General features: G+C 35.7%; 4 protein-coding genes across 4 annotated transcripts; 2 read left to right on the top strand and 2 right to left on the bottom strand.

The window, feature by feature from the left end:
- Window positions 1-1572: 1572 nt before the first annotated feature.
- LOC138316583 (uncharacterized) lies at window positions 1573-25228 on the top strand. The gene is made up of 13 exons (XM_069258263.1): window positions 1573-1772; window positions 4759-4894; window positions 5897-6005; window positions 8061-8141; window positions 8435-8515; window positions 8656-8736; window positions 10598-10678; window positions 13727-13860; window positions 14344-15059; window positions 18109-18287; window positions 19105-19257; window positions 22214-22318; window positions 24754-25228. Exons 1-13 carry the CDS (start codon window positions 1581-1583, stop codon window positions 24872-24874), a joined length of 2169 nt encoding a protein of 722 aa, XP_069114364.1. The 5' UTR covers window positions 1573-1580; the 3' UTR covers window positions 24875-25228.
- Window positions 25229-26894: 1666 nt separating this feature from the next.
- LOC138315085 (uncharacterized) lies at window positions 26895-31700 on the bottom strand. The gene is made up of 5 exons (XM_069255820.1): window positions 31478-31700; window positions 30094-30121; window positions 29714-29869; window positions 28706-28812; window positions 26895-27586 (listed from the first exon to the last, which is right to left on the bottom strand). The coding sequence occupies exons 1-5, from the start codon at window positions 31624-31626 to the stop codon at window positions 26974-26976; spliced, it is 1053 nt and encodes a 350-aa protein (XP_069111921.1). The 5' UTR covers window positions 31627-31700; the 3' UTR covers window positions 26895-26973.
- A 267-nt stretch (window positions 31701-31967) lies between these two features.
- Window positions 31968-50972, top strand: LOC138315083 (ribosome quality control complex subunit TCF25-like). The gene is made up of 16 exons (XM_069255817.1): window positions 31968-32159; window positions 33032-33178; window positions 34380-34504; window positions 34620-34685; window positions 35362-35453; window positions 36410-36540; window positions 37343-37442; window positions 37651-37744; window positions 40090-40182; window positions 40912-41017; window positions 42940-43050; window positions 43770-44047; window positions 45951-46041; window positions 46620-46699; window positions 47055-47127; window positions 48281-50972. The coding sequence occupies exons 1-16, from the start codon at window positions 31968-31970 to the stop codon at window positions 48449-48451; spliced, it is 1950 nt and encodes a 649-aa protein (XP_069111918.1). The 3' UTR covers window positions 48452-50972.
- A 68-nt stretch (window positions 50973-51040) lies between these two features.
- LOC138315084 (uncharacterized) lies at window positions 51041-52336 on the bottom strand. The gene has a single exon (XM_069255819.1). It carries the CDS (start codon window positions 52293-52295, stop codon window positions 51168-51170), a length of 1128 nt encoding a protein of 375 aa, XP_069111920.1. The 5' UTR covers window positions 52296-52336; the 3' UTR covers window positions 51041-51167.
- Between the last annotated feature and the right edge of the window lie 2129 nt (window positions 52337-54465).

Here is a 54465-nt window from a genome sequence, read left to right as displayed (position 1 = left end):
ACGTTATACTCGTTCTCTTATCAATTTTTGGCTGCATTTTGGCTCATTTAGGCCTAACTAATTAACAGGAGCTTGCATTGACGTTCTGCTGTTCTGTTAATTACAGCGTAGATATATAAAAAAATACTCCCAAGATACTAGAAAACTAAAAATTAAGCGGTGCACTAAAATAATGATATTTTGAAAATGAAGCATTAGAAAATTAAAAAAAATATGAGCTGAAAGTGTAGACATTTCTATATATGTAAGTATGCTAAATTTGGTGAAAATCTATCAATAAATGAGATCAGGATAATTCAAAGAAAAAAAAAGTGAAAATACATAAAATAATAGCAAAAACACATTTTTCACACTTGCCAACAGTGACAAATACATATGTCCCACGACTGTATATGTTGAACAACTTTTCCTGGCCAAGTGTATCATTTTCAGGTTGATCCGGAATCCAAGATGGCTGTCACAGTTGCCATCTGAAAAACACATTTTGAACTTCCTTTCAAGCTCTGATCTACCCACAGGACCTTGTTCCTATTGATGATATATTAAATATAAGATAGGTAACGTCTATTTACATCCATATGCATGTACATTACATGTGACCTATCTTAAATATTGATCATCATTATAGGAACTGTGCTCTACATGTGCGATTTGACTGAAACTTGCCTGACATGATACTGATATGGTCCTATCAAAGTGTAGTTATTTTTCGGGTTGATTTGAAATCAAGGATGACCACCATCTTTAAAACATATTTTGAACTTCATCTCAAGTTCTACCAGTGCAATTTAATAGGCTTAAACTTGCCAGAAATGATCCTGACATGGCATGGTCTCGACCAAGTGTTTATATTTTGACTTCATCTCAAGTTCTACCAGTGCAATTTAATTGGCTTAAACTTGCCAGAAATGATCCTGACATGGCATGGTCTCGACCAAGTGTTTATATTTTCAAGGTCAACCAAAATTTGAGATTGCCTCCTCAGACTCCGTCATGAAAACACATTTTGAACTTATTCTCAGTGTGATGTGGCTAAAACTTGCCTGAAATGATCCTGACATGGTTCTATCCAAGTGATGTTATTTTTGGTTTGATTTGAAATTTAAGATGGCTACCGCATGCAGAGCTGCCATCTTGAAAGCACATTTTGAACTTATCAGGTTCTACCAGTGCAATTTGGACAAAACTTGCCCGAAATGTTCCTGACATGGTCTTGACAAATTGTTGTTACATTTTGGATTGTTCCCAAATCAAACATGCCACCATATCTAATTAACTTCCAATGTTATCAGATGTCTGTACATGTTCAGACCTTTGGGCCTTTTGTTTTATTATTATATTACTTTTTAATTTATTCCGTCTTTGCATATTACAGAGTTAGTTCCCTTGCAGGTAGGTGTCAATTGCTACGTCATTGTTTTGTTAGTGCAATTCATATTGTTTTCTCAGAAAAGTATGACGTTACAATTGCAAACACCTGACGTCACAATCAATACCTATCCGCAAATGCAGATAACTCTGTAATATGCAAATTTGGAATAGATTCTCTTGTATATGTGTTTTCAATTATCAGAAAAGCTATGGAGGAAACTCCCAAGACCCTCATAGAGGGTTTCATGCAGACTGCTCAGACTCACCAAACTGAAGTACCAAAAAGATGGAAACATGCTCTTGTCCGTACTCCCACCAAGATGCCATCCCCTGTGTATAGAACTCGGTCAGCCACAAAGACAAAACCCTCACAGCTGTCGGATAAAACACCCCGGGCTATGGTAAGCATACCCATCGAATCAAAACCCTCACAGCTGTCGGATAAAACACCCCGGGCTATGGTAAGCATACCCATCGAATCAAAAATTGAAGTGGGTTTCATATTTGCTTGCCCCACACAAAAATATGCAATCATCTTACCCCAAGGGTCAGGATGACCTATTGTCATCATGTTTCGTATGTCGTTGTCTGCTGTCTGTCATGCACAGACACAGTGCACTGCCGCCATCTTGAAAACACATTTAGAATTTCTTCTCCAGTTCTACCAGTGTGATTTAGCTTAAACTTGTCTGAAATGATCCTGACATGGTCGGATATAATGTTGTTATTTTTCGGATTGATTCAAAATCCAAATGGTTACCACAGTACGTGGCCATATTGAAATCACATTTTAAAATTCTTCTCAAGTTATACCTTTGCGATTTGGCTGAAACTTGCCTGAAATGATCTAGACAAAGTATTGCTACATCTCATGTTCATCCAAAATTGAAGATGGCTACCATGACACCATATCTAATTAATTTCCTATACGACTGTTACCAAGATAGTCAGAGGACCGTTAAGGCCCTTGGGCCTCTTTATTTTCTATAAAAGTTTTTTAGGGTATTGGGCCAGTAGCATTGTTTTTTTGAAGTTCTACAAGTTAAAGTTTGTTCATTAAATTTTGAATTAGCTTGATCTATACTATACATGTATGTACTTGGTCAAATATCAGACACTGAACATATTTCTATGGTTGTCTATCGTCTACAATTTTAATCATTGCATTACATGTATATTATTTAAAGACCCCCAACCTTTCCCAAGCAAAAAATAAAGTTTCTTATAAACAAGGATAATGTAAGTAAATTTATATCGATGGCAAAAGACGAGGTTACAATGTACAGAATATAAAATATAAAAGGGTATAAGATGACGTCCATCACCACAAGATTGTTGATACTTTTGTTTAATTAAATAACGTGTTTTAGTTATCACCTAAACAATAATGTACAGCAATTATTGTAATTAATGGGAATAATTCATGTACCACATGATACCCGATGACTTGCGCAAGACTATTGTTTCTTCTGATGATGAATGGTGTCAAAAGATGATATCCCATGCTAACATCATTTCAGCAGAAAGATTACAAACATTTAACATTATGTTCCATCAACACTGGACCGGATATACTAGTCCTGCAAAAACATTATTGGGTATCAGGTGGTATGTGAATTTGTCAAATTCATAACGCACAAAATATGGAAAAATGCATATGGCAGTCAGTAATCAGTAGCATATTGATGTGAATATCTATTTTGAGAAGTATCGTCATATTTGTTATATCAAATATTTTTCATAGATGAAAATGTCAAATTTATAAAATCACTGACTGGCTTCAAAAGCCTGACGGGCCAATGTATTACAGTTTTTATATTTGGCTTCTTTTCACTCCATATCAGAATATATCATCAGGTGACTGTTAGGCCCATGGTCCTCTTGGTTTGGATATTTCGCCAAAATGCAGACACATTTTTTTATCAACTTATATTATGTTCAAGTACACCTAAGAAGTGATATATAGGCATGAAAAATATCATTAGTTTAAACAGGTGCTAAAACCTTGAAGATGCTCCTCCGCTGACAAATGGTATTTTTTCTCTATCAAAAACCAGGAGCAGATAAATTAGTATTTTTCTACAGTTACACAGGCATCTTACTTTACATGTACACCATTATCAACATTGAAAAGTTAGAGCTTCTAACTGTACGTCAAGATAGAAAAATAAAAAAAAATTAATTGCATCCTCAAAAAAATCTTTGTCATTATATATATGTCCTATATGGAATAAAGTACTGATTGCGCATGCACCAAAAACAAAATAAATGATTTTATATTGTTTTTAATGTTAATTAGACATATATAAACAGGATTAAACACCAATTATTGTTCAAATGAGGAATATCATTTATACTCTTTTGGCAATGAGCATCTTTAAGATGTATTGACAAATACTGTACATGTAAGCCAACTTTCTTTCGCGTGCAATTTATTTTCATTAATTTCGCGATCAAGGTAAATTCGCGAAAGTTGATCTCCATTAATTTACATCATTTCGTTACAAATACAAGTCAAATACAATTCTTGCACATTTAAAGATATGTCCACTCAATTTAAATCTGTGAAACTTAAAGGGACAATTCGGTCTAAGAGAACATTAGATGTGTACATAAATCGGAAAAAAAAACGTCTGTTTTACTGTGATATATCTGAAAAGCCCATGGTTGTGTACATGTGTGTAGATGTTCAAACTCGCTCGCTGTCCACCATTACACATTGTGGTCGAACTTCTGGTATGCCGAACCCTGTCCCTTGCTCGTAGAGTAATGCAACTTTTGTCTAGAACTGCTCAAATCGCTCTGACAGTAGTGTGTTTACCTTATTAGGTGAATTGTCTTGCCTAAAAAATGATTTTATCACCTTCTCAGTGGTTATGTTGTTTATTTGTTTAACGTGCGTGACTTTGGCATACCGGTAATCTAATCTCCAATACTGGCAATATATTTAATGAAAATGACAATTTCTCCATTCTGAAATTGTTAAGCTGCAATTTAGCATACATGTCAAATTTTTCCTTAGATTTGATAGAAAATTGTCATCTAATAAGAAAGTTTCTGTTACAGTAACAGAACTGCCAACTATTATGTTTTGTGCGTACGTAATAAATTACATTTTTCATGACGAAATTAGGCTGTTAAGTTTTCCTGAAGTAGTTACGCTTTTAGAAAAAAATCTTGAAATTTTACAACAAAAATTTAGATTTCCTGATTATTTGCCCTTTCCTACTTATATTTTACTGTAGCCATCACGCTTCAAATCGGGTCTGTGAAGCCGAATTGAAGCGTGATGGCTACAGTAAAATATAAGGTATAGGAACAGTAGGTTTACTACTGTGAAACAGTTGCTAATTATATACATATGCATGATTTTATATTACCTGTCAGATTGAAACATATATGACCAATGCGAAGACAGAACTTTTATCAACTGCGAAAACAAGGCGTCGGCGATCCCTACCTGCAGCGACAGGGAGTGAAAACTTTACTCCAAGAACCAACATTGCTATGCTTATAGAACAAGGTTTGTGTATCATTTATAATTAGGGAATAACGTTTTAGTTTTGTTAAAAACGGTAAAAAAAAAATCATACCCGGTAATCTAATCTCCAATACTGGCAATATATAAATAAAAATGACAATCTTCTCCATTCTACAATTGTTTAAGCTGCAAATTAGCATACATGTCAAATTTTTCCTTAAATTTGATAGAAAATTGTCATCTAATAAGAAAGTTTCTGTTACAGTAACAGAATTGCCAACTATTATGTTTTGTGCGTAATAATTACGTTTTTCATGCCGAAATTAGGCTGTTACGTTTTCCTGAATTAATTACACTTTTAGAAAAAAATCTTGAAATTTTACCACAAAAATTAAGATTTCCTGATTATTTGCCCCTTCCGACTTATATTTTACTGTAGCCATCACACTTCAAATCGGGTCTGTGAAGCCGAATTGAAGCGTGATGGCTACAGTAAAATATAAGGTATAGGAGTACAAAAAAAAAAGAATTAAAATATGGCTGACTTTTTCAGAGTTTTTTTTATTTCGTTCCCAACCTACATTTTGGTTCTCAAAAACACTGTCTTCATTACAATTTTAAAACTGCCCTTGGTACTAATTATAGCAAATATGGTATTCATCATTTATACATTTGTATCTAGGTCGTAAAATTACTAAATGGATGGAAGCAGCCATGATATATCCTGATTGGGATCCAAATATTGTAAAATCTGTTGTACCACCACCCCTGTTATACCACCAAAATTAGCACTGGACAAAATGTGATGGAATAACAGGGGGATACTTTTTACAAATATGAGAACTTCAGAAATAAATGGAAATATTGTTCACCTTCACATCAATACTTGAAATTATTGATTTGTATAGAGAAAACACTTTAGCACTAAGTAATTATTGGAATGAAAAGGGCTCTTTTAAATAATTGCATTGTTTCATTATTTTGATACCCTGGGAATTGATGCTGAAGAAAGATACTATTAGATGACTTATTTAAATATTTCAGGTGAGGAAGAGACACCTTACACTCGACCACAAACTCGTCGTTCAAGTAGGAAGTCTTTACCTGCCATTCCGACTAGTGAATCCATCCACCTTCTCCCTATGTCTCCTAGGTTTGTTGGAAACGTTGTGTGTACAATTTCAGTGATCTATATTTAGATCTTTATAGACATGTTTTTAACTGGTACCAAGGAAGTTTTATGTACAGTTTCAGTGATCTATATTTAAATCTTTATGTATACAGTGGACCCGCGATAATCCGGAACGCCATAACATCTGTTACCAGACTCAAGGTCATATAGACTTGTAAAGTGAAGGTATCCATACATCTGTTACAACTACTCAAGGTCAGTTATAAGGTTACTTGTAAAGTGACCCCATACATCTGTTACCAGACTCAAGGTCAGTATAGACTTGTAAAGTGACCCCATACATCTGTTACCAGACTCAAGGTCAGTATAGACTTGTAGTGGAAGGTATCCATGACCCCAGACTCATACATCTTAAAGGTTTCCATTGACCCCATACATCTTTTACCCTCGAGGTTAGTATAGACTCCAGCGCCCCTAAAGGAGTGGACAGGTCAGTATAGACATGTAAAGTGACTCCATACATCTGTTACCAGAACTCAAGGTCAGTATAGACTTGTAAAGTAATACATCTGACCAGAATCCATATAGACATTGTAAAGTGACATCTGTTCGTCATACCAGACTCAAGGTCAGTATAGACTTGTTAAAGTGACCCCCATACATCTGTTACCAGACTCAAGGTCAGTATAGACTTGTAAAGTGACCCCATACATCTGTTACCAGACTCAAGGTCAGTATAGACTTGTAAAGTGACCCCATACATCTGTTACCAGACTCAAGGTCAGTATAGACTTGTAAAGTGACCCCATACATCTGTTACCAGACTCAAGGTCAGTATAGACTTGTAAAGTGACCCCATACATCTGTTACCAGACTCAAGGTCAGTATAGACTTGTAAAGTGACCCCATACATCTGTTACCAGACTCAAGGTCAGTATAGACTTGTAAAGTGACCCCATACATCTGTTACCAGACTCAAGGTCAGTATAGACTTGTAAAGTGACCCCATACATCTGTTACCAGACTCAAGGTCAGTATAGACTTGTAAAGTGACCCCATACATCTGTTACCAGACTCAAGGTCAGTATAGACTTGTAAAGTGTGACCCCATACATCTGTTACCACAAGCATCTGTAATACCAGACTCAAGGTCAGTATAGACTTGTAAAGTGACCCATACATCTGTTACCAGACTCAAGGTCAGTATAGACTTGTAAAGTGACCCCATACATCTGTTACCAGACTCAAGGTCAGTATAGACTTGTAAAGTGACCCCATACATCTGTTACCAGACTCAAGGTCAATATAGACTTGTAAAGTGACCCCATACATCTTTACCAGACTCAAGGTCAGTATAGACTGTAAAGTGACCCCATACATCTGTTACCAGACTCAAGTTCAGTATAGACTTGTAAAGTGACCCCATACATCTGTTACCAGACTCAAGGTCAGTATAGACTTGTAAAGTGACCCCATACATCTGTTACCAGACTCAAGGTCAGTATAGACTTGTAAAGTGACCCCATACATCTGTTACCAGACTCAAGGTCAGTATAGACTTGTAAAGTGACCCCATTACAGACTCATAGTATAACAGTAGTGACTCCATACATCTATTACCAGACTCAAGGTCAGTATAGACTTGTAAAGTGACTCCATACATCTGTTACCAGACTCAAGGTCAGTATAGACTTGTAAAGTGACTCCATACATCTGTTACCAGACTCAAGTTCAGTATAGACTTGTAAAGTGACCCCATACATCTGTTACCAAACTCAATTTCAGTATAGACTTGTTAAAGTGACCCCAATACATCTGTTACCATACTCAAGGTCAGTATAGACTTGTAAAGTGACCCCTATACATCTGTTACCAGACTCAAGGTCAGTATAGACTTGTAAAGTGACCCCATACATCTGCAACCAGACTCAAGGTCAGTATAGACTTGTAAAGTTACTCCATACATCTGTTACCAGACTCAAGGTCAGTATAGACTTGTAAAGTGACTCCATACATCTGTTACCAAACTCAAGGTCAGTATAGACATGTAAAGTGACGCCATACATCTGTTACCAGACTCAAGGTTAGTATAGACTCCAGCACCCCTAAAGTAGTAGAAGCTATCCATGACGCCATACATCTGTTACCAGACTCAAGGTTAGTATAGACTCCAGCCAGCACCCCTAAAGTAGTGGAAGGTATCCATGACGCCATACATCTGTTACCAGACTCAAGGTTAGTATAGACTCCAGCACCCCTAAAGTAGTGGAAGGTATCCATGACGCCATACATCTGTTACCAGACTCAAGGTTAGTATAGACTCCAGCACCCCTAAAGTAGTGGAAGGTATCCATGACGCCATACATCTGTTACCAGACTCAAGTTAGTATAGACTCCAGCGCCCCTAAAGTAAGTGGAAGGTATCCATGACGCCATACATCTGTTACCAGACTCAAGGTTAGTATAGACTCCAGCACCCCTAAAGTAGTGGAAGGTATCCATGACGCCATACATCTGTTACCAGACTCAAGGTTAGTATAGACTCCAGCACCCCTAAAGTAGTGGAAGGTATCCATGACGCCATACATCTGTTACCAGACTCAAGGTTAGTATAGACTCCAGCGCCCCTAAAGTAGTGGCAGGTGCCATGACGCCATACATCTGTTACCAGACTCAAGGTTAGTATAGACTCCAGCGCCCCTAAAGTAGTGGAAGGTATCCATGACGCCATACATCTGTTACCAGACTCAAGGTTAGTATAGACTCCAGCACCCCTAAAGTAGTGGAAGGTATCCATGAAGCCATACATCTGTTACCAGACTCAAGGTCATTATAGACTTGTAAAGTGACTCCATACATCTGTTACCAGACTCAAGGTCAGTATAGACTTGTAAAGTGACTCCATACATCTGTTACCAGACTCAAGGTCAGTATAGACTTGTAAAGTGACCCCATACATCTGTTACCAGACTCAAGTTCAGTATAGACTTGTAAAGTGACCCCATACATCTGTTACCATACTCAAGGTCAGTATAGACTTGTAAAGTGACCCCATACATCTGTTACCAGACTCAAGGTCAGTATAGACTTGTAAAGTGACCCTATACATCTGTTACCAGACTCAAGGTCAGTATAGACTTGTAAAGTGACCCCATACATCTGTTACCAGACTCAAGGTCAGTATAGACTTGTAAAGTGACCCCATACATCTGTTACCAGACTCAAGGTCAGTATAGACTTGTAAAGTGACTCCATACATCTGTTACCAGGCTCAAGGTCAGGATAGACTTGTAAAGTGACCCCATACATCTGTTACCAGACTCAAGGTAAGTATAGACTTGTAAAGTGACCCCATACATCTGTTACCATACTCAAGGTCAGTATAGACTTGTAAAGTGACCCCATACATCTGTTACCAGACTCAAGGTCAGTAATAATATAGACTTGTAAAGTGACTCCATACATCTGTTACCAGACTCAAGGTCAGTATAGACATGTAGAGTGACTCCATACATCTATTACCAGACTCAAGGTCAGTATAGACTTGTAAAGTGACCCCATACATCTGTTACCAAACTCAAGTTCAGTATAGACTTGTAAAGTGACCCAATACATCTGTTACCATACTCAAGGTCAGTATAGACTTGTAAAGTGACTCCATACATCTGTTACCAGACTCAAGGTCAGTATAGACTTGTAAAGTGACTCCATACATCTGTTACCAAACTCAAGGTCAGTATAGACATGTAAAGTGACCCCATACATCTGCTACCAGACTCAAGGTCAGTATAGACTTGTAAAGTGACCCCATACATCTGCTACCAGACTCAAGGTCAGTATAGACTTGTAAAGTGACCCCATACATCTGTTACCAGACTCAAGGTCAGTATAGACTTGTAAAGTGACTCCATACATCTGTTACCAGACTCAAGGTCAGTATAGACTTGTAAAGTGACTCCATACATCTGTTACCAGACTCAAGGTCAGTATAGACTTGTAAAGTGACCCCATACATCTGTTACCAGACTCAAGGTCAGTATAGACTTGTAAAGTGACTCCATACATCTGTTACCAAACTCAAGGTCAGTATAGTTTTGTAAAGTGACCCCATACATCTGTTACCAGACTCAAGGTCAGTATAGACTTGTAAAGTGACCCAATACATCTGTTACCAGACTCAATCAGTCAGTATAGACTTGTAAAGGGACTCCATACATCTGTTACCAGACTCAAGGTAAAGTGACCCCATACATCTGTTACCAGACTCAAGGTCAGTATAGACTTGTAAAGTGACTCCATACATCTGTTACCAGACTCAAGGTCAGTATAGACTTGTAAAGTGACCCCATACATCTGTTACCAGACTCAAGGTCAGTATAGACTTGTAAAGTGACTCCATACATCTGTTACCAGACTCAAGGTCAGTATAGACTTGTAAAGTGACCCCATACCTCTGTTACCAGACTCAAGTTTAGTATAGACTTGTAAAGTGACTCCATACATCTGTTACCAGACTCAAGGTCAGTATAGACTTGTAAAGGGACTCCATACATCTGTTACCAGACTCAAGTTCAGTATAGACTTGTAAAGTGACTCCATACATCTGTTACCAGACTCAAGGTTAGTATAGACTCCAGCACCCCTAAAGTAGTGGAAGGTATCCATGACGCCATACATCTGTTACCAGACTCAAGGTTAGTATAGACTCCAGCATCCCTAAAGTAGTGGAAGGTACCCATGAGGCCATACATCTGTTACCAGACTCAAGTTCAGTATAGACTTGTAAAGTGACCCCATACATCTGTTACCAGACTCAAGGTCAGTATAGACTTGTAAAGTGACTCCATACATCTGTTACCAGACTCAAGGTCAGTATAGACTTGTAAAGTGACCCCATACATCTGTTACCAGACTCAAGTTCAGTATAGACTTGTAAAGTGACCCCATACATCTGTTACCATACTCAAGGTCAGTATAGACTTGTAAAGTGACCCCATACATCTGTTACCAGACTCAAGGTCAGTATAGACTTGTAAAGTGACTCTATACATCTGTTACCAGACTCAAGGTCAGTATAGACTTGTAAAGTGACCCCATACATCTGTTACCAGACTCAAGGTCATTATAGACTTGTAAAGTGACTCCATACATCTGTTACCAGACTCAAGGTCATTATAGACTTGTAAAGTGACTCCATACATCTGTTACCAGACTCAAGGTCAGTATAGACTTGTAAAGTGACTCCATACATCTGTTACCAGACTCAAGGTCAGTATAGACTTGTAAAGTGACCCCATACATCTGTTACCATACTCAAGGTCAGTATAGACTTGTAAAGTGACCCCATACATCTGTTACCAGACTCAAGGTCAGTATAGACTTGTAAAGTGACTCCATACATCTGTTACCAGACTCAAGGTCAGTATAGACATGTAGAGTGACTCCATACATCTATTACCAGACTCAAGGTCAGTATAGACTTGTAAAGTGACCCCATACATCTGTTACCAAACTCAAGTTCAGTATAGACTTGTAAAGTGACCCAATACATCTGTTACCATACTCAAGGTCAGTATAGACTTGTAAAGTGACTCCATACATCTGTTACCAGACTCAAGGTCAGTATAGACTTGTAAAGTGACTCCATACATCTGTTACCAAACTCAAGGTCAGTATAGACATGTAAAGTGACCCCATACATCTGCTACCAGACTCAAGGTCAGTATAGACTTGTAAAGTGACCCCATACATCTGCTACCAGACTCAAGGTCAGTATAGACTTGTAAAGTGACCCCATACATCTGTTACCAGACTCAAGGTCAGTATAGACTTGTAAAGTGACTCCATACATCTGTTACCAGACTCAAGGTCAGTATAGACTTGTAAAGTGACTCCATACATCTGTTACCAGACTCAAGGTCAGTATAGACTTGTAAAGTGACCCCATACATCTGTTACCAGACTCAAGTTTAGTATAGACTTGTAAAGTGACTCCATACATCTGTTACCAGACTCAAGGTCAGTATAGACTTGTAAAGGGACTCCATACATCTGTTACCAGACTCAAGTTCAGTATAGACTTGTAAAGTGACTCCATACTCATACTTAAGCTATTGGCGTTGCACAGGTAAGGCCGGTTTTCAGAAGTGTATTTTGACCATTCTGATCTCAAAATTGGTCTGGTATTCGGAAATCGAAGGGATCAGTATTAGGAAGTTTTAATCACTATTAATAAAGAGCTATTCATTCCGTACATCACATTTGGTTTCAAGAGGTAATCGGTTTTACACTCTACTCTTCATAGATTAAAAATCTAAGTCTTAAAGCCATTTACAAAGTTTGAATTTCATGGCGCTTGGGTCTCAGATTTTCCTATGGGAAGGGAGTCAAATTTAAAATCTATTCAGTTTACATTTTTGAGCATTATTTACTCGATTTTCATAGGAAATATAACATATATAATGGAATCAAATAACTCATAGATTAAAAGTTCGAATTGATATCATCACCAACTGACTTCATTTGCCTGAGAGGCCAATATAAATGTTTACATGTCTTTGTTTCACTGTATCTGAACTCAGGTGACTGTTAAGGCCCATGGGCCTCTTGCATTTGTTTGAGAATTGATTGATGTTGACACAGTTGCGTTTTTGATACTATGGTAGCTATGCCGCTGATACCTGATGGTAACACGTGGAAAAAATTGCTAATGTTTGTTAAGTTCAATCTAGATACAGATATTTGTTAAATTTGACATTAAAATAAACATTCGGTTGATATTTAGTCAGCGGATTGAATCGTTAAATAACGTACCTGTAAACAATATCATGTGCTTAACGCTGGCTTGGACAGGCCAGTTATGAAGTATCACAGCAAGCATTAAAAGCCAGCCGCTGTGTCACAGCATGTGGGTGTGATTACATATTCTTCTGCATCCAAAACAATCCATATGTAATCAATGTTGGAAAATTCAACAATAGATATGTTAGCTTTTCATCAGCTAAATCTATCATTAAATCTGGTATCATATTATCTTATTTTAGAAGCAGACACTATGCAATCAGAGATTGGACAATCTTTTGATTGTGACCTACCGCTAATTTAAAGAACTGAATGTAAACATACATTTTCAACAGCGGTTTCACTAATGCAACCAGAATTTCTTAAAAATTAAAAAAAAATTAATAAATTTACTTTTGGTACAAAATATTAAAAAGACCTAACTAGATATTCTGTGGGTTAAATAAATTATCTATGCTAACAGACGTCAAAGATCTTGTAGATTCTAGGCCAGGATTGAGAATGGTGCTGTTTTGAGGCCTTGATCACATGCACATATGCATGGATAAAATGACATACTTACAAAAGTATTTAACACATGGTGTTAAGTGTACAAATGGCAGCTAGAAAGTGAATAAAGCTGTGCTAACCAGCTAAAAACTGATTACCTAATACAAAATAACACGCCGAATGTACATACCTGACTATACCATATTAGGAAATACTGTACCAATGAGACAAATAACCCCTCTGTTCTGCTAGTGCTGGAATATTTTATTCTTCACTCAGCAAAATAAAGGAGTCTTGTAGCATATTGATCTAAAATAAAATCAGTATATGGCAGGCACCTGGTCATGTGTTTCGCTGTATACTTTTGTAAGACAAATGACTAAGGAGCATGAAACCTTAGTCTTCATTGAAAGTTTAGCTCCTTAGAATCATTACTGTTTGTATTATTTCAGTTCTGGTGATGAAGCAGAAGTTACTTACGATAAACGGAACCAACGCCCAGTGAGGAAAAGTACAAGATCAAAGATTTCTCCATCTACACAGATGTTTGACTTCAGAACAGCTCTGCCTGATACCACCACTACAGGTGAACTGTTGTTTTGTGATACAAAGTAACTGTCTGGTAACCAGATGTAGGGAGAGGTAGTGTGAAATAATCCATATTTTGTGGGAAAAAAGTCCTAAGAATCATACAAAATCATATTCATTGTGTAGCATATGAAAGAATAGTCTCATTATTAGGTCACCTGTGACGAAGCCCAAAAATAGACAAAAAAATGACATACTTTCAAATTCATGTAATTGATGCATATTATACCACTCTTTATTAAAAGATTTCCTTTGAATGGTCACTTAAGACAGATTCGACTTTATAATCATGCAATCCAACCTTCCAAAATATGCGATATGTGCCATATCAAGCTTACAAATGTGTGATAATGTCGCACATCGCACAGATGTTGAATGATGTCTATATGGTGTGTGCATGCTGTTTTTGGTACGTTTTTGCAAGCACACAACTATCAGATACATGCATGTTTATTTATGTGTAAATGTTTGATAACTTTAGAGAAAGACCAGACAGAATCCCAGGTGGGCAGCCAGGAAGTTGAATTCAGTTCACCCAAGTCGTCAACCTTGAAACAAATACAGTCAGAAGACAGGACTGAGACAAACAATGAAATTGACGAAGACGTAGAGTTTAGAGATAATATGATGAAAGAGCAGAACATGCAGAATAATGTTAATACCAGCGCTGAAGTTGGTGGAACTGATTTTTATCAATCTGGACCCGAAAATTTATCCACCATGGAGGCAGTAGATTCCAGTAGAATTAGCTACAGAAATGAAATGTTGGAAAAGTCAACCAGTTTAGTGGTGACAGAGGTGATAGATCAAGGTGATAGAGGACTTACAACCAAGCAAATGGAGCATGTAGAAGGGCATATCTCCAACGAGGAAAAGGAGGAGGTCAATAATTCTACAGGTGTTGAAGATGAAGAAGGGGTAGATGGGGAAGGAGAAATTAATACATTTGGTCCTGAAAGAGGTGTTGTGAGTGAAGAAAGTGAAGATGGACAAGGAGAGATAAACATCTCTGATAATGGTAAAAGTGCTGCTAGCATTGACAGAGAGAGGGAACCAATTGACCAAGTGATTGAGGAAGAGGGTGAGGAGGGAAAGGATGGAGTAGATTTTATTCTTAGTGAAGAGAGTCCCTCGGTAGAGCAAGAAAACCTAATAAGTAGAGATATCAACATAGAGTCTGAGGAGGATACAAATGAGGTAAGCTTACTTAACTTCTTTTGGAATCAGGTGTTAGGTCATTGGTCAGGAGTTTTATCTTTTATATTGCATTGGTAGCATCCTTATGGAGTGTGGATTCAAAATCGGACAATTGGTAGGGCAGGAGGCAGTCTGCGACTTTATGCACTAGTCCGATGCGCATGACCAGTAATTATATAATTTTATGGCCAGACTAGTGCCAATTGTAATGAACTAGTCCAATTGGACTAATGGCTCCTCAATCGATTAAAATCAGTAAATACTATATTTACAAGAGTAGTGGCATGGGCAATTGCATTTTTTGACACATTTTGAGTGCATTCTGTATGCAACTGTTTCTGTCCAGATGCATCATTTTGTGAGAATTTGCATTCAAGAACACATCCATCTTCTAATTTGGGTAAAAATTAAAACTGATCATGACTGATGTGCTGAAGCAAAACTGCTGTATATTTCATTTGAACTAGTGATTAAATAGTCGGACTAGTAAAATTTTGGGGTATGCTAGTCCAAATGACTACCAGCGAATAATATAAATGTCACAGACTGAGGAGGCAGTGCCAAAAGGGTCAATTTAGCTATTTTGATTTACTGGTAAACAATTTCTCTGAAACTAAACATTGGAAAACACTGTCTCCTATTATAATATATATAGAGCATTCTTATAGGGTGGGGATTTAGAATTGTACAAGTAGTAGAGCTGATGCATCAGGGACCTGAGGGGCAGGGCCAAAAGGGGTAAATCTGGTGATATCCAAGACATATAAATAACTTATTTTGTTACCTGACTCTCTATATAAATGTAAATAAAGTAATTTTGACTATTTACCAGTCATGAAACAAATACTCTGAAACTTTGCATTGAATAACGCTCAAAATTGCATGGTACCTGATAGCATCGTTATTTGGTGGGGATTCAAAATTTAACAAATCGTGGGGTCAAGGTTGCTATTTCTAATGGTAACAGTATTTGTGATAATTACTAAAACCTAGGTGAGCAATATAGGTCCTCTGGGTTTCTTAATGTGTTTTAGCCTACAATCATTAGATGGTATATATATAGCATTAGGCTATTCAAATCGCCTGTCATCTGTGGTCCTTCCATCAATTCTTGTTATCACTCTTTCTCAAAACCTACTGAAGGGATCTGTCTCACACTTCATATATATGTTCCCCTATAACACTAGTTCAAGTTGTGCATATATAACATTTTGGGAATGATCGGTCAAGAAGATGGCCGACAGGCCAACATTTTGGATTTTGATATATATAGTTTAAGGTTGTTACCACTTTTTCTCAGAACCTACTTAAAGATGCTCCACCGCTGACAAATGGTATTTTTTCACTATCAAAAACAGAAGCAGACGATTTAGTATTTTTCTTCAGTTACAAAAGTTACTTACTTTACACTATTACCACCTTTGAAAAGTTTGAGCTTCTAATTTTACTTCAAGTTAAAAATATCAAAAATAATTAATTGCATCCCGAAAAAATTAAATGACACTATATCCTATATGGAATGAAGTACTGATTACGCATGCACCAAATGCTAAACAAATTATTTTACATTGTTTTTTGTGTTAACTAGACATATATATACACGATTAAACACCAATTATTGTTCAAATGATGAATACCCTTTATACTCTGTCGGCGGTGGAGCATCTTTAAGGAATCTTTCTCCAATTTTATATGTAGGTTCTGCTAGGACCCTAGTTGTGCATATTGCATTTTGGGATCGATCGGTTAAAAAGATCGCTGACAGGCCGAAAATTTGATATTTTTTTAGAAACTACTGAAGGGATTTGTCATAAATTTCATTTGAAGGTTTCATTTAGGACCCTATTTATGCATATCGCATTTTAGAATGGATTGATCAACAAGATGACTGACGGGCCACCATCTTGGATTTTGATTGTTGAAGTCTGTTATCACTATTTCTCAGTGAAGGGATCTGTCACAAATTCATATGTACATTGTACAATGTAGGTTCCCCTAGGGCCCTTGTTGTGTATATTGCGGTTTGGGATTGATCAGTCAATAAGATCGCCATCAAGCTGTGAGTTTGGATACTTCTCAGAAAGTACTGAAAGGATCTGTCTCAAATTGAATATATGATCCCCTAGATATATATAGGGCCCTAGTTGTGCATATTGCATTCTGTGCATTGTATTTTAGGACTGTTTATAATTAGTCAACAAAATGGCTGACTGCAGGTAGCCATACGCAGAGAAAATATCCTTTTTTCAATTGTCAGACATTAATAATTGTTTGCTGGATGCCAAGATCCCTCTACGATCTATTGTTTTTTATTATGTTATCTCTTTATATTTGTAGGTAATATAAGTGGTAGTATAAAGTTCATCCTCGATATTCCAGGGGTTTCGTTCACTTATGATCTCTACACCCCTGGACTATCTCATAATGAAATTGAAGGCAGCTCAGCGGAAAACATTTGACCAATCACAGGCTAGTAAATATTTCCTTTGAAGATTACAGAGAGAGCGACGCCTAACATCAAAGCCACACAGTCAACCACAGTGTACCGTTATACGGCTCTTTTGATGTACATCGTATGACTAAATTACCTGTTCTATTCTGTTGCCTCCAGTTTTACTATGAGATAGTCCAGGGGTGTAGAGATCGTAAGTGATCGGAATCCCTGGAGTATCGAGGATGTATAAAGTTTTGCTATAGATATAATTTTTATCTCTCGAAATAGCAATTTTTTTTTTTTAATTTGATCAATGAAAAATGAAAGTGTATAAAAATACATAATTAAAAGAGTTGAAGAAGTGTTAAATTGTGTGATATATATTTAATCATTTCCTATTGTTTTGATTATTTTTGTACATACATCAAACTAATTGTCCCATACTGATACGTATACATGTATTACTGGCCATGATAATTATAATCCTTTCGAAAAGGGTGACCAACTGTTATGTGTGACGTATTTTTCAATCTAAATTGGAAGGTCTCTTAAGACCATTTTGACAGTAATCAAACTAGCAGTCTGTTTTTATCTTCATGTGTTTGATCTATAAAGGAGACCGAAGATGTGACTGAAAACTACCGACTTGCAAAGACCCCTCACCTATATACACCAAGCAATAGACAGGGTTCGGACATTCAGCCCCCAACTGACATTCTGAAGAACATAAACTCCACTCATCCACTCCAGCCGATAAATGAGGTGCTCAAAGATGCTAGAAAATCTACAGCACTGTAAGTCCATCACATTCGCTTGGTAATTTTTGATGAACATTTTCTTTTCATATTTTACTGATGTTATATCATGTCTATCCAGGTTTAAGCAAAAATTTGGGCCGATCAAACTTTTGAAATTCATCATGCCATTGTCTCTTGGGTTGGCTCTGTAAGGCTGTTGTGTGGGTTATGTCAAAGGTAAATGACGAGGTTTCCCAAAGGGAGCATATATATATTAAGTTTTCACTTAGGTCAGCATTGAGATTGCAGTTGAGTTCTCTCTCATACATAGTGAATGAGAAAATGGTATGATGATTTTCAATTCCCCAATCGAGAACATTTGCTTGTTATTTTTGTTGAAATGAGGGTGCTATCTTCTTAGTGATGGCACCTTGTATTTTGTGTAGGATGATTTGGAAAGGAAAATAATCAATCTTTCCAACATGTACAGTAGTAACCGTTTTTGTGAAGATATACAAGGAATGTGATTTTTTAGCTGCTAAAGCTAGGCTGGGTAGAAGTTTTGTGTCAGGGAGCTTCCCACCCTTTACGTGTATAGTACAATGTAGAGTATGACTTTTACCAATTGTTGACCTAGACCCCTAAAACATCTAAAAATAGTTTATGGGCACCATGATTATATAAACTGTAACTAATTCTCATATCCCTGTGACAAGGCTATGCATGCACACACCCTTGTTTTACTGGTATTAGTGGTACATATTAAGAAAACTAAATTCCCCTAATGAAACTGTTGTTTTCACTCACCACATAAAGCTGGTTACAATAGTGTTGTAGACATATCAATTTTTGGATGAAAATTCAATTTTTGTAGGGTAAAACCAAGGGAGAGACTTGTAAAAAATCCACAGAGGAAAAGAAAAGAAAGACCAACAGTACCTTTACCTGTGAGTGTGATGAAGAAAGTGTTCAGCCATTTCTGTAAGATGAAAGTGTCCCCAGATGTCCTCCCGGAGCTCATTAATGTGTAAGCGACTTTATATAATTATTAGTTATAATATGTGGCTTATATGTTGTATTTCACAGGTGTTAGCCATAATAGTTGGCTAATACCTTTACAAGGCATATGGTCTTTTGTCATAAATAATAATGTTGGGTTTTTCCCCTTTCCGACCTACCCTTCCAAATCACCCCCTATCCAATATATTTAATTGGCATTTTCCATATCAAAAATATTTTATCATTTCTGGCATTAAAATTGTTTATTTACTTTCAAAATGAATTGAATTTTGAATTGTTTATCATTTTATATTGATAATAGTACCTACCTTCCTACCCAATACAGTCTGGTAAAGGGGAGACAAACAATTTACGCCGTAATCAAAGTTGTAGTGCAGGTCAACATTATGAATAAGATGTATATGTTGTCCTAGATCAAATATAATGTTATAGATATAATGTCAATAAATATGTTATTATGTGTATATATCCAAGCATCCATTTTTTGTTTGCTTTGTTTTAGAGTGTATAATAAAGTTTTATCAATAATTTTATTATGGAATTGATGATATTCAGAAGAAGAAAAAATACAATGGTGTGTTCATAGTGTATTAAACGGACATAAACCTAAATAAACCATGTGAATTTGAGTAAAATATATATTTAAGACGTGTCAGATACCTTACTAAGTAATATATATCAGTTATTGTGCAAATGTGTCGAATAGAATAATTATAATGGAAATTCCATTTTTTTGTATTTTGAATGGGCCCGGTCGAATTTCGTAACAATAGTATAGTAGTGTTAAACTTTAGTGACCTCCCACAATGCACTGCACAAATGTAATCAAAATGAAGGGTCAAAAACGTGGGTGAAGCGAACACAAAACGAATTCTGATAGAAAACAGTATACGTCAAGAGTCAGTTACGTGCGCGATTTGGAAAGTGGGTAAATTTAAATGGATCGCTGAAATGCAAGGGACGGGAGCAACTCCCCACTTTATACTTGCGTGATGTACATATGTGCAATAAGTCAGGAACCTCACTTCGTGGTGCCCTGTCGAATGAAAAGTCTCGTTTGACTTTCGACTTATAATTCTTACGCTAAATACAAATTGTTTTATAACAAATGTGGCTTAAACTTCATTTGTTAACCATCATAAATTAGAAAATAATCTTAAAATGTGGAAAACAAATATTCCTTGTCATGTCAGCAAGTTTCTTGTTAATTATAACCTCGCTCTTGGCCAGCTTTCATTTTGTGTTCCAAAAATAAAATATGACGGTCTCTTTTTATCATTTTTGAGGTAGGTATTCCCCACGTTTTCCTGTCGTTTTAGATAACCAATCATTGTAATAAAATATTCAATAAACATCTGAAAACCATATCTAAGCATACAGAACAACTTATTTAAGGTTCATGTCCCTTTAAGCAAATGCATATTCTGTTCGCAATATGTCACACAACATGTCAATTACCATATAGAATTTATCAGTTTTAGCAAAGGAAACACTTTTTTTTTATTTAGCCAACCATCATCTAATGGGTGGCTTTTCAAATTGTTTTCGTCTGTGGCCTGTGGTCTGTCCTTCCGTCCGTCTGTTAACAATTCTTGTTATCGTTATTTCTTAGAAAGCATTATTTCTTAGAAAGCACTGAAGGGATAATTCTCAAAAATTTCGTTTGTAGGTTCCCCTAGGGCCCTAGCTAGCTGTGCATATTATATTTAAGGACAGATCGGTCAACAAAATGGCCGCCAGGCAGCCAACTTGGATTTCGATAGTTGATGTTGGTTACTGCTATTTCTGAGAAAGTACTGAAGCAATCTGTCTCAAATTATACATGTAGGTTCCCCTATAGGGCCCTATAGTTAAACATATTTCGTTTTGGGACTGATTGGTGAAGAAGATGACCGACAGGTAGCTATAGCCATCTTGGATTTTGATAATTGAAGTTTGTTACTGCTATATATCTCTGAAAGTACTGAAAAGATCTTCCTCAAGTTTAATATGTAGTAGCTGGTAAAAGTTTGAAAAGTAGAGAAAAGATCATTCTTTCTTTCAATTGTCAAACATGGATCATTCTTTGGTGGGTGCCAAGGTCTCTCTGGGATCTCTTGTTATACAATTATATGATAGGAAGAAGTAGACTATTGCTCTCAAACTTGGTAGGATGATTTCCCATGTTATCTAGAGATGCTATGTAACATTTTGGATTAACCAGATTCAAAATGGCTGCTCAGTGGCTCACATTGGATTTAGCAATTGAGAAAAAAAATGGAAGTTTCACAACTGATAAACATTTTGTTATAACACTGAAGCAAAGTTGCTCACAACTGTTTAAGGACTTGACTGACAGGGTTTAGGTCAAGGGTTCAAAGGTCATATTGATATATTGGATTTTTAGATTTAAAGGTCAAAGTCAATTTTTTTTTTTACATATTTTCAGAATACTGAACAAACACCTTCATTTGTAATCCAGAACATCACGAACCGTAATTTATTTACCGTCAGTTCGTGTCTGTGATTATGATAAAGGTACTTCTGGTTTATCATAACATTTCATTTGTTTATTGAAATGGTTACCGTAGTAGTTTTGCGTTTAATGTTGATTGTTAATCGGTACCGTTTGTGACTGGAAATATAATGTAGGTACTGTGTAAACAGTAAATATTGAGAGAGAAAAAATGTATTTAGTTTTTGTTTGTTTTAAGTACAGTTTTATAAGTTTAGTCTATTAAATGTTTATTAGTACAATGTATTGAGTACATATAGGAAATTGAGATGTAGAATGAAGGAGAGGAACAATGATAGATAAAAGAAGGAGAAAAGAGAATGTATGTTGTGTATATAAATGCCTCATGATCAGTCAGTACCAGACTTTAGAGTGATCAAGTGACTTAGAGACCTGGGTCTGTACGATACCATGTATATGACAATTTTGTAATAATTACACCAAATAAGACAATTGTTTGTTGTTTCAGCACAGAGAAGTTCTTCAGACAAATACCAGCTGACTTGGAAGCTTACTGTGGCCATGCTGGCCGGAAGACTATAGACGAGTGTGATGTAGAGCTTCTGATGAGAAGGTTTGTAATCAATAACTTTATAATTATTTTTTCTTTGTTTCTGGCTTTCTGATTGGCCTATTCATTTTCTGCATTCCACAATGAAAAAGAATCCGGGAATATTGGCGCGGACGTTATTGTGACGTCACAATAGAAACATTTACATTGTGTATTGCTTTGACAAAAATAATCCCTTGCAAAAATCAATGGAATCGCACGTGGTAAACGTATTTCATTTCATAAAGTAGCCTGAAAAAATAATTATAAGCATTGAAGGTACTATATTTTTACTTTCATTGGGTTATGAAATAAATTTTGTTTGCAAGTTTTTGTGAAAATGCGCTATGCGGATTCACACAGTTTGCAAACAACATTTCTTTTTAGACTTAGAGACTAAGAAAATCACTTCATTTCAAGCATAAGCCATTGCAATTGTTACCTAAGGCCAAAAAAAATTAATTGTTAGTTTCTCAGGCCACTTTTTTAAAAAGTCAGTGCGGGCGGCGGGAATATTTTTTATTTTTTATTTCTCTGAAAACAAATGCGGCAGATACCATTTTATTTTTTTCTCACTTGAAGGACATGAAAATCAATGAAAACACGTGTAGAAAATGTAAATTCTTACTCAGTCTTTAAGAACCGCTTTTAAATATCTCAATCGTCACTATATCCAAAGAAAACCAGTTGAAAATACATAATCCTGGGAGGAAACATTGCGTTTTGAGCAAATGCTGACATCGGCAGCCATTTTTTACCGGAAATGAAAGATTGGAGCCAATTTCCGGGTGCGTTTTCGAATGGAAATTTCGGGCGAGTTCGAATGGAAATTTGGGGTGCGTTCGATGCGGCGGTCTCGATTTTAATTTTTAAGTTATGGCGCATAAAAACGTTGGTGCGGGGGTAAATGTCGATGCGGCGGGGCCTGAGAAACTAAGAATTAATTTTGTTTGGCCTAAGATAATAAAGGATTAAAGTTTCTCCCATACTTCACAGGGATATCCCGTGGTTGCTAGGGAAAAGATATCTCTATCTTACACAGGGGGGTGTAAGACAGATCACACGCGCTAGATAATAACGTGACGTCATCAATACATGCGCGTAACTGCAGCGTGCATTGTAGATGACGTCATAAATTTTGACGCATAACGACGTTCCTGCGATAATGGCGCGATGAAAAAGCTGAAAACCAAGTAAATTTCATCATTTTTTCTTCTAAGTATGGGAGAAAAAGAATCAAACATGGTTCTATGAAGTAGACAGGGATATCTCAACCCCTCGTGAAAGATTTTGGCCGTCAACCCGAGGGTTGACGGCCAAAATCTTTTATTCGGGTTGAGATATCCCTGTCCACTTCACAGACCCATGTAAGATTCTATTAATCTTTCTGGTGGTTCTATCAAAGGATAACTGCAAAGCAATATTTTATTTATATGATCTTAAAAACTCAACAGTGCAAATCAGTTTGATTTTTAGCGTTTACATAGTATGATTATGTATGCTTACACAATTTATCACGTGGCAGGATATTTAATAAAAATAATTGTGACATGGCTTTCGGTTCAAACCACCCGCATCAAAGAGGTGTGATGAACAGGGAGTTTCTTCCACATTGCAATCACTTGAATTCTATGATCAATTCAGGTCTAAAATTAATGCTAAGAATACACAGATGTTAGAATGGTTCCGTATTGAAACATGTTATTTCTAGATTCTGGAGGTTATTAAATGAATGGCACATTGGTTGAGAAACATGTACAAACACACATGATACATATCATAAAAGCTACACAACACAAGGATTTAGTTTCATTAATATTTTGAACACCTTAACTTATAGGTAGGGTAAGGTTATAAGTTGTCTTGAGTGATCACCATATAGACAGAATACAATGTATTGCCGTGTTACTAGTAATATGTCATTTTGGTTTACCTATCCAACTCAAAGACTTTTATTGTCCTGCCATATCTATCCATTTGCATGCAACAAAAATGTTACAAAAACAAGTAGGATATATACATCTAGTAGACCTTGTAAACAACACGGTACTGCTGTCACATCCTGACATAACAACATTGTGACGTTATTGGAATGTTCAAAACTGTACATTGTATATTTATCATACCCATGTATGGAAGCATTGTCCAAAGAGATACGGTAGTAAACATTTTTACGTGTGTACATATATATTTATGTGTCCAACCTATTTTGATGCATGTTTGTCGATCATACTATTGGTACTGAAAAAGAAAACAATAACAGTTTCTGATGCAGACCATCATATATTCATCTGCACAGCTCCAAATTGGATGCCACATACTCAATGAGTCAATTTATTGAGAAATAAAGTTGAATAGCCTTTGGTTGAAATCAAAGGGGTTTATGCTTTCAATTCACCACTGACTGTAAATGTTTTCAAATATTACGTAGGACTCCTCAATCTTTATTTGTATTTCAGACAACGCTTGATCAATGAGAGAAAGTCTCTGGCAGTGCTGATAGAGGAGAATCTACCCTTGGAGTACCAGCTACAACTACTACCAATAGCTCGGGCTGGCAATATTGTTTTTCCTAAATAATCAGCTGGTTTTTCTCTCAAACTTATTGATTCCACTTTTAAATCCTGACCTTATTCCTCTAGTAATTTTCTTCCAAATACATATAAATGGGTAATTTATGGAACAAAATGATAGCAATGGTAATCTTACAAATGGGTATTTTATAGAACAAAATGATAACTTATAAATGGGTAATATATGGAACAATATGATAGCGATGGTAATTTTTTTAAATGGATATTTTATAGGACAAAATGATAAGAGATGATAATTTTATTTCAATGTACCATACCATTAATACAATCATCACAGATGTATATTACAGTTAATATTTGTTATAGAATGAACTCTTTGTGCAATAAAACTTAGATAATCAATTAATAAAATCTTTTTATTTATGTTTCAAAAACAAATGACTGTTGACATCCTAGATTTTTAGCCTACCTTCATCGTCTGTCGTTCAGTCCATTAACTATTCTTGTTGTTGCTAATTCTCAGCAAGTATTGAGGATATCTTTCTCAAATTACATATACAGCTTCTCCTAGGACACTAGTTATGCATATTGCATTTTGGAACCTATTAGTCAACAAGATGGCCACCAGGTCCCCATTTTCTATTTTGGTAGTTGAAGTTTGTTAATGCTATTTATCAGAATGTAGTGAAGAGGTCTCATATGACAGCCACCATCTTGGATTTTGAAGTTTGTGACTGCTATTTCTCAGAAAATACATTTTCGATACTCCAGGGGTTAATCACTTACTTTATATCCATTGAATGCACCGGATAATATTGAAAACAGTACATTGTGGTTAATTAAATGGCTTTAAGCTCGGAAATTTGGAGTCGCTCTCACTGTAATCTTCAAACAAAGTCTCTAATGGCCTGTGATTGTTCAGAATGACCTATTGTCATCACGCTTTGTCCATCGTCATGCGCTGTCTGCCATACTTAATTGTTTTACATTTTGAATTCTTCGCATTTGACTAGGTTTTTAGTGCAATTTAGCTGAAACTTGCCTGAAATTATGCTTAAATGGTTCTCACTGTTGTTATTTTTCTGGTTGATCTGAAATCCAAAATGGCCACCACAGCCACCATTTTGAAATCACATTTTTAAAAACACCATTTTGAAATCACATTTTAAACTTCTGCTGAGAGTGATTCTGACATGGTATCGTCAAAATTGAAGATGGCCACAATAACACCATATTTAATTGATTTCCAATACGATTGTTGCCAATGTTGTCATATGACGGTTTAGCTAGGCCCAAGGGGCGCCTGTTCTCTCCTGAACTGCCGTCTAGTATTTCTATGAGATAGTTATAGTCCAGGGGTCGACAATAATGTCGTTGATAGTTGGCCCTGGAGTATCAAGGATGCAGAAAGGTCTGAACAGCTCATTCTCGAATTCCCAAAAGTATGTAGGTTGCCCTATGGCCCTAGCTGAAACTGGAAGAGACTAAAGTGTTTGTCCCTGTCTGTCTGGCCGGATTTGGTGGATTAATGGATTTTTATTTAATTTGGTAAAAGTGGTAGCATATGAGAAAATGCAGCTTGGGATTGAATTTGGGGTCAAGAGGTCAACTACAAAGGTCACTACGACTAAAAATAGATTGTTTCACAAATTATTACTTTCCTGACGGTAACTTGAGAAAAAATCGACAGAATTTCTTCAAACTTCATACAACGATAGCATAGGAGGTAACAGAGCTTGGGATAAAATATCAGGTCAAAAGGTCAGCTACAAAGGTCACTACGACTAAAAATATATTGTTTCACAAATTATTACTTTCCAGACAATAACTTGAGAACACATCAACACAATTAGTTCAAACTTCATATAATGACAACATTGGGGATAACACAACTTGTATGAAAGGTCAGGGGTCACCTACCCGATCATGTGGGTTTTCTCCAGGCACTCAAGTTACCTCCCACTCTATGACCCACCGCGTGCCTTCATCTGGGCCATCCCAAGTGATTTATATAAGTTGTATAGCTTGTTTTGCAATCAAAATCAACAAATTTTATATTTTAAAAGTTTTAATCAATTAAATCATATGAAACATGATTGAATAAACATTTACTTGCAAACTATCAGTGAATTATTTATTTAATATTTAATGAAATGCATCTAAATCCTCAAGTCCATCTTGATCATTATACTTATTTTTTCTCTCTCTCCTTAGCGCATATTTTTTACTTCTCCGAATATCTAACATTTTTGCATATTGTTCCCTGGCTAGTTTTCTGTCTAGGGTACTTTTAACTTTTTCAGGTTCCTCCTCATAAGAAAGCATTTTTTCCCTCAGACCAGACTTAAGTGTCTTTAATCTTTGTATCATAGCTTCATGGTTTACCCCATAGAGATCTTGTCTAAATCTCTTTGTTAACTCTGTTTCAGCAAGGTAAGAATTTTCATTACATTCCATACTTAGTTGCTGGTCGGAGTCCTGTGCTATACCTTTGACAGATACAGATAGATCTGCAGTTTCTCCATCACAGTCCGGAATTTCAACATCACCATCCGTAATATACCAATCACTATCCGTCATATCACCATCACCATCTGTAATATACCCCTCACTGTCGATAATCTCCCGATCCTCGAGCAAACTGAAGTCAGCTGCCTGAAGTAGACGTTCTACCTCCTCCACATTAGCTACAGACATATCCTTCACAAATCTGACTGGGGGAACACTTGATATAATCTGTAGTTCTTTAATGAGGTCTCTGAAAATGGTAACGCAAACAAGTCATTGTACTTTTCTGAAATTCTGGAATGCAGTGCCATAACGTAATACATAGATCCCTACATAACAACCCCAGGTGTGTACGTGGCCACCTGGTCCCTAACTATCCTATATATGTGTATATTAACAAAAACTAAATAGGCTAATACGAAACTGTCTTGTTTTACAACACAACGTAAACTAAATAACTAATACAGATTTAAGTGTTAAATATATTTCCACGCTACACTTCCCCAAAATTTTCAAGTTTTGTCTCCAACAAAAATTATGGAACATTTATAACTGGTTTATAGTTAATTATATATATAATCCATGGTATAAAACCAAAAACAGGTTCTGTAAACATGGAAGTTTACATGAAGAGGAAACGCACACAAACTGCTCAAAGGATTTATCTGTATTTCACACGCAATGTCATGTGTACTTTGAAACCACTGTCACACGCAATATCATGTGTACTTTGAAATCACTGTCACACGCAATATCATGTGTACTTTGAAATCACTGTCACACGCAATATCATGTGTACTTTGAAATCACTGTCACACGCAATATCATGTGTACTTTGAAACTACTGTCACATGCAATATCGTGTGTACGTTGAAACCACTGTTACACGCAATATCTGGTGTACATTAATCACCTACATATTATGTGACGGTTATGCTGCTAAACCATGTACATGTATACATTAATAATCACATACATCACGAAAATAGTATTGCGAAACGTCAAACTTATAAATCACAAAATCAAACAATCTTACAATTACACGTTTGTTAAGCCTCGCCCTTTATATAACAATAAAATATATTATAATAATATCCTCCCAGACTTTTACATGTATATATATATATATATATAGAGCGTCTCGTCTTAGCCTGTGTAGTAAAAACATAGTGAAACATATCACATGCTTATACAATTACACCTCATTCATGCCATTGGCCGAAATATGGAATTGTATTATGGGTAACTATAGCTAGTGATCACATGATTATGTGTTTACATCCAAATACTGTACATGTTTCTTTGGATACCTTGAGCAATGGTTCACTGTGATAGTTCTAGCTCCTTTGTTATTTCATGTTGAACTTACTGTAATTCAATTGTCTTTTTCTCAAGGATCTGTTCTGTTTGAATGTGGTCTTTGTCTGAGGCGAGCCAGTGGATTTTGATGAGGCTAAAATCAGCCAGGATATTGACCTGTGGTGTAATAAGAAGTGAAGATCAGTACAGGGGTTAATTTATCTCAGATTTTTTGCTGGTGAGGGGTCAAGTTTACTACATGGTATGTTCAATTTCCACATAAATGTATATAGCAAATGAGTCAAACTTCGTTAAGAGTTATTTAACCATCAAATAAATACACTAAAGTGACTTCATATATTAAAGGTCAAAAGAATAAAATCACTAATGGTACTTATTTTACCGGTACATTTTTTTTATATCTATATTTTCCAGTCACATTATTGCCCCAAAAACGTTAGCACTCCTTTGTGACATTCTGTATCAGAACTCAAACATTGAAGGACAAATATCGTACATTTGTCTTGTTTTAACTAATGTGAAAATGCAGAAAATTGCTTCTAAAGCCCATTTTCTATCATATAATTTCAATATTTTGAAATGATTTGAAGCCATACTAAACTTCTTAAGAACATAGTTTACTAAATTACGAGCCAAAAAACAACTTGTACATTTGTATAAAGAGAAATGTAAAGAAGGAGGATATTGTTAGGACATCAAATTGAAGAGCTATCAACAAGAAGGCTTGTCTGAGGGAAATATCCCATACGAGGGTAAATAAACCTTCATATCACACTGCTACCGGGAACAAAAATTGTTTATTATATTGAAAAGTAATTGTTGATTCACTATTTTATGGTAATCACTTAAAATTTGTGATGAGTAAAAATTGTGGTTTTATGCATAGCTCATCATTGTTGTACAGTGAGAAGGGGTGATAACTCTCTGTAAAAGATGGATGGTCTCTGTGGGGGTACGCTGTAGAGAAATACAATGTTTTATTTCTCGGTGATGTGTTATCTAATCACAGACACTTATAAACATGAGGTATAATAATACTAAGATTATGAAGACTTGCCTGTGATATCTCTACTTTAACATCAAGCACTCCTCCACACAAGATCTCACTTATTGGGTAGAAAAGAAGATTACTAATATGTTCAGCTTTCCTCTTGGTTCCTGGTGTGCTGTACCTTGCCTTGCCAGTGTGATGTTTTGAAGGTTTTTGGGAACTCTGTTTACAAAAGAAATAACCCATAATAGCTGGTGTCCATGTATAAACTTCCAATCAATGTATCAATTTTCACCAAATCATTTAAAATTTAAAAAAAAAAATGAATAATCAATTAAGCTTTTATTTCATTGAAATGGCGACTGAGGAGTTAGAAAATTAATTAATTGTACAATAATTATTTAACCAATCCAAGCTTACTTTAAAAATGCTTAAACAATACTTACTAAAGGAGTAAGATACCATTTATCACTCCTGAAAAATGGAAAAATTGTTAAGTAAAAGAATCTTCAATTGTTACATTAGAAATTAAACTTTATAGAGTTTCTGATGAAACTAAATATACATTTTTTTAGTAATTATAAATGTGGAGATTCACACTAATTACATAATTAAGATTTTCCTCATGTGTATTATTTTGTTACGTTCTTTAATAAATTACCGTAATTCACCGAAAATAAGATATCACTCTGGTGAATACAACATTGCACTGTATTTGCCCAGGGCTTTTAAAAAAAATTGAAAAAAATGAAAAGGTGCGCTAATTCTGTAATCAATCTGTTTTATATCATATCTTGATTTTCACGCCATTTCCGTAAACCTTCTTTCCCATGAGATGGTTTACCATGAGAATCAAGATATGATTTTTAATCAGATTGACTCTGTTATATGCAAAGACGGAATACAGTTGAGTGAAAGCTAACCTTTACTCCTAGTGCACTAGTAGTGCACTACGTTTAAACTAAGAGTGCACTACATTTAAACTATGTACAGGTAAACAAGTAGTGCACTACACCCAGGTAGGTGATTGACACCAAAACCGCCATACAGGTAATGGGCAGTACCCAAGATTACCTGTAATTCTCACCTTTGCATGTCTTATAGTTACAGGTAGTCTAGCATCTAGACATTCTGGATACTCCAGGGGTTCCGATCACTTACGATCTCTACACCCCTGGACTATCTCATTGTAAAATTGGAGGCAACAGAACAGGACAATTTAATAATTTGATGTACACTAAATGAGCCGTATAGCAGTACACTGTGGTTGACTGTGTGGTTTTGATGTTGGTCATTGTTCTCTCTGTAGTCTTCAAAGGAAATCTTTGCTGGCCAGTGATTGGTTCAGATTTTTTCCGCTGAACTGCCTCCAATTAACTATGAGATAGTCCAGGGGTGTAGAGATCGAAGTGATCGGAACCCCTAGAGTATCGAGGATGGAATCTAGATTATTACATGTGCAATGTATGTAAACAGACATGACCTATCTTAAAATTATTTCATCAGGTTGGGGAAAACCACTATCGTGCATATTATACGCAATCTAGAGTATTATACCCCAATTGGAGAATGGATTTGTTACTAAAAATAGCCTAAATCTCAACTTTTGCATTTGTGTGCTGTTTTATGGTTAAATAATTGCAATTTTGTGAAAATATAAATAAAGGAAAACTTCATTTTAAAGCATTTTTAATTTTTATCTATTTTTAGTAACAAGTCCATATTCCAATTGGGGTGTAATATTCCAGTTTGTGTATAAAGCACAAGTTAGTGGTTTCCTCGACCTGATCATTGGGAACATGCAAAGGTCCTGTGATCTAAGCACCTCACCTCTCCTCTTTCTTCTTCATCTTCTTCATCATTTTATCAATTCTGGCCATTTGAGTAACCACAGATACTGTTTTTGTCCGTGTTCCATTATATACAAAAGTTATACCGCATGCCAATTTGCTAAGACTTGGTAGGACTAGTTTTAACATATTTTAGGTAGGATACGGTAGGAATAACAGTTGAATAGGTTCCCTTGTACTAGGAAGCTTAGTTATAGGCCTATGGACGCATCCATCTTGTAGGTTCGCAGTGAATAATTATAAACACATTTCAAAAAGAAAAAGAAAAGAATGTTGTTCTCCTGCTATCAGTTGATAAATCAAAACATGTCATTGTCTTGATATATTCGTTTTCATAACAGATTGGGGCCCCAACAAGTATATTTTTCCATGCAAAGCATTATGGTGACCACGATTCACATGTGTTGAGTCACTGTTGTGCAAGTGCTTTATTTTGGCGAACTTTCGTTTCAACCATATAGGCCTACAATATGTCAAGTAGAGCACTGAGAAAGCTCCAAGGGAAGACACACCAAGAAATAGATCCTTTAACCGTTTCGAGCGATGGATCGGGAGAAGACAGTAACAATACTAGTAGCAAAAACGTCGATATCACAACTAGAAAAAAGAAGAAAAACAGGTTGAAGGAATCTGTCGACGTCCCTGTAAATCCATTTGAGCTCGTAAGTTTGCTTAACTACTGCTTTATATTTTTTACTTGTAATTTTCAGTAAATATGCAGTTCTGATAAGAAATTGGAATAATTATCATGATGTTCGATAGTTCCTTAACAAATCAAACTACTGATAGTACTGAACGCAAAAGCAACTTGATGACTGTTATGTATCATATCCGTCATCGTCGGTGACCCATGGTTAATTGCACTACACTACACTTATCACCCGTGGGAACGCTCAATCTCAGAGCACTGCCTTAGTCCAGTGCCATCTGATTTGCCCGACAGATTTCTCTGCCGATTTTTTAGCCAATGAGATTGGAAATAACATACTCTTCACAGAAGCTGTACATAAACTAACCAGTTGTTCCGAATAGACGAAAACGGCCCAACATTGATATCATATATCTTCTCCCTCCAAACCTGAAGAGTTCTCATTTTAAAGAGTTATATTGATTGGTTTCTATTAATAGAGTGACGTCAATGAAGCGTTGCTCTGAGATCGATCTGTCCTACAGGTGATAAGTGTAATCAAAATGTAGTGCAATCAACCGTGGGTCACTGATGATGTCTATCAGTCACAAAATTATATTATACATTATGATCTATTACACTCTGAAGTAATGTTATCAAAATGACGGTCAAAAAGTAGGTATGTTTTCTCTTCAAATTGAAATAATGAAGTAAAGAACAAACACACGATCGAAAGAAAGCAATAACGAGCGAATGAAAGAGCAAACAAATAAATAAGAAGGGAAGATGTACATTACCAATGTGAATTAATTAAAAGAGATGTACATTACTTGTGTGAATTAATTAGAAGAGAAGATATGTACATATTGTATTTCCTGTGTGATAATTGTCCTTCTCAATCTGTAGTTGGTGGATGAAGATAATGAACCAGAGGATGTAAATGATGAAGAAGAAACTCTTCCAATTGAACAACCAGAAAGTCAAACAGTTACACGCAAAAAGAAAAAGAAAAAGAAGAAAAAGCAAAAAGAAAAAGAAAACAAAGATCTTCAGGTAAGAAAATTGTGTCACTGTATGCATTTATTCAACAAACTGGTGTGATCGGGTCAACTGCAAAGATTTTTTTCCATTGTGGAAATAACACAGCCCAACCAGATATAGGAAGTAAACAAATGTTAAAACACAAACAAAAAACATAGCAAATAATGCAGCTAATTATTCATCTTTAGCTCACGTAGTCCGAAGGACAAATGTGAGCTTATGCAATACGGCTTAATTCGTCTGTTGTCTGTCCGTCAACAGTTGAATTCTTCTTCATATCCACTGTTAGAAATTTAACAAAAATGAAATAAATAATTATCCTTATGGGGTTCTGACTGAAAACTCTAAAAATTTGGCTATTTCCATATAAACTACTATTGCCTGGAACTTAACAAATTATCTTTGGACTTTCGTTTTCCTCGTGAACTCTGAAATTAAGCATGGAATGCTTATTTTCTGAAACAAAGCATGGGATTGAACTCAAATTGCAATGGTAGTATCCTTATGGGATGGGGATTCAAAATTGAACAAATGATGGGACTGACTCCTGGGGGCCTGAGGGGCGGGACAATGCAACAATGATAAATTTGACTATTTATAAAAAAATGTCTTCTCTGAAAGGTTACATGGGATAGCACTCATATTGCAATAGTAGCATTCTTATGAGGTGGATATTAAAAATTGTACAAATTGTGGGGCTGACTCCACTAGGGGTCCTTAAGGATGGTGCCAAAACAGTAAATCTGGCTGTTTCCTTATAAATGACTTCTTCTCTGAAACTAAGCATGCGACAGCACCTTTTTGCATTAGTAACATTCTTATGGGTGGAGATTCAATATAGTACAATTGTCAATCTAACTGTAAAACACTTATAAACATATATAGCATTGAATGACACTCAAAGACCTTCTTCTATAAAAACATATAGCATTGAATGACACTTACAGTCGTATTGTATTGCTAATTGATAGCATCATTATATGGTGATGGTTCAAAGTTAAACAAATGTGGGGTCAAATCTGCTATTTCTTATTGTAAGGGTTTTTGTGATAATTACTAGGTATAAAACAAGTAAGTGATACAGACCCTCTGGGACACTTGTTTTTATTTTCACTGTTATTAACAGTAGACTTTAGAAATCATACGATGGAGTCATGAGTGAATTAAGGATTTCTCTATATAATGCTTACAGAATAAAATTGTAATTTTATAGGCTGAGGAAGATTTAGAAGACCTGGATCTTGGAAATGGAGAAGGAAATGCACATCTTAATGGAGATGATGCATCTTCAGCTCCTATCACACAAAAGATGAGAGCGCTCCTCTTTGTGGAACACAAGTATGTATTCTGTTTCTTTTGTTATTGTGGAATTTATTGTCATACATCATTGTAATAGATCAAGCCAATGCGTGACCATGTGTATTGATTCAAAATATTACATTTTGTGTTGTAGAAATCTGAACCCCGACAATGAGATGAGACGAATATTTGGTTCAAGAGTTGTACAAGCTGAAAACAGGTATCATCATCTTATCACTGATCAATGTGAAATGTTTAATTTATACACTTATTACTTTAAGCTATGATACAAAAAAATTTAAATATTAAAGCTGAAAAAACACATCAATATTGAATTCTAAACAGTTTGTATTCTTTTATTCTCAATTTTTAGCTTACATAGGCCGGTGAGATTCTGTTATGACGCAGCATCCAGGTCCTTTGTCCGTCAGTCGTCCATCTGTCAACATTTCCTTTAAATTCATATTGTATATAAATTCTGTGTCGTTAACTTACTAGTGTTTATTAAGCATTACATGTTTAACCGTATTTGTTTAGGACATCTGACTAGAAGTCATTGTGCTTCCTCCATTGTCGTCCTTGTCAGCTATCTACCACCAACCATCAGGAAATGACACATTTTAACTTAGCTGAAACTTGCCTGAAATGATCCTGACATGGTCTCATCAAAGTGTTATTATTTTACTGTTTGATCTGAAATCCAAGATGGCCAACATATTTATTTCATTTCCTATTGGACTGTTGCGGATCTTAGGCCTCTATTAATGCTCTCTACCACTTATTTCATCAAAACTTCTGGGTAAATGTCTAAAAATAACCAAATGAAACACAAATTAAAGGTAAATTCTTGTGCCCAGTTATGACACACATAACTTTTATATACCACATGTTTTCAGTCGTCGTCAAAGACAACAGAGAGGAAGGACACGACAAAGGGTTTCCTGGCTGACCACTCCTAAAGACAACTGGCCTCCAATGGGAAAAACTGGTGAGTATGAGGAAACTGTTGATGTACAGCTGGTTGCACTCTATCAGTGGTTGGTCATGTATATGCTAAATACAGTTGAACCTTCTCTAATGATGACCTATATAAGATAACCACTTGTCTATAAAGACCGTGGTAATAGCCAATTCTTTCTCCTTCTTCCGAAAGGTTCCATGGGGAAAGAATTAGTTAACTGAAAGTTTCCCTGGGGAAAGAATAGGCTATCTGAATCTTTCCCACTGCCTCAAGTTATTTTCTATCCCTCAGGGAAAGTATTTGCTAGCTGTTTCCCCACCTCCCCTCTCAATTATTTTTGGGGGAAACTATTGGCTAGTTGATTCTTAAAATGGAATGATATTTTTCCGTCCAGATTACGAAGTACGGAAATAAACGGACAAGTTGGTAAAATACATTGGTACACTCAGAAACAACCCTTACTTTTCTGTTAAAACTCCACTTAAGCACATACAGTTCCAAGAATATCTCCTAAGTAAACATGAACATATTGTTTCAGCATCTCCCATGTACAGACAATTTCTAAAAGTAGGTCATGATCAGCTAGCTCACAGTTAGGCCTAGATGTTCCACTTGCTTCCCACGATGTAAACCAAAATTTGTCACGAATATCACCGAACCTTTGAAACCTTTTTTTCCTCCAGACTTATGCTTATCTTCTTTCCAGTACATGTAGCACCACCTTATGTGATATCTGAAAATAATGCCTGATAACCAGAAAAAACCACTCATGATAATTTGTTTATAACATTTTCCCCACTGGTACCGAATATCTTCAACAACAAGTAACCAATCAACACACATAAACAATTTAGGCCAACCAATCAAAGTGAACAGATCATTTATAAACAGATGGAAACCGAACAACATGGCAGGCAAAATGACTTGCTACCATGAACACGCACCTTTAGTACTTTCAATACTTTGATTTGTTCTGTTTGTAGGTCTGACAATGTCCCTATTGGAGACAAAAGCTAGCTGTCAGTACTTCACATATGAGCACAGTCAGAGTTACCAGGATGTAGAGTTCCAGTTTTATGATGCTGTAGAATCTCTAAATCCTCAGAACATAGCAGTAAGTACTATCATGGTTTACTTACTTCTCCTTCCGGAAAAATCTAAACTTACTTCTCCTTCCGGAAAAATCTAAAACAAAAACAAATGAGAGGAGACATAATAAATCACTTCAAAATACTTGATATTATTTCATTTGTTTATTAAAACATTTTAAAATAAGAACAATGAAAGCTTCAAATTTAGAATTATGTCATATATCTGTCAAGTTTTGTAGTGAATATAAACAAAACTGCTGGAAGTGTGTACTTCAGTAAATGGAAAAACTTCACTCGCTTTGATATTTTTTGTTGATTAAATAATTGTATTAACATGAAAGGTCAATGTTATTGTTTGAGGTATATGTATAAAAAGGCATGACAGCATTCCCATTTTTCTCCCTTTTCATTGGCTAGACGAAGTTAAGGACCTAAGTCCATGCCGGTGCCCTCTGTATTTGTCTTATACACAGAGTTATTGTTCTTTGTTCCCTATATAATGTATATGCTTTTAAAAATCAACATATTTCAAATCAAAACTTTCAATATTTCTCCTTTGTCAATTTTTGTCTATTTACAGTATGTGCTTTATGATTTCATAATTGATACTATTTAGCTGAAATGGTTTTAGTTACTTTGTGGTTAAACGTAGGGTGACTGGACTAAGTCCATTAAGAAGTATACATTGTTACAGCAATAAAATGCAAAAAAAAAACCAACTATGGTCGTAATTAAGTGATGATATTGCTTGTAAAATCCAGCTATTTGTACAACACAATGATAACTGTGTTTGTCCAGACCGACTTTATAATGTATTGGTTTCAGAATCTAATACAGCTGCACCCCTATCATGTGGCTGCCTTACTACAGCTTAGTGAAGTGTTCCACATGGGCGAAGATGCACAAGCCTCTGCAGAACTGATAGGTAATGAGCCAAAAAATGTCATACAGTAGTAATCAAAATGTTAGGGGTCTAATATGTACAATTTACAATACATATAGTGCTTTTAAGACTTAAAAGCAAAAGGTTTAAGTGATAAATAAGATATAAAGTAAACAAAAGTATCATTAAATACCGGGTCCAATATACCAATTCTCACTGTAATTTTACATTTTCTGTGTATTTATTTCAGAGAGAGCTTTGCTATCCTGTGAACTATCATTTCATCCTGTTTTTAGCCTCACTACAGGGACATGTCGTCTTGAATTCAAAAGATCTGAGAACAGGTATAAATTCTATTTTAGCCAATCATCATCTGATATCAAATAACTTATTTAAAATGTAACACTTTTCTGCAAAACATCTACTTCCGGAAAGAAATAAGGGTCAATGTTCAAAAGTACAATTGAAAAAAAAAAAATCATAATTTTTTTCTCAAGTTTTAGAGGGCCCAAAGACCTTATAATATTAGGTCAGTAGCATGCTGACATAAATGCCTACTAAATTAACTAATATATATATATATTATTGACCTTGACCTGTATTTAAGATCACATGGGCCAAAAATCCTAAATTCTTCAGATTAATACTTCTTTTAAAGTTCTAGAAGACCTAGAGGCCTAATATTAGGCTTATAGCATGCTGACATAAATGACAATCAAGTTTCTTAATATGAATGACTTTGACCTATATTTAAGGTCACAGGGACCAAAAATCCTTGAATACCTGAAATTTAACCTGTAATAGGAGATTTCAGAAAAGATGGCATGACGTCACAGAAAGTTTACATCGGGGTCCTCAAAGGTACAAACACAGTATGGCGACTAATAAAACGATAACAGATACGTACATCCCTGCTACACAATCGATACTTTGACAAAAGTATACACATTCATACTTGCAAATTCCGATTTTAAAATGGTTTCTTATTGTTTCGGAGGTTATAGACATTTATATTTTTATATTTACAATTGTTTATTGCTGAACTTGATATAATACATTTGTGTAGATTTAGTGTTGATCATGAAGCCAGCTTGTGAAGCGGTGCCGGGCCGTCACACGTACCCGTTTTTTTTCGTTAACACGTAGATATCCATGTTGTGGAAAAGTTATGAATAGATAATTGATTTCAATGTGTCATGTTTCTGTTATAGATGAAAAAGCTGTTCACAACACTATTTAATATAACAAAATGTGAACCACCTGGTCAGACTACGGCCACCCGTGCATGGCTTCGCTAGTAGATCACCTCAGGCCACAGCCCATAGTTGGGGAAAGTAATAATAGTAATACGTATATTACCAACACATCTCTCGAGTACTTGTAAAAGATATATATTTCATTCTTTACCGTGTATATCTTGCAGGTCTACATGTGTACATACACGTATGGCTGCCAATATCTCGAAAAATAAAATGGTGGAATCGTTCAGTTTTCATGCTGAATAGTTTATTTTTTTGGTCGCTTTTATTCCATGGACTGTTATGTGAAGTCTCAAATTTAAGTGATGTTACTTTTAAATAATTTGAATACATGTTATGCTACATCTAGATTTATGAATAGTGAATACAGATCGTAGTACTGTAAATGCCGACCAGGACACATTGCGCGCGGCTTCAAGAATCCTAAGTTTTGTTTAAAAATATGATAAAAAGTAACTATAAACTGACTCATTTGTATGTCATTAACTAAATTCCAAAATATCTGATGAAAAAGTTATCCAGAATACGTAATTCTGTGACTCTGAAAAGGGACGAAATTCAGTATCTCGGTATGTACGTAATGGCTGCCATGCGCTTGGGGTGATCTACGAAGCAAATTTTAATTTGGTCATAATCACACATCGTATGTTTTACCAGGTAAAAGTAAGAAAAAGGTAATCGCTTATCGCTTATTAAAAAGTCAGTATGATATTTTGAGGAACTTTTAATTTAATTTGTAATTTCAAGTTGATATTTGCAATATGTCTGTCAATGTTTATACGTAATGGCGACGTGTTTTCTCTTGGTGGTGGAAAATGGAGTATAAATAGGGTAAAATATATGAATACCATATGTTTACATATATATATTATTGTTATTTTATTTACACTTTTTGAAATTAAAATAACGCAAAAGTTCTCGGATTGCCGTACTATTTATTACTAAAAAATGTAAACAAACATCGCAAGCGGCTGTGTTCCCATCATGTTTGTGTACAGATATACCGAGTTGTACCTTTGAGCGCCTGGATGTACCTTTGTGTGACGTCATTGCCATCTTTTCTGAAATCTCCTGTAGGAAAGGGCTACCAATTTTGTTAATATGAATGACTTTGACCTATGTTCAAGTTCACAGAGACGAGAAATCCTTAAATATTTAAACTACTTCATGTCAAGTTCTGAAAGGCCTAGAGACCTGAAATTGAACCGTAACATGTTGAGATAAAGGGCTACCAATTTGTTTAATATGAATGACTGAAATTCCTTGTCAGTGAAATGCCAGTCAAATTGTCTAATGACTATTTCTAATACCTTGGATGTTCTTTTTAAAACTAACAAAATGGAAAGCAAAAGTTTGTTTTAACAAAACTGGCACAGGTATCCTGTTAGTGTTTAGATAATTTGAAGTACACTATTAACATTTTTTTTCAGACCATTTTTTCTGGCCTTGTTTAGACATTTGACCATAGTTGGTCAGAAAGGCTGTTACAAGACTTCCCTGGAATTCTGTAAACTGCTTCTCAGGTGAGCTCAGTTCTTCATATTCTACCTTTACCAAGATGTCTGTAGTGTTAAATTTCCTCCATATGTGATAAGGTACCAACTGTAGAGTCACATGTTTAAATCCCTCTCATTACCAATCTGGTATGTACAATGTAGGGGCATGTTCCTATTATATATGTAGTGTAGCAGAGTTTGATGCATGGCCTAAATGCTAAAAATCAATTTACTTGATCTTCAATTAACACTTACACTTGCTTAATGGACTGAAATTTTTAACAGGTTTTTCAATAACCAAAAGGCCTATCTGCCATATATATGTTCAAAATGAACGTATTGACCTATTAAACATTATTATCGTATTCTACACACAATAAATCCCTTCTTGGCAATATAAGCCCCCTCCCTTTTATCAACTCTTTTAGAACTAGGATCAAATCCAACAACAAAGCCCCTCTCTATTTTCTGATTTTGTCTGCTTGCAACTTTGTTGTGGTAAGACATCAATGTATGGAGATCACTCAGACTTTCAATAAAATAATTCAATGAAATATAAAAAAAATTAGGCCTACATTCAGTGATAAGACCCCCTCCCAATAAAATCCCAACATTTATTTCTAAGATAGAGGTTTGTTAAGAGTAGAATATAATTACTGGATTCACATGATATTACACCAGGTGTAAATGAAGGAAAATAGAAATTATTTTATTTAAATTACATTGTTTGCCCTAATATGAAACATTTGGTTGTAGTCTTGAGCCCGAGTTGGATCCCTTGTGTGTTCTACTGATGATTGATTTCTATGCCCTGAGGGCCCAGGAGTACTCTTTCTTAGTACGTCTGTACCAGGAATGGGAGGTAGGTTCACACCAATTATCTATTGTAATTACTATCTTTGACATACTATGTGGCATTAGGTATTGGGGGTTTGAACCTAGAGCCCCCAAACTCAAACCTGATGATCTGCTGATTGAGCTACCATTTCTCTCTTTTTAGTGTTCATTATTAAGACTACCTGGTGATTGGCTGTCATCATTGTATGTTATGGAGATAAGCCGAAAAATAAAAGTAAAGTTGGTTAAGTTATAGCTAGAATACTTTTGTTTCTAGTTCAATTTGAAGTAGGTATGTTTCCTTGAACTCTGTCTCTGTTCTTTACTTTTTAGTTCACCATCATCAGATGTTGCGCTTTTCAAATCGCCTTTCATCCGTTAGCCTTCCATCATTCTACCATCTATTAACACTTCTTGTTACCACAATTTCTCAGAAAGTATTAAAGGAGTCTTTCTCAAAGGAGGAGTATCACTTTGGGCCATTTCACAGCCACACAGTGATAAGCAAAATATTTTGCTCATAGATACTTGAGGATTAGCTGCATATATAATTGTAATGGGATTCAGAATAATCAATTTTTGGCTCACCTGCCCAAAGGGCAAATAAGCTTATACTGTAGTGTGGCGTTGAGCGTCCGTTAGGCATCAGCTTTCCCATGTAAACAGCTTCTTGTCCAAAAGCAGGAAACCAAGAGTCCTGAAATTAAGTGGCATATAGTAAGCTGGTATGAAGGGTTACAAAATTTGTTGTAGGTTAAAATATTAAATTGATTTCATTTCAATAACCAAGAGGCCTAGAGACATTATATTGAGCTGGGTGAAGGGCTATCAAGTTTTTCAAATTAATGATCATTCAAGGACCAGGGGTCAAATCAGCTAAAATATAAAACAATTTCTTTTCAATAGCCTAGAGACCTGATATTGGGCCTGTGGCATGCTAATATGAAGGGCTACTAAGTTTGTTCAAATGAATGACCTTGACCGTCATTCAAGGTCACAGGAGTCAAATAGACTAAAATCTTTCAGTGACTTCTTGTAAATGGTGAGAGGCCTAGACCTGATTTTGGGCTTGTGACATGCTGGGATGAAGGGCTACTAATCACTTCTCATAATGTGAAGTTCTTTTGAGTTACTCAAGTTCACTTAATTACACTTGCTTCACTTGGAATCAAACATATTGTTTAAAACATTTCAGTTTGCTTAATGATAAGGACTTGGTTACAGTAGGCTGGTATCCTGGAGGGTCATTAAACCGTGTCTTTCATGACTTGTCAGTACCCAATACCATGTTGCCTTGTTATGCATATTGCATTTTGGAGCTGATCTGAAACAAGATGGCAAACAGACCAGCCTTCTTGATTTTTTCTCAAACTTGTCACTATTTTTAATACTGAAGGTTCTTCTTGTCAAATAAATTTTAGATGTAGGTTCAGCTATTTTCATAGTTATGCATATCACAATATTGGCCTGATTGGAAAACAAGTTGTTCATCTTGGATTTGGATCATTCAAGTTTTTGCCACGATGCTTACTTTATACAGTTTCCCTGTGTGTATGAATGCTTCAAAAGAAGAGAGAAAGAATGGAAAAGCAGAGGAAAAATCCTTCTTTGCTTTGACTAACATAGATCATTCAATGATGGGAGCCACTTAGATCCCTCTGGCTTCTCTTGTTGAAATGAAAGCTTGAATTCAACTTATGTGTCATACTGTTACATCTTAGGCTCAAACAAGTATTAGTCATACAATTGCTTCTACCCAAATCCAATAACAATGTTATTTTCATCCTTTCATTCACCTGAAAACCCACAACTTGCTGCTATTGCGATAAAAGATAGAGCAGTGAGTCATAGGTTTTCAACAATGCCATTAATTGAGAAGAGATAAACTACATAAAGCAAATACTATAATAAAATTAAAATCTACATTATCACCTTTTATACCCACAGGCTCACAGAAACCTTTCTCAACTTCCAAATTTTGCATTTTCTATTCCATTGGCAATGTATTTTCTGGCATTAAGCCAAGGAGAGGAGGAACGAAGAAAAGCAGATACTATGGTAAGTTGGTAACACCACTAATTAAAGCTGTGATAAATAATTGTATGATGAATATTTTCATTAAGCTAGTATATATTAGAACTAATATTCATTTACCATGAAAAGCCAAAAACTCTTGATATTATATTATGAAAAAGCATTGGAAATGTTTTGAAATTTCTGATTCTTAAAATAGGCATCATTTCATAAAACAAAACTGAGTTAATCAACAGTATTGGCTTATTGGCAATTTAGTTATGGCAATTGTTAATGAACTTTTGAGAAACCTCTGGGAATATATCACCTTTCTTTCCCAGGTTATCAATTTCTGATATTAACTAACATTTTTTTTAAGAATAAGGATATATTCTACTTAACCATAGTAATCATAAAAACTTTCAGCTTTATCACTCCATACACAAAATAAAAAGAAAAACATAATGAAAGCTTGAAAAATTAATTGTATTGTATTTCAGTATTATTGTAGATACAGAGTGTTATGCTATGCAAATTGACAACAATCCTGCCAATTTGTTTGGTTCAAGTATTCCAACAATTTACTAAAAACAACCTGGTGACAAAGTCTTCCAACAAAATTTTCCTGTCATTCGGTATCATTTTCTGTGAACATTCAAGTTGCTACATTACAAACATTATTCAAATACAGAAAACCACACAAATAGTAAAAATAAACGTGTTGTATTAGGAAGAATTAATATAAGATTGTTGATGTGTTACAGCTTCAGGATTCCTTGCTGATGTTTCCAGGGATGCTCCATCCACTTCTTGATAAATGTAATGTGAACCCAGACCCAAAAGTATCTAGTCATGCATTCTTTGGTCCAGACTCCCAGTACAGTCAGCCCCCAGCTCTGAAACAGCTTATAGGTCTGTATATAGGTCGCTGTAACTCTTGTTGGAAGCAGCCAGAGGTGTTGGAATGGCTTGAGCGCAATGTCAATATTGTTCTACAGCGAGTTGACGAAAAGGATGGTATGGTGGAGCAATGTCGAACCAAGTGAGTTCCTATATTTCCTAACACAAAGTTAACCACAAAATGTTTTTCCATAAGGCAATAATATTATGTCAGTCAATATTTCATACACTTATTGACATACTTCCTGTCACGTTCACAAAGACGGAGTAACTGTTTTACAAATGTATTGTGTCAAGGCCTGTTTTGACTTACACATTAGCACCATAGTACCAGGAAATGACATTCTAGATCTGTTTTTGGCTTTCTTCTTGATTGGCCAATGCTTATGACAAATCAAATGTTGCCAAAATGTCTAGATATCTCCTATTCAATGCTAGGCACCTCATTGTTTATTGGTAGCAACATTTTTGACTGTTAGTATCCCCCGCCCAACGAAGTTGGCGGGGGATATACAAATGGGTTCCGTCCGTCCGTCCGTCCGTCCGTCCGTACGAATGGTTTCCGGAGCATAACTCTAAAACCAGTAGAGATATTTCCACGCAACTTCATACACACATTGGTCTTATGGTCTAGTAGTGCCTTTTGCTATTTTTAGGTTTTCATTTTTTGCACTTTTTCGGTAACCATTGCTGAAAATATCATATTTTTGTACCAGGTTCGTTTCCGGAGCTTAAATCTAAAACCAGAAGAGATATTTCCGCGAAACTTCATAGACACTTTGGTCTTATGGTCTAGTAGTGCCTTTTGCTATTATAAGGTTTTCACTTTTTGTACTTTTTTCTGTAACCATGGAAACATTGCTGAAAATGGCAGATTTTTGTGTAAGAATCGTTTCCGGAGCACAACTCTAAAACCAGCAGAGATATTTCCATGAAACTTCATAGACACATTGTTCTTATGGTCTAGTAGTGCCTTTTGCTATTTTTAGGTTTTCATTTTTTGCACTTTTTCCGTAACCATGGAAACATTGCTGAAAATATCATATTTTTGTACCAGGTTCGTTTCCGCAGCATAACTGGAAAACCGGTTGAGATATATGCACGGAACTCCATAGGCACATTAGTCTTATGGTCTAGTAGTGCCTTTTGCTATTTTAATGTTTTCACTTTTTGTACTTTTTTCTGTAACAATGGAAACATTGCTGAAAATGGCAGATCGTTTCCGGAGCACAACTCTAAAACCAGTAGAGATATTTCCATGAAACTTCATAGACACATTGTTATTATGGTCTAGTAGTGCCTTTTGCTATTTTTAGGTTTTCACTTTTTGTGCTTTTTTTCTGTAACCAAAGAAACATTGCTGAAAATATCATATTTTTGTAGCAGGTTCATTTCCGGAGCATAACTCTAAAACCAGCAGAGATATTTCCTCGAAACTTCATAGACACATTCTTTTTATGGTCTAGTAGTACCTTTTGCTATTTTTAGGTTTTCATTTTTTGCACTTTTTCCGTTACCATGGAAACATTGCTGAAAATATCATGGTAAATGGTAAATGTTACTTTGCAAAACTCCACCCATCTTTGTGTATATAGTCTTACATAAATGTCAAGGCTGTATACCTGATTCAACAATTGCAGCCCCGCTCTACTTGAATTATACTCCATCTTTCTTAAGCTCAACTTCCTTTTTCCTGTTTTTTTTTTCATACACATAAGTCTCCACAATCAGACTTACTTCAGCTTTGATATCTCCATTGGCGGGGGATCTGAATGACTATGTCCTTGTTGACTGTTAGTATTTATTACAACATTGACTCTCCACCACAGATATTTTTAAATTGTCATTTTCATTTCAATTTTAAAGATGACATTGATGAAGGTGATACCAATGGTGGGTTTTTTTTTTGTATCATGATGTATTTATTATTTTGCAAATCAACTTTTGTCACCATGTTAACGACTCTTAGGCAGCTAAAATTTTTCTTGCAAAGTAGTACTAATTAAGAACAAATACATGACATTATGTAAATGATGTTTTGACAGACGCCAGTCGCGATACCAGGGAACACCTCGTAACATCCTACGTCATATTCTAATATCAGAGATAAAGGATGCCACAGCTGCACTCCCACCCGTAAGTCCAACATATGTGTGTGTATACTGTGTCATTATTCAGTAGGTTAACTTGTGTGTTTGTTATATGCTAAACAAATTTCAAAAATTGCAAAAGAAACCATTCACCATCTATGAATATTTCCTTATCAACATAAACAAAACTTTATTATTTGTATGTCAAAACATATATATTTCTTTTTCTCAGAAGGTATTGAAGGTATCTATCTTAAATTTCATGCATACCGGTAGGTTCTTCTAGGGCCGTAGTCACTTTTAAAGCAATCAGTCAACAGCACCGAAAGACAGCCATTTTGGATTTGATATTTGAATTTTACAAAGCAGAGAAAAGATCCCTCTTTCTATTGTCAAATCCATTCTTTACTGGATTCCAAGATCCCTCTAGGATCACTTGTTGATTTATTGAATCTAGTTAATTTATACAAGAGAGTTTTCAGGTTTCTTTGAATAGTTTAAGTATAACTAGCTAGTACATTATACAAGAGGGCCTTTAGGATTCTTTGAAATGATTTAAATATAACAGGTTGAATCTTTTGAAGGACAGTTATTTCAAATCAAAATATTTTTGGGTTTGTATAGGACATTGCCAATAGCACGGTTTTGAGTTATGACCCCTTGCCTCCCTTGGACTCTGTGTGCGGCTATGAAAGGCCCGCCAGGTAAGAAGAATGACAGCTAATGATAAGAATTTATAACTACAAATGTGTATATTTTATTAGCAATAATTTGTATAAATTGATGCACATCTAATTACATGACATGTCATATGGACAGATCATAAATATCATGAGATATTATATGTTCATATTAAGTTTGTTTGTCTCATTTGACTCAAAGGGTCGGGATGACCAATAAACAGATTTTTCTCCATCTGTCATCATGTGAAATCCACCCATGACATATAAAAAAATCTTTTTTTTTTTTAGTTTTAAATGTTTATTAGATGAGCCTTTTGTAAGTTAAGTAAAGCAGAATGCAGCTATTGCATGTTATTTGTTCAATTTTGTTTTACAGGAGAAGGGCGGTAGAAGATGCAGGTGCCTTATCAACATTTTTCAGATCTCTGCTGCCAAACTTTAACATTGAAGTATGTATTTGTCTATAACTATCTGAATTATTGTTAGTTTACAAGCATCATGCTACTTACAGGGCTATGAGATAACGAGCAAAGCTAATTCTCGAAGACATATATGGTACATGCAAAGCTGTGAGATAGAGAGTAAAACTAATTCTCTAAGACATATGGTACATGCAAAGCTGTGAGATAGAGAGTAAAACTAATTCTCTAAGACATACATACAAGGCTGTGAGATAGAGAGTAAAGCTAATTCTCTAAGACATACATACAAGGGTGTGAGATAGAGAGTAAAGCTAATTCTCTAAGACATACATACAAGGCTGTGAGATAGAGAGCAAAGCTAATTCTCTAAGACATATATACAAGGCTGTGAGATAGAGAGCAAAGCTAATTCTCTAAGACATACATACAAGGCTGTGAGATAGAGAGCAAAGCTAATTCTCTAAGACATATATGGTACATGCAAAGCTGTGAGATAGAGAGCAAAACTAATTCTCTAAACCATACATACAAGGGTGTGAGATAGAGAGCAAAGCTAATTCTCTAAGACATTCATACAAGGGTGTGAGATAGAGAGTAAAGCTAATTCTCTAAGACATACATACAAGGCTGTGAGATAGAGAGTAAAGCTAATTCTCTAAGACATACATACAAGGCTGTGAGATAGAGAGTAAAGCTAATTCTCTAAGACATACATACAAGGCTGTGAGATAGAGAGTAAAGCTAATTCTCTAAGACATACATACAAGGGTGTGAGATAGAGAGTAAAGCTAATTCTCTAAGACATACATACAAGGCTGTGAGATAGAGAGCAAAGCTAATTCTCTAAGACATATATGGTACATGCAAAGCTGTGAGATAGAGAGCAAAACTAATTCTCTAAGACATATGGTACATACAAAGCTGTGAGATAGAGAGCAAAACTAATTCTCTAAACCATACATACAAGGCTGTGAGATAGAGAGCAAATAGAGGATCTTACATAAGTTGCAGCTTCAAATAAGGAGTTTGTTGTATTGCCTTACCAGTAATTGTTAGACATTACTGTATACTGTGACTATGTTGTTTTGTGCCATTAGTCAGATGACCATATAAGGCCTGTGGGCCTCTTGTTTATTGATAAGTAAATGGAAGTACATGTACACGTTTTTGCCCCTCATAGGAGCCAGCTGGTGCAGCAGGGCCTGCTGGACAAAATGATCTTCGCCAGGGAATCGGTGTACTAATGGACGCCATGCGAGACCTCCTCAACAATATCAGGCCTATGGAAGTTCCTGTGGATAACCCAGAAAATGAGGATATAGAGGATGTAGAGCCAGGGGAATGGGATTAGTGTTCAGGGATTGTGTGGGATTAGTGTTCAGGGATAGTGGGTTTTAGAATCTCAGTAGGAGTGGTTAAGAGTTTGGGGTTTCATGAGTCATTATGTCAAAGTGAGAGAGTATTTAAAATCAGGAGTTAAAGGAGAAGTTAGGTCATTTTCAAAATAAGAGTAGGAGTTAAAGTTATATGTGCTATAACTGGTTAAGAATTTTGACATGAAAATCTTTGTTCTGTTATCAATCAAAATTCATAAGTTTTGATGAATTAAGCTGTGGAAATCATTCAAAGGCATAGGCAACTATGTATGATGGCGCTTTATAAACATTTGCAGCAATACAGATTTTATGAACTGTACTAGCTCTTATTTGTATGCTTTGTGTGTGTTTAGATGAAAACATATCTGAAGAAATCACTTTATAATTACTAATACCACTGTTTAAATTTGAAATGAAATTTTAACCATAAATTACATACTTCTTGACTTGACCATGTGTCTTCATTTCACTGCCCTGTAGATGTTAATACAATCGGCTCTGTACCAACGACCATCAAAAGCAACCCTCTGTTCTGTTACACTGTATTTAGATTTGTTTCATACAAAACATTTTAGATATATTTTATTTTATGATATTTTATTTTATGAATATTTATAATACACTAAATAAAACTTATTCAGTGAATGACAAATCATATTTTACATCATTCAAGAAACCACTCTCTATTAAGAGACCACTTTTCAATTTTCCTTGAGTGCTTGCTTAAGACAGATTTGACCGTATCATGTTTTGGCAGTATTGCCAAAATTCATTTTGAGCTTTTATTTGACTTTGTAAAATTAAAATTATGCATTGTACATGTAGGTATTATAATTCTCAAAAATGTTGATAACCTTTGATGCTAAATAACATATTAAAATCTATTCTTGATTCTGAGTATGAAAATTACAGCACATATAACTTTAGAGATCATATTCTGGTAGCAAACCAGAGAAGAACAGCCTGGCCACGGTCTATATTTTTATTAAGTGGGGAGCCCCTGTTTTGAGCCATGCATAAACAATTAAAAATAAAATATATTCTGAAATTGGTACATCCAATATGGAGGGTTTGATATAAGTTTCATTTTTTTCAAAAATAAACATAACAAAAATGGGTTAGAGATTACAATTCTGGGCTCCTCCGGAAGTGCGTCTTGACCGGAAATGCTAGCTTTACTTGAAGGAAAATCCATGGCGCGGGTTTAGGCAAAAATATTGAAAAATCCACCTAATCGACCTATGAAATAAATTGGCTTATTTTGCCATTGTGATAGAAGTGCTCAATTTAAGGTAGGTCTTAAGAAAAAAATTTAGTACAATTTTCTGCAATTTTGGGCTAAAAATCATGATATTTTGCAATTTTTCAGGTATTTTTTTGTTGTTACCATGGTATTCACATGCATGAATAAGCGCAGAATATGGCCAAATCTGTATCAAAATATCAAATTGTAATTGCAAAAGTTGTGCTGATTAATTATATATATACTTTTGTACAGGTATTTTTTACAGTTAAATGACTATATCTATATTTCTAAGGCATGCGCCTTAATTTCATAGATTGTCCAAATCTACTGTTTTCTGCTACTTTAGAGATCATATTCTGTTTAAAAATCAAAGAGATACTGTTAGAGGTTAGGGAGTGGTTATTTCAACTTAGGAGATGGAATGTTAGGCTTCCAGTCGTATAAATGACAAAGAATTTCATAAAAGTGCACAAATCAATGAACCTTGATGAATTTATGGACCATATTTTGTATTGCTAAGAACAAGAATGTTGAATGCTTGGCTATTTAGCAACTTACAACTCGTCTAGCATGTTACATCAGAAAGCAAACCTCACCTTCTGTCTAAATTACTCATACTTTTCCACTTCTACTCAGAATTAAAACTATTTATCAATTTAAGTGTTTCATGGTGTCATCTTCACTTTGTTTACAAACCCAGTTTATGATCTTGGTTTAATCAGATATTTATCCTTGGTTTGTTTCCCCGAGTGTCATCTCTTACTGGCATTTGGGTCACAAAAGAGCTCTTTGTACAACTATAAATATCTCTGACAGCACTGAAATGGAAAAAACAAGATGTAATATGGCAGAAAACATACAATAATTCAGTTTTCTTTTGATTTATGTAAGTTCATACAGCACCAACTATAACAAGGCGAGAGCAGTATGCTGCCAGCCGTGCTCGAGTTCGTGGCACCGTACCTACTGGTCCACCGCTCCATTGACTGAGCTAAAGGGTAATTCCCACTATCACTATGTACAGAAACATATCTTAGATGTACAGGTATAACCTGCTACATAATGGTACTCTGGTACGCTGATATTGTTAAATCTAAAAGGTACATATATATATAATTTGTACCTCAGACGAATGAAAAGTTAATGAAGTGACTTTACCCTTTAAAATGCCATACACTTGATGTAATACAAGGACATACTGTAATATTTAATTAAAACTGTGATTGGATATTAAAACTTTTAAAAGAAAACTTTTCGTTTTGTATTTATTGTTTTGTTTAAAACATTTACTAAACGATGGTGTTAAATGATAGTAAAAACTTTTGTAAGTGTCAAAAGTAATATGCAGCTTTATTTTTGTATATACATTTTCTATCATCAATGAACTTTGCTTTGAATAACTTGAAAGAGACGCTTGTGTGATCCACTTCTAGATTGACTGGTATCTAGATTGACTGGTATCCGTCAGGACAGTGTGATGTCTGTGTCACTAGCTGTGTTGCTCCATTCACACCCGTGTTTGTTGGGATCTGTGGCAGTTTGGGAAGTCTGTGTCTGGTAACCTTTTCTGTTGTCACCTGTGTATACGGAGGTGTAACTACAGCCAGGGGGAAGTCAAAGTAAAAACACCTGTTTAGTACATCTCCTGTTTCATAACAGAAACCTTCTTGGACTGCCTTCAAATTATTGGGTTCAGGTTTTGCAAGTTTTTTATCCATGAAATTGGGGTTCTTCTCAGATGTACAATTTTCATCTTTTTTGATGTCTGTCATCTTATTTTCCAGCATGACCTTTGTTGATTTTGTGGTAAAGTATCTGCCAGTGGACACCATTGGATCTACCTTGACTGCCATTTTACGCATGGTGCTGACAGAAGGGATCTTTCTGGTCTTGTTCTTGGCCTTCCTGATAGGTATCGGGTCTATATCAATTCTCCTCACCTCTGCTAGGCTTTTGTGGTAGGCCTTGGTTTGCAACAGGATGATCTCAGCTTGAAGTAGAGCCATTTGATTTCTTAGTAATGCTTCCTGCTCGCAGACACGGCCATACTGTTCTTTTAGCAGCAAATACTGGGCCTTCATTTCATGTTCAACTGTCAATGATTGACACTTGAGCCGATTTCTGCAATATAGGTCAGACAAAGGAGTGTTGTAACGGACTTTTTCTGCTTTACTCTTTGAAATGTTTTTTGCACATGTGCCAGTACGTCTGCCATTTTCAGAGTTACTTCGTGTCTTTTTGCTTGTATTTGGGCTGGTGCTTTTGCCCATATCTGACTGTACATCTACCGTACACGATGCACTACACTCGGAGTCTGCTTTATCCCCGATCCATATGTTGCAGCAGTTGACAGATCCCACATTTGGACTATTATACCTGTCGTCCTGATCAGATGTTCGTGATTTTGGCGCGACTTTAACCCGAGGACTGGGCCGTGCTCCACCACCACAATAGTCGTTACGCTTAAACAATATCCTCTGATTCTCGGGCAGGGAGTCTGGTAGTCGGAATGGTCTGTCATCCTGACGGGCCAGGGTGTCCTGAGGATCCAGACTAAAGTCACAGCTCTTCATCCTAAGGAAAAATGTACATAACTTTATTTGTCATCTGGATTATCGACAAATAGAAATGTTGATAAGTTAGCAACTAAGAGCAATGGTTTGGACTAGGTTTTTTTTTACAAATTAAGAGAGATATCAAGAATAGTTAATAATTAGTCCCCTTTATCTGGTAAATTACGTGAAACCGGAAGGAATCTAATGTTTGTCCACGTCTGTCTGTCTGTCTGTCTGGATTTGGTTTCTAGATGATCACTTGAGAAAGTAATCAAACGTCACACATTTGTAGCAAATAAGTCTTATCTTCTATAGATCGCGAATGGCATTAAGTACACTTTCTCTACTGTAAAGGCGTAACAGGATGAGAATACCAATCCGTCTCTTCTTTAAGCTTCAAATTCCCACAACGAAATTTGGCTTTATATATATATATATATATATATTTAACGTTGTCCATGCGACGCCACTTCCGAAACCATGCAATTATGCAAACAAATCATCATCTTTCCTCTGTAAGGACGGTTCATATTGATCCGGCGCCAATAACTACGTGTCGTCATCATCAATGTTCTCTGAGAAACAGAGAACATCAAATCGAAGATTTTTAATTTGTTCTCCAAGGTTATTGATATATATTACGAATATTATTCGTAACACTACAGTCTTGTTTTCCGCCATTATTGACGTTAAAACCAATCGATGACGTGACCAATCGATGACGTGAATTCTTTTACATAACCAAGAAGCAAAATATGGCATAAATGTATTGTTCTACATTTTTTATGAAACATATAACATAAAATATTGACAAATTCCACCTCATTGTTTAGTATTTTAATCTATACCGTTGTAATTATAAATCGTTGATCAATACGATTCAGCAGGTAAAATATGTTCGCTGTATCTATACCCGAGCCAACGTCACGCACGTTTAACAAATGAACTACATAACCACTGAGGAGGTGATAAAATGATTTTTAGACGAGCCAATTCACCTAATAAGGTAAACACACTATTGTCAGAGCGATTTGAGCAGTTCTAGACAAAAGAAGCATTACTCTACGAGCAAGGGACAGGGTTCGGCATACAAGAAATTCGACCACAATGAGTAATGGCGGACAGGACAGCGAGCGAGTTAGAACACTCCACACGCATTTCACCACCATGGGCTTTTCTGGCATATTACAGTAAAACCAACTGATCTAATTTCCATTAGAACTGTGTTTTTTCCGATATATGTACAAATTTTAATGTTCTTTTAGCCTGAATTGTCCCTTTAAAGCAATCGATGACGTGAATGTTCACCCGTACCACACATCGCGACTGTGAATAGAGAGATTTCATCACGTCCAGAAATACATGTAACTCTCTTATGCCGTTCACTTTTAGTTTGTAAGACAGGCAATGTCTTTTAGCGTCTACGTAACAAACGAACGTCGAATCACTCGGTTATTAGCTCATCTGCCCGAAGGGCAAGTGAGCTTATGCCATGGTGCGGCGTCTGTCGTCTGTCCGTCCGTCCGGCATCAACTTTTCCATTTAAACAACTTCTTCTCCAAAACTTGATGACCTAGAGTCATGAAATTTGACTTAAAGCATGCTTGGATGAAGGGCTACAAAGTTTGTTCAAATGAATGGCCTTGATCTTCAGTCAAGGTCACATGGGTCAAATAGGTTGAAATCTTTAACCGATTCTTCTTAATAAGCAAGAGGCCTAGAGAACTGATATTGGGCATGTGACATGCTGGGATGAAGGACTACAATGTACCAAGTTTGTTCAAATGAATGACATTGATCTTCATTAAAGGTCACATGGGTCATTTATACTAAAATCTTTGAACAACTTCTTGTGAATAAATAAGAGGCCCAAAGACTTGATATTGGGCTTGCAAGGGGGGCTAACAAGTTTGTTCAAATGAATGCCATTGACCTTCATTCAAGGTCACAGGGGTCAAATAGGCTAAAGTTTTCAAACGATATCTTCTTAATAACCAAGAGGTCTTAGGGACCTGATATTGGGCATGTGACATGCTGGGATGAAGGACTACCATGTGACATGCTGGGATGAAAGACATTGGCCTTCATTCAAGGTCATAAGGGTTCAATAGGCTAAAATATTAAACAGCTTTTTATCAAGAACCAAGAGGTCAAGACACCTGATATTAACTTGGTCATTCATAGAAAT

Source organism: Argopecten irradians, chromosome 2 (assembly GCF_041381155.1).
Source record: "Argopecten irradians isolate NY chromosome 2, Ai_NY, whole genome shotgun sequence".
Lineage (NCBI taxonomy): Eukaryota > Metazoa > Mollusca > Bivalvia > Pectinida > Pectinidae > Argopecten > Argopecten irradians.
The sequence above is the reverse complement of the archived record's forward strand: the minus strand, read 5'-3'. Positions and strand labels throughout refer to the sequence as shown.

What these genes read in the sequence shown, in the direction of transcription:
- LOC138316583 (XM_069258263.1), top strand. Translation starts at nt 1,581, where the DNA reads ATGGAGGAAACTCCCAAGACCCTCATAGAGGGTTTCATGCAGACTGCT. An exon ending in CATCTGTTACCAGACTCAAG is followed by an intron (nt 8,142 to 8,434) that starts GTTAGTATAGAC and finishes ATCTGTTACCAG; the next exon opens with ACTCAAGGTTAGTATAGACT. An exon ending in GCCTGATACCACCACTACAG is followed by an intron (nt 13,861 to 14,343) that starts GTGAACTGTTGT and finishes TGATAACTTTAG; the next exon opens with AGAAAGACCAGACAGAATCC.
- LOC138315085 (XM_069255820.1), bottom strand. Translation starts at nt 31,626, where the DNA reads ATGTTAAAACTAGTCCTACCAAGTCTTAGCAAATTGGCATGCGGTATA. An exon ending in ATGAAGAAGAAAGAGGAGAG is followed by an intron (nt 30,122 to 31,477) that starts GTGAGGTGCTTA and finishes TCCATTTTTCAG; the next exon opens with GAGTGATAAATGGTATCTTA. An exon ending in AAAAAGACAATTGAATTACA is followed by an intron (nt 27,587 to 28,705) that starts GTAAGTTCAACA and finishes TACCATTTTCAG; the next exon opens with AGACCTCATTAAAGAACTAC.
- LOC138315083 (XM_069255817.1), top strand. Translation starts at nt 31,968, where the DNA reads ATGTCAAGTAGAGCACTGAGAAAGCTCCAAGGGAAGACACACCAAGAA. An exon ending in TTCAAAAGATCTGAGAACAG is followed by an intron (nt 37,745 to 40,089) that starts GTATAAATTCTA and finishes ATTTTTTTTCAG; the next exon opens with ACCATTTTTTCTGGCCTTGT. An exon ending in TGCCAAACTTTAACATTGAA is followed by an intron (nt 47,128 to 48,280) that starts GTATGTATTTGT and finishes TGCCCCTCATAG; the next exon opens with GAGCCAGCTGGTGCAGCAGG.
- LOC138315084 (XM_069255819.1), bottom strand. Translation starts at nt 52,295, where the DNA reads ATGAAGAGCTGTGACTTTAGTCTGGATCCTCAGGACACCCTGGCCCGT.